At 32.4% G+C, this 72,089-nt stretch overlaps 5 protein-coding genes and 2 long non-coding RNA genes across 8 annotated transcripts; 2 read left to right on the top strand and 5 right to left on the bottom strand.

Annotated features, from left to right (window-relative positions):
* Window positions 1-3,622: 3,622 nt before the first annotated feature.
* On the bottom strand, window positions 3,623-6,642 carry LOC120576004 (APO protein 3, mitochondrial). Its single transcript, XM_039826950.1, has 3 exons — window positions 6,140-6,642; window positions 4,956-5,386; window positions 3,623-4,849 (listed from the first exon to the last, which is right to left on the bottom strand). The coding sequence occupies exons 1-3, from the start codon at window positions 6,490-6,492 to the stop codon at window positions 4,443-4,445; spliced, it is 1,191 nt and encodes a 396-aa protein (XP_039682884.1). The 5' UTR covers window positions 6,493-6,642; the 3' UTR covers window positions 3,623-4,442.
* Window positions 6,643-12,153: 5,511 nt separating this feature from the next.
* LOC25483613 (calcium-dependent protein kinase 20) lies at window positions 12,154-16,725 on the bottom strand. The gene is made up of 8 exons (XM_024775514.2): window positions 16,393-16,725; window positions 15,780-16,353; window positions 14,502-14,645; window positions 14,250-14,402; window positions 13,316-13,431; window positions 12,905-13,072; window positions 12,506-12,730; window positions 12,154-12,304 (listed from the first exon to the last, which is right to left on the bottom strand). Exons 1-8 carry the CDS (start codon window positions 16,723-16,725, stop codon window positions 12,233-12,235), a joined length of 1,785 nt encoding a protein of 594 aa, XP_024631282.1. The 3' UTR covers window positions 12,154-12,232.
* Window positions 16,726-26,911: 10,186 nt separating this feature from the next.
* LOC112418376 (uncharacterized) lies at window positions 26,912-28,229 on the bottom strand. The gene is made up of 4 exons (XM_039834889.1): window positions 28,035-28,229; window positions 27,670-27,953; window positions 27,499-27,561; window positions 26,912-27,154 (listed from the first exon to the last, which is right to left on the bottom strand). Exons 1-3 carry the CDS (start codon window positions 28,207-28,209, stop codon window positions 27,547-27,549), a joined length of 474 nt encoding a protein of 157 aa, XP_039690823.1. The 5' UTR covers window positions 28,210-28,229; the 3' UTR covers window positions 26,912-27,154; window positions 27,499-27,546.
* Window positions 28,230-29,877: 1,648 nt separating this feature from the next.
* LOC120575999 (uncharacterized) lies at window positions 29,878-31,081 on the top strand. The gene is made up of 3 exons (XR_005642216.1): window positions 29,878-30,228; window positions 30,506-30,885; window positions 31,024-31,081. It is a non-coding gene; the product is annotated as an uncharacterized lncRNA (long non-coding RNA).
* LOC112422698 (uncharacterized) lies at window positions 31,001-34,179 on the bottom strand. Its single transcript, XR_003013219.2, has 4 exons — window positions 33,989-34,179; window positions 33,689-33,849; window positions 33,225-33,335; window positions 31,001-31,081 (listed from the first exon to the last, which is right to left on the bottom strand). It is a non-coding gene; the product is annotated as an uncharacterized lncRNA (long non-coding RNA).
* A 2,207-nt stretch (window positions 34,180-36,386) lies between these two features.
* LOC25483609 (myosin-binding protein 7) lies at window positions 36,387-42,646 on the bottom strand. 2 transcript variants are annotated; one of them, XM_039826936.1, is made up of 5 exons: window positions 42,301-42,646; window positions 42,053-42,103; window positions 40,596-41,952; window positions 40,084-40,130; window positions 36,387-36,948 (listed from the first exon to the last, which is right to left on the bottom strand). In XM_039826936.1, the coding sequence occupies exons 3-5, from the start codon at window positions 41,898-41,900 to the stop codon at window positions 36,840-36,842; spliced, it is 1,461 nt and encodes a 486-aa protein (XP_039682870.1). In that variant the 5' UTR covers window positions 41,901-41,952; window positions 42,053-42,103; window positions 42,301-42,646; the 3' UTR covers window positions 36,387-36,839. The 2 variants fall into 2 exon arrangements, with proteins under 2 accessions (XP_039682870.1, XP_013467758.1); XM_013612304.3 differs by having other exon boundaries at window positions 40,596-42,103.
* Window positions 42,647-55,680: 13,034 nt separating this feature from the next.
* LOC25483607 (protein DOWN-REGULATED IN DIF1 11) lies at window positions 55,681-56,127 on the top strand. The gene has a single exon (XM_013612302.1). It carries the CDS (start codon window positions 55,681-55,683, stop codon window positions 56,125-56,127), a length of 447 nt encoding a protein of 148 aa, XP_013467756.1.
* Window positions 56,128-72,089: the final 15,962 nt, after the last annotated feature.

The following is a 72,089-nucleotide window of genomic DNA, read 5'->3' as shown; positions in this document are numbered from 1 at the left end:
AATTCTCCTTTATCATCTAGCTAAGTTCTCAGCTGATCAGGCACATGCCTATAGCAAACAGACCCAAAAACTCTAAAATGTGCTACATTTGGCTTGACACCAGTCCAAGCTTCCTCAGGGGTAACATTCTCCATTTTCTTTGTTGGACTCCTATTTATAATATATGCAGCAGTATTAACAGCCTCTCCCCACCATGTCTTAGGCATGTTCTTACTTTTCAACATACTTCTCACCATGTTTAGCAATGTCCTATTCTTTCTCTCAGCCACCCCATTGTGCTAAGGAGTATATGGAGGTGTAACCTCATGTGTTATTCCTTCATTTTCACAATATTCATTAAATTCAGTGCTAACATACTCTCCACCACCATCAGTTCTCAGAATCTCTATATTCTGTCCACACTGTTTTTCAACTAGGACTTTGAATTTTTTGAATACTCCCAACACATTATTCTTCCTCCTAATCAAATAAATCCAAAGTTTCCTAGTGAACTCATCAATAAATGTAACAAAATACTTGTTACCAGCAGGAGTTTCATGTTGTATTGGACCACACACATCTGAGAAGATCACCTGCAGCTTTCTCTTTGATCTTCTTGACATATTTGGATTGAAGGCACCTCTTGGCATCTTGCATTCTACACATTCTGCACAAACATCCTTTGGAACATGGATATGAGGCAAACCTGTCACTATTGCTTTGCTCTGAATCCTGTTTAGATCACCAAAATTCAGATGTCCATATCTGAAAGGCCACAACCATTCCTCTTTATCAACTGTTGTAGCTAAACACTTCTGCATCAACACTCCCAACTCAACTTTGAATATCCTGTTTTTGGAGAGAGTTGCCTTCACCAGTAACCTCTGTTCAGTATCATACACCTTCATGGCCTTATCTTCAAGCACCATCCTATATCCCTTCTCTAACAGTTGTCCAATACTCAACAGGTTACTCTTCATTCCTGGCACATAGAGCACACCAGTAATGAAGCACAACGAGCCATCCTTCTTTCTTATCATCACCTTCCCCACACCTTCCACCTTCACGGTGGTTCTATCATCAGCAAATCTTATTCTACTCCTGATTGAAAAATCAAGTTCAACAAACCAGTCCTTCCTTCCGGTTATATGAGTTGAATAGCCTGTGTCTAGAAACCAGTGCTCACCACGCTCACCTTCCTCCTTAGTTGTCACCATATGCACTATTTCATCACTACTCTCCCTTTCTTCAATAGCCATCAACAGAGATTCCTCTATCTCCTCCTCTTCTTCGGCCAGTTTAGCATCAGCACTATTAACATTGTTGTAGCACTCATCAGCAAAATGCCCATATCTCTCACAATTATAACACTGTATGTGGCTTTTATCAAATTTTCTCCCTCTCCCTCTAAAACCTCGACCACCTCTACCTCCTCTTCCTCTATAATTTTCATTACTATGAGTTCCTTGTTCAGTGTTGCTGCTGTTTTCACTAGAATTGCCTTTAGCATAGTTTGAGTTATTGTAATTACCTCTTCCTCTGCCTCCTCTATAACTGTTTCTGCCTCTGCCACGTCCTCTTTGATATCCACCAGATTTGTTGCCTGTTTGTGCCGCTAGTGCTTGCTCGATGCTAGACTTCACCGCTCGCTTCTCATTCAATCTATGTTCATGAGCTTCAAGAGATCCTTGAAGTTCTTCGATCGTCATCGTTGACAGATCTTTCGCCTGTTCAATCGCCACCGTAATATGATCGAATCGCGAAGACACCGATCGCAAGATCTTCTCCACGATCGATTCATCAGACAACGTTTCACCGCAATACAACATTTGATTCGTCGTAGTTTGAACTCTAGTGAAATATGCAGCAATCGATTCACTCTCCTCCATTCCTAGTAATTCGTATTGTCTTCGTAGGGTTTGAAGCCGCACCTTCTTCAATCTCTGATCTCCGACGTAGGAATTCGCGAGAATGTCCCACGCTGCTTTGCACGTTTCAGATCTGGAAATTTTCTCGAAAATTGCAGGAGTCACACACTGATGGAGGATACACAATCCTTTCCAATCCTTCTTCTTCGATTCTCTGTACAAATTTTGTTGCGCAACGGTTGCGGCCGCCGATAACAGAGTTAAGCCATTCTGCACCAGATCCCACACATCCTGATAACTGAGAATCACCTTCATCTTCATGCTCCACTGATCGTAATTGCGTCCGTCGAGGATCAGAAAGTTTGCCGGAAAATGATTGTTCGTCGCCATTGTTGCTCACTCACTGATTTTGTCACAATTGAGATTTTCACTCACTTTTTCTCTCGAAGCTTCAACAATTATGCTCTGGATACCATATGTTGGAGCTTGAGTGCTTCACTGCACTATACTCACACACTCACAATGATAAAGAGAGAAGAGTTTGTTAGATCTGAATAACAGAAAATAATATTCAGTGAGCTCTAATTTGCATCACTGTATTCATTCATTATATACTCAATGCACGTGTCACTCATGTATATGAGTCAGCAATAGAAATAGGTTCAACTAGCTTATACACTATATTTAACAAAAAATCCATCAGAGTGCGCTTCTGATTGTGTTCCAAGTGGTGGAGAAAATGCAGGAAGTGAGGGTAACTGCTTCTGAAAGTGGGGAGGAATTATTCAATAACTAGTGTTGACTTCCCATCTGACTTGTTGACTTTTTTTTAATCTTTCTTTTTTTTTCACCGTTTTTCTTCATTTTGATGCACATGGACTTTTAATCGACAAATGCCTGAAATAGACACACAATACCAACATAACAATGCAAAAATCTGTAAAATCAAAATCAAAACATGTGTAAGTCGAGCTAAAAAAGTAATGCATTTTACGTGTTATCAAACTCCAACTGGGTCAATTAACAATTACAGAGAAGATAGTCATGACTCATGAACATTTATTTAATTGATTGATGAAGAAAAAATATGGATAACGTTCAAGCTCCCAAGATTGAGAGCCCCAATATCAGTGAATGCAAAAGAATAAAGATATTGACTATGCAGAGAGTGATTGAATAGCTGATTCTGACACTATATAAGGACAATGCCTTGTATGTATACAAACTCAACAGGCCAATTCTTTTGTTCGATTCTGTAACTGAAACTGAACCTAACAAATAACATCCTTTGCCATACCAGCACAGCATATATCAACTGACCAACAAAAATGGTAGGAATTACAACAAATCAAGCAAAATAATTAAAACAGACTGATACTGAATCAAATTGTTTTCTTCTTGATGGATATGGTGTTTGATATTAGAGTGACAGTCATCTCAAGGAAGAAATTCAGGGTTTTAGATACAGAATGAATATCAATCTGTAAGGTACCAAAATAAACACAGGTTTATCACATAAATAAGGGGAAGAATATAATTAGTTAATTTAGTTCATAGTTAATATTGTTAGAGTTAGTTTCTGTTTGGAAGTCAGTTAGGTTTCTGTTTGGAAGTCAGTTAGGTTTCTGTTTTTTTATTGTTATTGTAACAGTTAGTCCTATCTCTTGTAAATAGGATTAATCTTGTGCTAGATACATTAGGATTTGTAATTTTGGTTTCAGAACTATAGAGAAAGCTCTAGTGGAAGGGGGAATTCGTTCTTCCGTGTAGCTTTGTTTTTCATCAAATAAACTCATGGACGAGCATAATCCCATTTCAATATCATTGAATAATCAACCATTGATAGGTTCGTAACACAATCATTCACTCAACATAATTAAGACATATTCGAGCAAATAAGCAGAAAATATTTACAAAAAAATAGATGATATACTATTCTGAAAATCATGGAGCTGTATCCAGAAACTAATTACTGTTGAAGCAAATCTAGGAGTTGCTTTTTCTACTAATAATATAGGTACTTGACAAAAAAGCCGTCTTTTCCTCCTCACTCTGACTCATGCATCATCAACTAACTCTTTGCCTCTTGTAAACCAAAAAATACTAAAACTAATCCTGTAGACAAGTGTTTTCTTTGGTTTTAGTAGCAGAAAATTAATAAAAAAAATACCGCATAAAAGCATAGTAGACTAGAAACTAATCAATTCTACACCTCTGGAATCAATTTTGCCTCAACTAAAAGTGGACCAAACATACACCAACAAAGTGACCAATGAGGTCGGTAGAGGGATAAAGACCTGTTCTCAAAAGAATCCAAGCACGAAGTTCGAGTTTTTAACCTCCAATTGGTGTCAAAAGAATGTGTTCCACATTACCAAGACTGCAACCTTTAGTTACCAGCAGATTACATGATAACTTTGTCAAATGTACTTATTCTCATACTATTGTATCCCTGAGCTCACAATAGACATCCTCTATCTTTGCCAGCATAGACAATTGTTAAAATTCAAAACAATTGTACCTTATTTGTTAATTTAGACTCTTCCAATGCCCAAATGGTTCCTCCGTGCACAGGAAGTCATCCAACCGATTGCTCTAAACAACCCACTTTTCCTCATCCATGTCAGGGACTACAACATCTCTCATTGTATGTCCATAAATCTTTTCAACTGGTGCCCCAGCCTGTGAAAATAGCTCAACAACTGCAGGCAACATACCATAATATCTTTTCAACTCATTTACCAAAGGCTTACCAGGTTGCTGATCTCGAATGTGATAGACGTAGACTGGAGGTACAAAATCATTTATTGTAGCTTCCTGCCATTCATGCTGCCCATCCCTCATCTGGTGTTTGTAAGCTTGACAATTTCGCACTTTATGACCTTTAGGTCCCACTTGTACCTCTGGACAATATCCACAAGTTTGTACCGCATATTTCTCCATAAGTTTTGAAGCTCCGGTGCACATTTTCTTCCAGGCTTTCATGCCTCGGACAGCAACAGCTGCAAAGAAGCACACATATAATTAGCCGAGTTGACAGAGGACAAATTGTATGTTATGCGTATAAGTGAGACTGACAGATAAGGAAAAAGACGCGTGTTCATTAACCTTGGATGTCATCACAATGCATTTCCATAGAATTAGTGTCTTGATCCGATCTCTTTTTCTTATATGGAAATCCATATTCCTCTATATCTTTTTCAAGATAAATATCTTTAGGAAATCTTTTCTCAAAATCAATTATCCTACCAGCAACACAGTAAACAGGAAAGGTCCTTCTTCTGGTAGGGTACTCAGGTATGTCAACACCTGCTTGGATACACAGTTCAACAATTGCTGGAATTCGGTCCACGAGAAGCATTTCATTATGTGAAACAGCCCTCCCAATTCGATCATAAAGATGAAATGATTCTACAAGAGGCAGAACATGTTCAATACCACCTTTGACCCAACTGTGTTCTTTACTTGACAAGCTTCCTCTAACATTACATGTTTTAATTTTATGTGGTGGATCACCAACATGAACATCTCCACATATGCTGCAAGGAATCCAAAATATCAACCAAGAATGCATATTAAAAAATTCCCAATAAGTTTAGGCATCTGAAGGCTTAAATAAAGTAACTAAACATTAAAATTCAACATTTATATCCCTATATTAGAAGAAAATACTTAAAACACCTCTAATATAATAATAACAACATACTTTCTTAAGAGTAAATAGGCAAATTAGCCATCAAAATCGTAGGCATCGATCAAAATAGTCCCCCTATTTTTGCAAATTAGCAATGCACTCTTGAAATCGTAATGTGCCATTCAAAATGGTTCATCCGTTAACTTCTATTGCAGGAGGTTACGACGTGACACGTTAACTAGACACACCACATTGCACGATTATCCCACATATCTATGCTAGCTTACTATAGACTAATTTTACAAACAGTTAATAATTTCATGATGTGCATGCGAATTTCCAAAAAACAGAAACTACTTTGACCTAACAATTCGATGATCAATTTATCTATTCACTCTTCTCCGAAGCATTTCAGCAAACAGCTCGGCAGCAAACTTCGAATAGCAGCCACTGGGCGCTCCGCTATAAATGAAGCACGGATACGGACACGGACATTGACACAGCAATTTTTAGAAAATCACATAATTCAGTGTAATTATATGTATCGATGTCAGTCACGACAGGTGTCTACGAGGACACGCCTTATCCGAGGAGTGCCCGTGCTTCATAGGCCCTGTAACTCTTTATTAAACTTTTGACTACAAAGTAATAGAAATACCTGCATGAATAAATGGCAATGAAGTTGACAAGTCTAGAAACACTAGACAATACTTCAGATCTAGCAGCATAAACTTGTTTGGCAACAGGAATCAATTTCTGAACCAACAAACCATTTTCTGGAGATTGTAAAATAATCTCTTTCACATTTTGTCTCTCTTTTCTCCTCTGTCTACCTCGGCGTTTTAGTTCGTTGATACTTGTTACCAATGGTTTTCTCTCGAATTTCTTCAGCTTCTTTGGGATGTTATCGTAAATGGAGAGAGTGGAGTATAAATGATGGAAACGTGTGGTTGTGTATGTTTGTTGTGGAATAAGAAATTGTGTGATTCTTTGAACGAGGCTTGGAAGCATCGTGGTTCATGAGGCTATCGATGACGAGAGTAAAAGGCGGCGGCGGCGGCGGCGGAATGAAGCTATAGGAAGGTGTCGCGGCAATTAAGGATGCCTTTGAGCGGAAGTCGAGGGCGATATGGGGGCTCTCTCTTGCTGTTTTTCTACCATTTTTGTTGCAGTAAATAGTCAATTACCCTCTGAAATTGTAGCTTTTGTTAAAGATCTCCCTGAATTTTGCAAAACTTCAAAAACTCTCATGAAATCGTCAAAAGTCAGTCAAATACACCCCCTCTGTTAATTTCCTCCATCCAACATGATCAAAAAAGTCATGACACGTCATAGGGGATAATTGACTATATTTTTAATTAATTTTTTTAAAATATGATTTTTTTTTTCTTTTTAAATTTAACATTTGTGCCACCCATTCACCTTATAAATACCCCCTAAAATTTAACATTTGCATGCATATATCCTCTCAAATTTAAAATTTATGTAGCAAATACCTCCTCAAATTTAAACTCTCAATATTGTGCCAATATTTTGAACTTAGCCGGCATAGATTACATAAATACTTTGTCTGGCAAATTGATTGGTTAATTGAATGCTAATTAAAGAAAGTGTATTAATACACCAACACTTTAATGTGGCATACCACTATCATACACACTCCCACATGTGACATTTTAAAATAAAATACTCCAAAAGTGCCAGCTCGAGTTTTTTTTTTTTTTTTGTTGAAAAAAACTGCTTTTTTATATTTAGTTTTTGTTTTTAATTTCTATGCACCTCTCTTCTCAGATGGGTTGTGTGTTTGGGTCTCCACGGTGATGTTGTTTTGGTTCCTGTTCCTGATATTGGATGGTGGTTGACGGAGGGTGGTGGAATGGTGGTCGGTGAGATAACAAAGAGGGAGTTCTGGAAATCGAGGGTGGTTGACGACATGAATCGATGGTGGCAGATTTGATGATGACGGTGATGGTGACGATGGTGGGTGGGCCGATGGTGGTGACGGTGAGGGAGAAGAGAGAAAAGAGGGGGAAACGGACGGATGTATAGATCTGAAAAAACAAAAACCAAAACGCAGGTGGTGATGGACGACCGAAGGCGATGGAGAAGAAGGGGTTGCGGTTCGGTGATGGGTTACAACTTCATGGTGGGTGCTGGCGGCGAAGATGGTGGTCTGAGATCTGTTGAGAAGAGAAGAGGAAACTGACTGTTGTGAGAGAGGGAAGATGAAAGAGAAGATGTTGTTTTGAGGTTAAATGACCAAAATGCACATGCCACATGGAGTGGTACAAAGGTGGTATAGGAATAAGGGTGTCTATGCATAATTATCCTTAAAGAAATGTTGGCACATCTATGGACCCTACAAACAATTCTGCTTTGTTAGTCTAATTTGAACTCTAACTCAATTGTATATATTAGCAGCTCATATCAATGAAAAGATATTGCACTGCACTATTCTATATTTGTAAGGTGAGTGGGTGGCACAAATGTTAATTTTGAAAAGAAAAAAAATCATTTTTTTTTTTAAAAATTAAAATTTTAGTCAATTACCCCCTGTGACGTGGCATGACTTTTTTGATCATGTGGCAGTTAACAGCCATGTAAGCATGTTGGATGGAGGAAATTAACAGAGGGGGTATTTGACTGACGTTTGACAATTTCAAGAGGTTTTTTTGAAGTTTTGCAAAATTCAGGGGAGTTTTTGACGAAATCTACAATTTCAGAGGGGTAATTGACTATTTACTATTTTTTTGTCCCTTTTATATACCCATCAATCCCAATTCCCAACCGTTAATTTTAAAACTAACAATATTCAAATAAAATTTTCAATTTAATTCGTTTAGATTCATTTATTTGACTTGATAAGAAAAAAGAAATTTGAATTTATCTACTTTCATAATCAAGTGTCAGACTATTTGAGAGTTTACAAAAATAGTTTAGGACAAGTGCATAACTTTATTTTTAACTTATTTTTATAAGCTCTCCAAAATAGCCTATAAAAACAACTTATACAGTATATTATATGAATGAAATAAAATAAAAAATAAAAACCTATATGATATATTGATGTGTTTATAAGTATTTATATGATATGTACACACAAAAAAAAGCATTTATATCATATGTGTTTATACGGATCGCACTTATGTATCATTGAAGGATCAGTGTTATATATCATTGACTAATTAAGATGTGCCACGTGACATGACACACCTTTTTTTTAAAGACAAAATAAAAGAAACAACAAATATATATATATATATATATATAGAGGGTGTATCAAGTTAGAGGACATTTTATAATGAGAGATGAGAGGAGTTAATTTAGACTGTTGGATCAAAATCAACGTCCCAGATTAAACTGCTCTTTGAAAAGGGTGACATACCACAACCTACACCTTTCCTCTTCTCTTCTCCACTTCCTGGTTCTCTCTCACGGGTGATTTCTATTCCTCCCATTTCCATGTACTGTTTACGTGTTCAATTTCTTCCATTTTTTTCTTAAAAAATCCGCACTTAATTTAATCAACTTTCCAGTACGTTTGAACATCTTTTTTTTTTTTTTAGCAACCTTAAGATCCAATTGTTGGAACTTAAAAGCATGAGATTTATATAAATTGGAAGGGAAAAACAAAAAAATTTACTTGTGATCTTTTTAAGGTTGTTATTCCCAATCTCTTGTGTCAACTTCTTCAATTTACCAAGTTCCAATTGAATCGAGTCCCTGATAGTTAAGTGCATCCAAACAGTGAGAAAAACAAATTAATCAACAATTGGTCATATTCACATCGTAGATCTAAAGCCTCTTCATGGAATAGGCGGTGATAGAACTTTAGTTTGAGTGCAGGGAGAAAGAGGAGTGAGTCACGTTGAATGAAGGGAGAAGGAAGGCAACGTTTCACTTTCAGGCTGAAAGGGAAAAAGGGAAAAGAGAGTCTCACCTGAGTCATTAAAAGTAACATTTAATCACAACCATCTAATTTAATCTAAGGGTTATTATCTCTTCCTCTCACCCTCTTATTATAAAATGTCCTCTCATTTGAAACATCCCCTATATATATATATATATATATATATATATATATATATATATATATATATATATATATATATATATATATATATATATGAGGAGAGATATTCTCTAAAAAGAGTTAATTCAAATCCTCACCCTTTATTTGGTTTTAATCTGACCATTAATAATTAGTTTGAAGTTACTCACGTGATCCCTATTGTCTTGGCTTCCACCGAAACACATTCTCAAAGTTATCTTCCATAATTTCCAGAAAACCTGGAATGAAATTTGCTGCGGCCATGCCTTTTTCACGTTTCATTTCTTTTATTGGGATATAAATCATAGGAAGCTTTAGAGTGATGGGGTTGTAAATTCACGACTCTCAATTTTTTCCATCAATTTTGGATTTTTCTTTCAATTTCATTTTGATTTCAATAATCTAATTATAAGTCTGAATTCTCTGATCTATAATTAAGCCCAAAAACTTTGGTTGAACAGAGTGGAAGATCGGCGCTTTGGGATCAATGCAGCTTATAATTTCAAACACCGTTTTAAGAATTGAAACATTGCAAGGACTGTTTAAGAAGAACAACACCATTTTGATTTTTACGATAATGAATGAGAGAAGAAAACACCCTGATGCGTGGGAGTCAAAATATCCCTCCTATATATATATATAGTGAGAGAGAGAGAGAGAGTTCAAAAGCTCCACACTCTTCTCTTCTTCTCCCTTCCTTCCTCTTCAAAACAAAACCCACCCATTATCAAAATACAAAATGAAACCAGAAACACAATACTATTGCAGAAATGGGTGGACGAAAAGTTAATGATGATGATGGGTGGGTTTTGTTTTGAAATGGAATGAATGAAGAATAAGAAGAAAAGGGTGTGGAGCTTGAATTTTATTCCTCTCTCACTGTTGTTTTTTTTTATTTTGTCTTTTTTTAATAAAAAAAAAAAAAAGGTGTGTCTGGTGGCACATCTTAATTGATCAATAATACATAACATTGATCCCTCATTGGTACACAAGTGCCAACCGTGTTTATACAATAAGCACTTAATTAAAATATTACCATGCAGTAATATTTTACTTTTGTTTGTTATTTCTTTTGGTGAGGTGTCATTTGGGAGTGGATAGAATTCTAGAATATTTTAATGGATCATTTTGTTACTGATATATATAGTTAGGCTAATCAACTTGAATGAATCAACTCATATTTCACAAAACATATCTCTAGTATTTTTAAATTTACTTCTCATTCAAACATTAAGTTCTGTGATTTAATTAAGGATTGTATCGGAGTTCTACCTAAAATCCATTTTATCGGTTTCAAATTACTTGTCTCTACTATTTTGGTTTTTTATAACCCTTCCACATGGCTTTTTGGTGAATGCCCGAAATGGTTTTTTATAACTTCTTTGAATATGCTATGGAACTAGTTTACGAGTCAGAACCCTTGTCCTTCACTAAAACCCTTGTCAGAACCCTTTGATAAAAAAGTAATTTTGATCCCCATAAATCCTAGTCTTAATGTTAAGTCTATTTGAGTTCGATCAAAACCCTTGTCCTTCACTAATTTATAATATAAATCTTTCAATTCTCTCACTTTTCTTCATCCACTAAAGATAATCTTATTTGAGGCATATCAAACACTAAATGTGTATACCTCTCCCAACCGAATTCGATCCTTAGTTCATTATATCGTAGAATCTTCAACCTTTCTTTAACATACTTTTGTGTCCTATACTGCATACCCTCATAAATCATGATATATTATTTCAATTGGTTAAAGTCTACTTTTTTTTCCCTATCTTCAACAAATCTATAGATACTTGGTTCACTATTTTGGAGGTTAAAGGGCATCTTGGTGCTATACTCATTCATAATGGGGATTCACTTGGGTTGGTCTCATGGTATTGGCTTGAGACTTGGGAGTGTGCTCCTCCTCGAGGTTTCAAGTTCGATTCTCCCCAGTGCCAATTTAGGTTGGCTAATTTAACTTCTTCAAAAAAAAAAATACATCTTGCTTAAATCATACGGGATATAGTGAAGGGGATGAGGAAACAAATCTTGAGTTCAAAGAGATTGCATTATCAAACACATCACCTCATATCATTAACAAAAATAAGTCATTACAGAAAAATATTGGAGTTTATACATTTAAAATGAAAATCACTAACCAAAAAGTACAGATGTCTTTCTCTATACATGAATGCAAATAGGGTACATGAGTTGATACAACATGATATTCGGCATGATCACGTGGCTTGAGACTGACCGACAAATGGCATGGTATCAAAGAAAGACGTAAGGCCGGTGCAGCTTGAAGAGCATTCTTGCTTACTGCATAAATGCATGTCCTTCAACACTTCTTTTAGAAATTTGTCCTCAGTTGATGTTTAGCATGAACTAACACTCGATAAAACCACTAGATCACATGCTGAGAAATCATTCTAGCATCCATTTACCCCAAAAATTGGGTAAGAGGTACAAAAGGAAAAACTATACTTGATTATATTCTTAAAAAGTTGTAAATACTAAATACATAAACACTATAATTAGCATGTCATTAGTGCTTCCTCTCCCTGAAGCTCAAGCAGTTTCCAAATGCATTCACTTACATAATTTATCTTCATTAACAGAAGAAACTCGCTCGAAGTTATAGATCAAGTCCTCATTTGGCAAGATCAAGAGTTCTCTAATGCCTGAAGGCATCCATAGTTTTTCTCATGCTGTTTATAGCCCCTTTTTGCCAAAATCAGTGTCTTGCATCATTGCAACAAATTCACTGTAGTCAATGCGACCATCCTGAAAACAATGCAAAATTCAAGTTGAATAAAGAAAAACAAGAAATTAAATGTTCAAGTAAAAGGAAAAATAGAAAGAGCAAAACTGAAACACGTAATGGATTACGTGATGGGAAAGGAAGAAGGAAGTAAGAAAGGAGAGGACAGGATGAGTAAAAGTAATGTTAAAGAAACAAGATGTAAAAAAATTAAGATCCATTACATTATCGCGATCAGCTTCACGTATTATATCATCTAGATGATCCTCTTGTAGGCCAAACTGGTTACAGGCTTGTTGGAGCTCATCCTTTGTAATGTATCCACTCCCATCTTTGTCAAAGTAGTTAAAGGCTGCAAATAGATGATCTTCCTTTTGAACCTTGTTTAGATGAAGCATGGCTGCTATGAATTCACCATAGTCTATGGTACCACTATTATCAACGTCTGCCTGAATTTTAAAGAAGAAAGGAAAAATATCGAGCAGATGAAATACAAAATATTGATCATTCAGCTGAACACAACATAAAAAGTCTAGGGCATTCTTGTTTTTCAACAATGAGCAACATGCAGTCATTCATTTTGAACATAGAACTGACAATTTGGATAGCAGGCAAGCACTCACCGCTTGCATTAACCAGTTGATTTCAGAATCCTTAAGAACGGAACCCACTCTTTCTAAGCCATTTTTCAGTTCTTCAAGACTGATCTGTCCGCTATTATCCGTGTCTATCATCTTGAACATTTCTTTAAGTCCTGCTATTTCCTCCTCGGACAGATTTTCGGCAATTACCTGCCAAGGGATATAATACAGAATGTCATGCTACATAATATATTTTTTTCTTGAACATAGCAATTGCTTCCCATTGGCAAAATGTTCAATATTGATTAAAAATTGCAGCTTTCTTTCTGCTTTATTCTTCAATTGATTACATTTTCAATCAATTAGACAAGAAGTCTTGTAACTTCTTAGATTGTTTCCATGTAACATGCAATTCTTCTAATCTTAAAATACCGGTGGGTACTGGATACTCACTCGAATGGCTATTTTTTTGAGCTTGTTCATTGCAGAGAATTGCTTCAAACGAGATAAGACAGCGGAATCAAGCGGTTTATCAGGAGCAACACCTCCAACCTGAACCCAAGGATGGCCTGCAAATGATCAATCATAACTAAGTATTTTAATTTTGAAACAGAACACCAATTATGCTTATCATTTAAAACAATGAGATCAGTGTCATGCATGATCATGCAGACTGATAATCATTATGCCACTTCTGAGAATCCTATATCTATCTCTTCAACATTATAGTAAAATATTAAGAGAGAATTCCTAGAATCAAATGATGATTGGTCCTAAGAGAGAAATCCTATATCTACCTCTAACTTGTGATTTTCATCAAAAGAAAAAACTTGTGATCAAAATAGTAGTACGCAATGATAACAATCAGCAAAGAGGAAAAATTAGCGGTTCAACCATAGCTTACTAAATTTCTGGCTCGCTAGTTAACATTTCCCATTTATAATTCATATGAATATATGTAGAGTTTACATATCTGCTACATGAAAATAATATGGGGCAACATTTCAACTGAGATATCAAGATTGAAAGTTTTGGTTCGTCCAGCATACGGAACATGAAATTAATCGCCCATACGTTTCATATTCCTTTTAGTTGTAAATTAAACCTGTCAAATATTATTGAGAACCATGCTTTACTCCCCCCTCATCCTTCCCAGGGTTAAATGAAAAAGTTCTCAGTCTGTAATACGAAATAAGAGCAGCGACTAGTTTAAAGTATTAAGTTGCCGCTAACCAGATAATCTGTCATCAAGAATATATAACATTGTTAAAAAAGAAAATCTTGCATAACAGGACATATTAGATCTCTGGTGACAAAAAAAGTGCAAACTATTCTAAGATGCGTTCGAGATCTAGCTATTTAGTATCATAGAGGTTTGCATACTCACAAAGAACTTCATGTGCCGTCATCCTCTTCTTAGGATCCCTTATAAGCATTCTTCGAACAAGATCCTTCGCACTTTCAGATATGCTTGGCCACGGATCAGAAATAAAGTCAAGCTCTCCTTTCAATACTTGCTCAAATATTCCTTGTTCAGTTTCTGATGGAAAGACCAAACACATCAGACACATACTACATCACAGACACAACTAATATTGCTGAAGATAAACAACAAAATCAAGTGGCATAGCATTCTCACCATCCCAAAATGGTGGAACTCCACTGAGTAGAATATAAATGATCACCCCAGCGCTCCATACATCACATTCTTGACCGTAATTCTTCCGCAAAACTTCAGGGGCCACATAGTATGGGCTTCCAACCACATCAGTAAATGTCTCACCTGTGGTAATGGATATTTTTCTCAAACTGAACTAGAAAAAAGCTAAACCAAAAATAGAGAAAAAGAAAATGTTTTTAACAGTTAGACAAAACAGCTAAGTTCACCCTAGTGAATCAAGATAATGTGTCTTTGATATGGAATAGCATGATTCAATATTTAGCACACATGATCGGCTAGTCCACTTTCTCATTTCAACATAGAATTTTATAAACATAAGCCCTATAAACCGCTGTTATAATATTCAACTTCGTTCACATGATTCTTATTAGACAACCCGCTGAGGTCATAAAATGCATAACTATGGACCTGCAGAGCAGTCATGCTTAACAAAATATGAAAATAGCTTTCATTCAAAATATTAATTTTGGAAACATGAGTAAAAATAATTACAGGGGATCAAGATAGTGAAGAAAAAATGCGCCAGCCTACTTAAGACCTTAACCGTATTTTTTTCTTTTCAAAACATCAAAAACTTGCTTGATATGACAAATATTAAAGCATCAAGATTATTTTGTCTTGTAAGAACAAACTTTCCTTTACCATGTCATAGTACACAAGAATGTTGACTGAGACAACTTATTCCAAATTCCAAATCAACACATTTATAATTTTTCATGTCTCTTTTCTTTAACATTCTATATATCATCTTCTTTTGTATTTTTCATCGCCTTCATATCTCTCACTTCATTTCCGATCCATCTCTACATCCCTTTCCCATCACACTTGTTTAATATAATTATCTCTATAAACAGCTAATAGTCCATTTTCTACAGACAGAAATAATCACAGATCATACAAGGTAAAACTAAAAAGACGGAGGGAAGATGTAAACGGTAATTTGGATAATTTCAAAACTAAACGCATGTGCTGTACTCCCAATCGCATAGGCAAAACTCCCAAATCAAAGCCTTATATTTGCTATTATGTCAATTGTGTGTAATAATTATATGAGTAAAATAGTAGCACGCTATTCAAAACTAAATAGATCAAAATCATCAAGTCTCTCCTATCATTCCATGATCATATTCAACTTAAACACCAATCCCTCATGTCAACTGTATCATCATTTTCATTCAACTGATCAACCAGAACAATAATGTTGCCAAAATGACAAAACAAATAAATTGAATATACCTGGTCTAAAAAACACCGAGAGTCCAAAATCAATCGTCTTAAGTGCTGATTCTTCATCATGACTAACAAACAGAAAATTTTCCGGCTTCAAATCTCTATGCATAACCCCTAAAGAATGACAAGCTTGAACAACACCTAAAATCAACCTAGTAAGTTCAGAAGCTTTTCTTTCACTATAATGCCCTCTCTGTATAATCCTATCGAAAAGCTCACCACCAGCACATAACTCCATAACAACATGAACCGCAACGGCATCTTCATAAGCACCAACTATTTGTATCACATTCGGATGACCTGCCAAATGGTGCATTATCCGAATCTCTCTTCTTACATCCTCCACATCCTCTTGTGTTGTTAATTTCCTCTTTGCAATTGACTTGCAAGCAAATTCCTTATTAGTCCCTTTTGCCATACATAGAAATGTTGTCCCAAATTGCCCTTGACCTAATTTTCTCCCCAAACTGTAAAAATCTTTTATGTTTTCAGTTTTCCTTCCCAATACAGATTCTACCTGAAGTCCAATACTTGATAATCTTTTCACATGTGTTGGTTTCTTAGGTTTATCCGCATCACCCTCGCCCGCACCACCAGCACCAGCAGTAGCAGCAGCAACACCACCACCACCACCAGCAACAGCACTAGATGCTGCTGCTTTTACCGGCTTTTCATGTTCGAGCGGTTTTATTTCTGCGGCTGCTATTTTCACCTGTTCAGGAGGTGTGCTCTGAACCGAAACATGTTCAGAAACTTTCCCACCAGCACAAGACTCCGGTTTCGAGGAACCTGTTACAGCATTTTCCGGTGTTGTCGGAGTTTTGTTTTTATCTTCGGCATTAGGAGGAGGAAGCCTTGCCTCTGGCGGACGTGTTTTCCATACGGCCGCGGAAACGGATTGTAGGAAACCACCATTGTTACCGAGGTTTGGTCCCACACAGTTGTTGCCCATTGAAAAAACGACGTCGTTTCAGCACCGTGTTCCTCTCCACTCTCTCCACGACGCCATTGACGGTGAGTATTGAGAGCTACGAGAAACCCTAATTTCTTTGAAATTAAGAGATCTCGAAATTGAAATGCGTGTTGGATTTAAAAATTTGAGGTTCTACCGAAAAAGGAACAACGATGTTGGAAATTTTGAAATTGATCCAATTTCGAGATTTGTGTTGATTTACAATCAATTGGAATACGAAATTTTGGGAGGAAAGAATTGATGAAAAAAATGAAGAGAATGGTAATTAATAATGGTGGTTGATTAATGTGTGTTATTGTTATGATAATAATGATTAAGAATATTCAGGAGGATTGAGGAAATGGAGAAGACGAAGGCCATGATCGTCTACATACAGCTCATTAGCTTGTCAACGTGATGAGAAAACTCATGTTGCATGCATGCATGCAATGCAAATATGAAATAATAATAAAAATCCTTAAAATAATAATAATATTTGTCGAAAAAATTTATTTTTAAGGAGAAATAAAATCAAAAACTTAAAATAAAATAAAATAACAACCACAATAAGTCCTTAAAAAAAACTATAATAATAATAATAATAATAATAATAATAATAATAATCACCTCAAATAAAATAATACTCCTCAGTTTCAAAATGAGCGTCGCTTTAGCAAAAAAAAATTGTTTCAAAATGAATGTCACTTTACATTTTCAATACAACTTTAATTTTTTTTCTTCCAACTTTTCTCTCACACAATTTTCAATGCAACTTTAAGTTTGTCTTTTTCTTATAAAGTAAGGGCAGTTTAGTAAAAGTGTTATGTCTAATGATTATTTCATTCCATTCCTTAATCCATGTGAAATTGGCTAAAGCGACACTCATTTTAAAACGTAGGGAGTATTAATAACAGAAAAGTTCTATGATATCGTCTATCAAGAATCGGATTTGAACCCCCTCATCGCTGACCAAATAAATATTTTCCACGAAAATTAAAATATAACATTAAAATTGAAATCCTAAAAACTGAGAATCCATAAAATTATGCTTCTCCGACGTAGTGCTAGTTGAATAGAGCAAGAGAATAATTAGTTGCCATTTTTTGCTCTACTATGCGTCAAAATTTCGTTTTGATCCATTTATTTAAAAGCGAGTTGAATATATTCATGTAAAAGTGGTGTTGCCAACACCATGACCAAGAGATTCAAACTTTTGAACATTAATTAATAATTATAATATATTTTTTGAAAGAATTAATAATTATAATAATATATAGTGCAAAAAATTACAAGGGGCTCAATTTACTTTTCTTTATTTTTTTTGTGTGGTGATTTACATTTATTGATTAGTAGTATTATTTCCTCATTCTCATAATAATTGTCACATTCGCATTTTTTTTAACAAAATAATTGTCGTTTATTTTTTTTTATAAGGCAAGAACAAATGACATCAAGAAGAGTGATTCCCAACTAAGTTATTAGTACACAACTCTAACATTTTGACAAATGCTCATATATATTATTAAAAAAAGGGAAAAAATACATATAAAAATTGGGGGACATAAACTTAACCAATTTATCCACGGAATATAGGTCTACCCAAACGGGTAACATAAAAATTTAAAACAACACAAATGGATCAAAACAACCTCTTTAGAGGTCTAGACTGGGGTGAATGGACCAACCATCAACACGGAGCAGATCCACGTACCATCATCTCCCTGTAAAGCAAGTTAAACACTCTTTTGATCCCCATAGCAAATACCAAATAAGACCCTCCTTCCGGCACGGAGAGGAATACTGAAAACTTTAGACCATAATCACAACCACCATCCAGAAACATCTGGATCAACACAATAGTTCGTCCCTTATCAGACTTTGAAGAACGACGATAACCTCGGGGATGACGACGACGATAAGTTGGGAATCCGAGCTGAAGCTTGACCGCCGGAGAGGAAAACATCTAATCTGACACGTCTACTCGACAGTTTCTAGCCACCCAATCCAAAATTAATCACGAGATTGAATCAGATTTTTTTTAAACAACCTCCTTTAATCTTGAATAGAACCAAATCCAAACCTGCAGAGCAGATCTGCATCAACCATCCAAAATTGAAACCGTAGTCAACACCCACCACGGCCCTTGCAGACGGCGAAGAAAGAACAACGTCGGAGGAGGGTTGATCGTGTTGGAGCAGAGGCGGCCGCCGGAAGAAGGAAGACTGGTAGATCTCACCTTGTAACAGTACCGCGCATGCATTTAATGGTGTTCACACACACAACAACACGTTTTTGAACCAACACTCGAGCCCTTCGACGTTGTAGGAACCACCGAAATGGTGATAAACCACCACAACGAACGCCACAACCATCGGAAAGCTGAAATTTAAGAACCCTGACGGGGTAAGAGGTAGCGTGGAGGGAAAAACCATTCGTCGCACCACCATATACAACCGCTACATCTGGGAGGAGTTTGGATCTGAAAGGGAAGCGACAGATCACAAAGAATCAGTCCTTGCTTTATTAAAATATCAATCAAAAATTTATTTAATTTTTCCATTATTATACCTTTATTTATTGAATTTTATATTTTCACCCAACTTTAATACTCTACTAACTATAATAAATAAAGGTATTCTAGTAAATAGTACTAATTTTAACATCGAAATTAATTATTTTCTTAAGAACCGGTACAATTCATTCACTCAACACAACACAAAAATACCTTCTTCTTTTCTAGAGAAAATACGCATAAATAACACAACACAAGGAGCCATAGATCTGAAACCCGTTTAGCATATTGGTTTGACAAATTAAATAAAACCAGAAGCATGGTTTCTAATTTCTACTCAAACACCTGTTGTGGTTGCGGTAAGCAAACGTTAAATAGAATTTTCCAGCATGTTGGTGATGTTTTCCGGTGTGCTTATCACTGGAGCAAGCTCATCCAAACATGGTGGTAATTTGTCGAAAAACAATTTGTGGTGGACAATATCTAACAATAAAGAGGACGTTTGAAAAATCAGAAAATATCTCCAATCAAAAATTAAATTTAAGGATGAGATATAGAAGGAAGAGATGATAAATATTATGTATTTTGTTTTATAAATGGTGGTCATAAGCACCATGGTGGTGGGTAGGGTTGGGAATAGGCCATGGCCTGTTTATTAAAAAGGCTAGGCTTAGGCTTTTTAAAAAGCCTATTTAAGTAAATAGGCCAGACTTAGGCTATCATAAAAAGCCTATGAAGCCTAATAGGCCGGCCTATTTATGCATGTTAGGCTTCATAGTGGACTTTTTAAATAGGCTTTAAAGCTTTATAGTGAAATCGGCTTTTAAGGCCTTATAGTAGTGATAGACAAGTCTTACACTGAAATAGGCTTTGAGGCCTATTAAGCCTATTTAAAAGTAGATAAAATGGAATGTTTAGTGACTTTAATAGTAAGTAGGCCTGTAAATAGGCTTTCGGGCTAGGCCAGGCCAGACCAAAAAAATAGGCCTATGAAAGGCCATAGGCTAGGCTCAGGCTTGCAAATTTTTTCGTAGGCCAGGCTCAGGCCTATCAAAGCCTGGCCTGACCTGACCTATTCCCAACCCTAGTGGTGGGTGGCTGGAAAAAGGGGCAGTGGGTTAGGAAGAGGAAGAAACAACAGTGAGGAAAATAAGGAAGAAAGAAGAGAGAAAAGAGAACCTCACGTGCCTCTCCCTTCTTTCTTTCCTTTTTTTAATTTTTTTTTATTCAAATTATACACGCGTGGCAATTTTAATAATTTTTAATTAAAAGTTTACACATGTGGCATGCCAAGTATGGTTGACCGGGTCAAAATTGATGTTTTGCAAAAGAGGGTAAACATGGGGTCACTTTTGCCATTTTTTTTAAAAGGGGGTCAAAATTGCAACTTTTGCAAACTTAAGGGATAAAAAGTGAGTTTAAGCCTATTTAGTATAGATTGCATAAAAGTATTTTACATAATTAAAGTATGTTGGTTAAGAAATAATCAATATAGTTGAAAATATTTATTGAAGTAGTATAATGATTAATTTTGATATAAATTTTAATTTTATTTCATTAAATATTACACCAATTTTTATCTATTATATCATTTAGGCAGTCTGATAAACACCTTTACAATCCTAATTGATAACCCTGACATCTAAAATGACATATTTCTCCTTTAAATCCAAACCCAGTCCGCCAAAATGAATTTTTTTCTATGCATAGTCATTAAATCCCATCAATAGGTTTGCATGTGGCTCCAAAATTAGCATGAAAATGCTATTAGACTTGAGCCACTCAACAAAAACCTGAATTAATTTTTTGCTTCAGCCAAAGTTTTTCTTTCCAAGGCATGGTGCTGCAAACATGACAGTAGCAACTCTGTGTATTAATCTTCTTTCAGTCTCCATCCATCTCATCTTCGATGACAACAAACGAGAATCAAGAAGTAAGGTAAAAAATAACATTGAAATCCATTTCATCTCTCTCGCTCTCTTTTCAGAATTGATTTTGTCGAGCAACCTTCCCAAACCTTATGATCGGCTTTCGGTGGGAAGAGGAAGCGCATTAATTATTCCGGCGAAGATAATTCTTCCAAGAGAAAAACCATAACGGAGCCACAAACGTAAACTAAGGAACAACTTCGTACTTCGATGATTAAGAAAAAAGGAAAACGATCTGAAATTCATGCTAAACTCAAGCGTCAGAAGAAGCTTGAGAAACACGCTAAGTCGAAAGCTCGCGATGTTGCTGTTAAAAGCGCTATCGAGATCGGTGAAGAGGTTCGCTCTCTCTCTCTCATTGAATCGCTGTTGTTGTTTTGATTTTTGATTTATTATTTTTATTTTTGATTTCTGTGTTTTGTTTCTGTGTTGTTGTAGCTTCCGGAGAAAAAGCTGCCGAAGATGATCGAAGATACAAGCTAAGTTGATGAAACTATCTGCAAGCCATCCTGATGATGAAGAGGTTGAGTTTTTTAGTTTTGATTGTTTTGATCTAAATTTGTATATAAATAAATCAGATTTCAATGTTTTGAGTGTAGAATATATATTTTGGTTATTGGTATAATCATTTGTTATAGGTCAAATGCATCTAAAAGTCCTTTAAGTTTTTCATTTTTTTAAAGTGGTCCTTTAAGTTTCAAAAACTAAAAGGACTTGTTTGGGACTTTTGAAACTTAAAGGCTCACTTTGGGACTTTTGAAACTTAATGGACGACTTTGGGAAAAATAAAAAATTTAAAGGACCTTTAGATGCATTTGACCTTTGTTATACTGTGAGATTTGAATTAGGATTTTGAAGAGAAAAAATAAACTATGATATGATGTTAATTCCAGAGCCTGATGATTAACGATTCACAAACCATCCTTCACCATTAACGATTTCAGATTCTCATCCAAGCCTGTTGATTCTCCTCCATCATTGAGTCTTAAAGGTTCAATTTCAGAAACTTTCTGATTCAAAAACACTAATCAGTTTTGATTAGTGATTCGAAAAAAGTTTGATTTCATCTTGAACCGCATCTCATAGTTTTCATCTCTTTGAGTTTTTGGAATTTGACATCACAAATGTAAGTGATATTGCTTTATTTTAAAAAGTGCATTGATAACATGAATGAATGTTTGATTTTTATTTATGCAATTTCAAATTTTAGTTTTGTTGTAATCACCATTCAAAGTCATGTAACAAACTCTTCAAATGTAAATTTAAGTTATGTCATAATCGTTGTGTTTGGCGTGCAATTTCAAATTTAAGTTATGTTGAACTTTGGAGGTCCAGAGACTCTAGAAGATGTGAAATATTTTCTATTTACCCTTTTTGCTGACCTGGTAATACTCTAGCATTAACATATTCTACATTTGAACTGTCTTTTTTGCAATGTTTTCAAATAGCGGCGTTTTGGTGTTGTAGTCTTTTGAAATATTAAGGAATTGTTATTGTTTCAGTGATACATAATTTATTACAAAGTTTTCCAAATAACAACTATATCATTGTAGTGAAACGGAATTTGAATAAGCTTCTATTTCATGAAATCTGTGAGTGATTAAACTATGAGTGATTAAAAATTAGGTTTTATGGCCTCTTTGAGATTTGTTGCTGCCTTGAAAAGTGTGTCGGAAGAAAAAAAAAAATCTGAGCCAATTATTGATGGTTTATATAGTGTGTTTTTAGGGTTTATTTGTGCAGGTGTACCATGTGCTTGAGGCCAGTGAGACACAAACAGAAAATGGTTTCTTTGATGAGGTGTCCCTTAAGTGGACTTGGACAAAAAAAAAAGACCTAGGACCAAAAATAAATAAAAAACAGAACATTGATTTAAAAAACGAAAATGATTAATATATAAAAAGAAAATGAATTAGAATAAAATAAAAAATACACAAAATTAAAAATATAAAATAATAAAATAATAATAATAACAATAAAAACTTAAAATTGTCCCTTCGGAACAAAAATAAGGTATTTTAAAATACATATCTGTCGAAATTTCGTCTGAACCGACGATACTTCTCAACTTTAAATGAAGAGTAAAAAAAAAAGTTTTAAACAGTCAAAAAATGGGGTATGACATGTGTCTATTTATTTCTCAAAAAGTTAAGAATTAATTTTTCACAATAAATATTTATTATTAATGAAATTCTTAATATGTGCCCTAAGAACATAAGTTAGCATGACTCTTAAATAAACAATAAATATAAAAAACTATTATTCCCAAAAATGTACAACATAATCAAGTTTAAGACAAAAGAAAATGATAATAGGCAAAAAAATTGAAATGATTATCATGCACACTACAAATACAAATATGTCAATTATCAATTTTTATATTATACAATTTGATAATAAATTTAACAAACTTCGACCATTTACACAAACAACAACCAGAAAATATCCGGTCCATTTAGAAAAAGAAATAAGCACTTTCTTCCAAATTGCTTCCCCAAAAAAAACAATTTCTATCTATTTGATCCCTACTATTGTTGTAGTCTCGTTGTTGATTGAACCACAAAACTTTAATGAAACTGTGGAATCGTATATAGGTATGAATACACCAAATATAGTTGATTCTAAATATGAACTACATATAGAAATAGAATGAACGTTCCAACCAAAATATATTGATATGATTTTCTAACATTATATGGGAAACAAGACTAATACAAATTTATATAAAATTGTATTATTTTAAATTATGCTGTGGTCGATTTGATTTTAATCGCCTCATCGTTAATTACAAAATTTTAATGAAATTGTGCAATCTCACATAGGTATGAATACATCAAATATAGTAGTAACTAGATATGAACTACACATATAAATAGAATGGATGTGCCAACCAAAATATAGACAGAAAAAACATTAGTAATTTGAACAACTGCACATCAAAAGAGGATCATCCTCCTGATCAGGGAGTGCATCAAGGCCAGCAACACCATCCTGAACATGGCCCATCAATAAACTGAGGTAGGTATTGATTTATGATGGCTAGTGCAGTGGTACCATGTAATTCTAGTAAGCTTTAAATAAAATAAAATAAAAAAAACAAAGTTATGTTAACATGAAGATATATATATATATATATATATATATATATATATATATATATATTTAGTATGCTTAAAGAACGCCCCGGACCCTAAATTATAAACTTTTATAAAAGTCTGTGTAACTAGACTGGTTATGGACTTTAAATAGTAAACTTTTATAAGAGTTTGTGTAATCAGTGCATTAGAAATTGAAAACTTTTAAATTTTGAAAGAATAATTACTCTATTTAGTATGCTTAAAGAACGCCTCGGAACACTCGTTAATAAGACCAAAAAAATAAAAAATAAAATATATATATATATATATATATATATATATATAGTTATGATTCGTTGACATCAGGTGGTTACCTCCTACTACTTATATTAGTATTAGATTAATCTATTGCAGTAGCATCAGACAATAGTTACAGATTTATGTATGAGTAAAATAGCAAACAATCTCAAAAAATTTAAGAGATTAGTCGAGTAGAATTATATGTTCAAAATTCAAGACCTAATTATAACAGATTAATTATTTAATTAACACAATTAAATAATAATAATTAGTATGATATTTTTACTTATGTTAGTAGGGGGTTTCCCCCTACTTATGTTAGTAAGGGGTGGTAACCCCCTACTTATATTAGTAGGGGGTTACCCCATAATTGTATGGTCCGTGAGTGATGCGGTGAGGAGTTGCTTCGACTTGTAAATGTAACAATAAGTTAGATGTGATATGAGTTGTTGAGTAGGTGGAATGTATTGTGGATACTGGATGGGATGAATTGAAAGTGGTTAGAGCAGTGAGTGAGTATGTCAAGAAAAGTTAATGTGAACTCAAAAAGATACGAGTATCAAATATTGTCAAATGTCATGCTTTATAGTAATTGATTAGATAAGACAAAAAAATATGTATCTTATGTCATCATTAACATATCTTACCAAGATTGAATATTGACCGTATATAGATTAATCTATTGCAGTAGCATAAGACAATAGTTACAGATTAATCTATGAGTAAAATAGCAAACAATCTCAAAAAATTTAAGAGATTAGTCGAGCAGAATTATATGTTCAAAATTCAAGACCTAATTATAACAGATTGGCTTAAACCTACTTTTCACCCTCTAAGTTTGCAAAAGTAGCAATTTTGGCCCCCTATTAAAAAAAATGGCAAAAGTGACCCCCCATATTTACCCCCTTTTGCAAAACCTCAATTTTGACCCAGTCAACCATATGTGGCATGCCACCTGTGTATTTTTTTATTATTTTTTTTAATTGGAAATTCCACAAGTTAATAAAAAGAAATTAAAAAAAAAAAAAAATGGAAGAAAAATAGAGAAGGCACGTGCAAGCTCTCATCAATTATCATTTCATCAATTTTTCATGTGTTCTTCCCCAAAACTTTGATTTTCATGATTATGTGTTCTTCCTCAAAATCTAGATCTGAAAAACAATTTATCATCATCAATTGTTTGGTCCTAAAAAAAAAATCATTCTCATTAACACTCAAATCTTCAAACTCATGAGAACCATCCAACCCATACCCAGCATACAAACACATATCTGGTGTTCCCAAAACCTTGAAATACAACCTTCAATTGAAAAAATTAAATAGATAAAAAAACTGGAAAAATAAGTGGAATCGATTTGGATGAATCGAAACATTAAAAACAACAATGATTATGTACGAAACGAAATTGAAGTGTGATTGGAAAACAAAGTGAAAATCTGAAATCGATTTGAATGAAGAGAACATATATGAGATTTGATGGGTTGAATTTTTGTGTTTGAAGTTATAAGATGATTAGAGAATGGATCTGCGAAAAAAATGAAATTAGAACAAGGAGTGTGGAATTTTTATGTTTAAATTCTTTTGGTTTAATTATCATAGGGTGATGCTTCTGCTTCTGTTTGTTGGAAAGTTGTTCCTGCAACAACAATTAATGGTTGTGGAGATGTAGAAGAAAGGATTCATTGATGAAGAAGACAATACTTTGGCAAATGGGAAACAACTAAATCTCACGTGACCCTTCCTTTTTTTTATTTTTTATTTATATAATTATGTAAATGATTGTGTGGCACTTTGATTTATTTTTTAATTAAAAAATACATAGTTGGCATCCTAATCACTTAAGTGATGTGACACATAAGCGTTGACCTAGTCAAATTGAGCTTTTGCAAAAGGAGGTAAACATGGGGGGTCATTTTTGTTATTTTTTTTTAATAGGTGGCCAAAATTGCTACTTTTGCAAACTTAGAGGGTGAAAAGTGGGTTTAAGCCTAACAGATTAATTAACACAATGGAGCAACGACTAGAGTACAAATATCTGGAGGGGCAACAAAGAATTTTTCATAACAATACTAAGATACAATGGTATTTGTATGGTCCCTTGTTTTGTTGAAATTCAGTCATAGGGTCATGAATATGAAAGCCATGCCCTGTTGCAAGTTAAGGAAGACTTTCACATCAAAAAGTATGCCCTGTTGGTTTTGAGCATTATATAACTATCATTAGGGGAATGACAATGAAATTTGTAAGTTTATATAAATGAAATAAAAGATGAATTGGATGTTGTAGTCATTCAAGATGAAGAATTTAATGAAATCACTTACGTAATCCTAGATCACATAATAATCGGATGTACACATTAAGTACATCACTTACACATTAAGTACATCATAGATCACATATAGATCTCCAAAAGTACATCACTTACATAATAATCCATAATCATATTAAGTTCCAAAAGACATAAATATTAGCAATGTCCTAAACAGTTTGAAATACTCAAATCGAAACATAAGTGTTACAACCCAAAAATATGATAGGTAAAGCAAGATACACAGCGTAGCATCTAGCTAATCGCCTCACCACAAATAGCTAAACAAGCACTTAAGTTTGTACTGCACATACACATAATAAAGGATTAGATAATGCAATCATAAAATAAATAACTAAGTACAAGGAATACCAAACACTTGGTGAAATAGAAGCATTAAACTTCAAGCATAAGTATACACCCTATATTATTCATCATAAAACTCATTACTTATTATCATCAAAGAATGCATAATAAATCATTATAGTCCAAAACACTTAATTCTAACAATTAACCATTACTATCTAAGCTCACAAATACTCATATATGAAAGGTTTAAGATGAATAATTGCAAGCCAGTTGCTACTCCACTTGTAACAAATGAATAGATGCAAAAGGATGATGGATCGCCAGAGATTCTGATACTACCTTTTTTAATAATTGCAAGCCAGTTGCTACTCCAATCCGTGTGGCATCTCAACCATGGCGACTCTACAATGAAGTCCATCAATTAAGATTAGTTCTGATAAGAGGTTCTCATGATTAGTCCATTATCAATGTATCTTTAAACCAAGAAAATGGGAAAGTTAAAGGATTTACCTTTCTTTTGGCCGTGTGCCTGTCATTGCCGCCATACTTCCTGTTAAATACGTCTATTTGTCTGTTCAAAAACTCAAATTTCTCTTTATCCGATCCCAACTTCAAGAATAGATTACCATAGGAAGCCTTTTCAAGGAAGAGATGCTCAAGTTCCCCAAGCTCTTCCATTATGAAATCATAGTTAGTTGCGATCCTTTTAAGATCAAATGTTGATTCCACTTTGGGGTCGAATGACCTGGCTTGCACGGAAACAATACCCCCACTTATCGAAGATTCGCCATCACCTGTTCAAGTTTTAATCAATATGTACCAAAATGAACATTTGATTACAATAAAAATCATAAATTTAGAAGAGAGATATATACCCCTGCTGTTACAATGTTGAAATACACCTTTATTTTCAAGTAATAGTTGATTGTCCGGATTACAATAGTACTTGAGCGAAAGAAGGGGACCCAGTCCATCTTGGTTCAAAGAAGGGCTTTGTAGTTGACCAAGATTGCTATCCAAAGGTGCAAACACCTTGATCATTTTGGACATATAATTTTGCTCAACTAATCTCTTAAATTTTTTGAGATTGTTTGCTATTTTACTCATAGATTAATCTGTAACTATTGTCTTATGCTACTGCAGTAGATTAATCTAATACTAATATAAGTAGGAGGTAACCCCCTACTAACATAAGTAGGGGGTAACCCCCTACTAACATAAGTAAAGATATCATACTAATTATTATTATTTAATTGTGTTAATTAAATAATTAATCTGTTATAATTAGGTCTTGAATTTTGAACATATAATTCTGCTCGACTAATCTCTTAAATTTTTTGAGATTGTTTGCTATTTTACTCATAGATTAATCTGTAACTATTGTCTTATGCTACTGCAATAGATTAATCTAATACTAATATAAGTAGGAGGTAACCCCTTACTAACATAAGTAGAGGGTTACCCTCTACTTATGTTAGTAGTGGGTAACCCCCTACTTATGTTAGTAGTGGGTAATCCCCTACTTATGTTTAGTGGTGGCAAAATGGATGGATTGGATGGATATGGATTTGGATCCTAATGGATGGATCAAAAAAGGTCCATTAGTCCATTACAATCCATTATTTTTTTTATTAAAAAAAGACCATCCAGTCCATCCAATTAGAATAAAGTCCATCCAATCCATCCATTATTAGATTTTAATGTATGTATAATCCATCCGATCCATAAATCAAAGTGTATAATTTTTTTTAAAGTGTATTATTTTTTTTGATAGGTGTATTATCAAAAAAACTTATTACGATCTCTTTTTTTAAAAAAAAAAAAACAGTTTATTTATGCAAAACAACTTATTAGGATCTCTTTTGAAAAACAGCTTATTTATGCAAAACAACTTATTATGATCTCATTTTCAAAAACAGCTTATTTAAGCAAAACAACTTATTCTGATCTCATGTTCAAAAACAGCTTATTCAAAACAGCTTATTCAAAACAGCTTATTTATGAAAAACAGATTATTTCGATCTCATTTTTAGAAACAGCTTATTTATTAAAAATTGCTTATTATGATCTCATTTTCAAAAATAGCTTATTCATGCAAAACAACTTATTTATGCAAATTAGCTTATTTCGATCTCATTTTTAGTAACAGCTTATTCAAAACAGCTTAATTATGCAAAAGTTTCGATGAAGATTGTTTGAGTTTGAATTAACCTCAGTTTCAGCTTATTCAAACAGAATTACACAGAAAATGGTTTGAGTTTGAACACTTGATATACAATCAGTGGTGTTCACAATACAATGCAGTTTAAAGACTCTAGACTTAAGAATTTCTAAGATATATCAAATGAACACAGAAATTCAAAGTGCTTTTATGTGAAACAATTTTAGCAGAGTTTGGGCGCTTTTTCAATTGTTGTCTGTCTCTTGAGTTCTTCAAGTCTTCACTCCTTTATATAGAGGTGTGAAAGAGTCGTTGAGATCTTTAAGCACGTCAATAGAGTCGTTGTGAAACCTTGATCAATCACCAATGATCTTTTGCCAGATTTGGATGTTGTTCTATAAAGGATCACGTTCAAATCTATTCATAACTTGAAGGAACATTTCTGCAGGCAGAGCTATTTTTCTTGTCTTGTAGCGTAGACAAAAACAGAGTATATGACTGTTATTCAAATATTCCTTATATTTATCTCATAACTATAACATTACATGTGTATGCATATTTAGATGCTATTGGAGTTGTCCAGGACATGGGATATTGTCAGCTTACAGAAGGAACCGGCAAAAAACTACAAGTCAACTTTACAATGAAAGATTTAAGGTATATATTCTAACTAATTTCGGATTTCAATATTCATTTTTACCTCTCAATTTCGGATTTAAGGTATATATTCTAACTTATTGTCAGCTTCAATATTCATTGTTATTCAACCATCTATGCTTACAGTGACATCTCAATTAACTGCACTTTGTGGGAGGAGTATGCTGGTAGGTTTATCAAGTTTAACACTGACAGAAAAGATAGTGGCCCACTGATTGTTATGCTTGCTTACTGCAAAATCAAAGAAGAAGGTTATACCGTCATTTATTTAAGCTACAGTAATTTAATGTCTACTACTCATATTAAACCAATGGCGTTTATATCTTTCAATTTGCTGCTATAGGTCGCTTCCCTCTCAGTGTTTCAAACACTTATTCTTACACTAAGTTGTTCATCAATGCTGACATTCCAGAGATCAATCAATTCAGAGCTAGGTTGCTATATTTACCACTTTTTGTGCATTTCCCACTAGGTATTACATGTCATGCACCACTTCATCACTAATGATGCTTTTAATTACTAATCCAGCTTACCTAAATACGAACAAGTTCAGTCTCAAAGCCAGCTGACCTGTACGCAGTCACTTTCTGGTACACAATATACTTCTGAGGAAGATCTACTATCTAATAACACAAGTTCAGTCTCCATGGCCTTTCAAATTGTGTCGAAGACAATTCCCAATTGTTGTTTCATACTCAATGACAATCAACAAATCACAAGGTCAAAGTCTTGATTGGGTTGGTTTATATTTACCAAAAGATGTTTTTAATCATGGCCAAATTTATGTTGCACTTTCTAGAGTAACAAGCAAGAAAGGTATAAAAATCCTGGTACATGATGAAAACAAGGTGGCAAAACTAACAACAACAAATGTTGTTTTTAAAGAAGTTTTCCAGAATGTTTGACAGGTAACTAATATGAACATTATAAATCCTCATCAATTTTAGTTTCATTTTAAATGTTTTTTTGTACTCCTACTAAATTAAAACTCATATAAACAACAACTCTAAAATCTTCACTTACAATATATATCATTTTACACGCAGGTGTGATGATCTAGCTCTTTCAGCATGTAATGAAATTCATCCCTTTTTGAAGTGCATCCTGGAAACAATTAAACAATCATTATGTCAAGTTTTTTATATATTTCCTTTAATGTTATATTCCAGTTATCTTTTTAACTGGATTCTATAATTATGTAATATTCAACTTTAATATAACATTTGTAAGACATTGTCTTTATCAGCCACGAATTTCTCATCATGTTTCTCAATTAATTTTCCTTTGGACCAAATTCTGCCTCAAAACCAACTGGATCAAAAATAGGCAAATTGACAGCGTAATTAGGATTAATCTCATCACTGCATCTCAATCAAATTTTATAATCCAAATTAGAAACGAATCTGACAACACTATATTATCAAGCATGCAATACTACAATTTTAAAGTACCTGGACAATGAAGACATAGATTTGCACTAGATAGTTACTTATCTCAATAACTTCACGAAAATAGGATTACCACAAAAACTGCCTGGTCTTATAGGTCTGATCTTACATATCTTTATACATGCAGATGGAAAATTAAAACGTAATATACAGTGACAATAATTATGAATAGCTGTTTCTTTTACCTTTACTTTTCACAAGCGTTTTTGGAATACATACCATATATGTATGTTAAAGACAATTTAACAGTCAAAAGGCAATGCATGTCAAAATTGCTGTAACTTTCTTACTTACCTTGATAACTACAACACATTTTTTTATTTTTTTGTGAACAATAATACATACAATACAATAATTATCATAAAATTATATGTTGAATATTTAATAAGTTGGCTTTTATTTATGTGAACATAGACAACAGTTAAGCAACCTATTAAACAATCGTTTAAAGTATAAAAGAATAAATTAAGGTTAAATATATCTTTGTCCCTATAAATATGTCAACTTTTCGTTTTAGTCCCTCTAAAATTCCCCTTCAACTTTTAGTCCCTATTAAATTTTCAATCTTCAATTTTTGTCTCTCTTTTAATGTAAACTCATATGTAAAATTCATATTTTTTAATAAAATTTTCAAGGAAAATTCAAAATATTACAAGAATCACTCAAAAAAATATTAGACTTTTTTAACAAAACATTAATTTAATATGAATTTATATATGTCTTAACGTTAAAAATTCATATTTAATTTGTATTTTTTTAAAACTTTCTAATTTTTTTAGGATTTTTTTTTAGAATATTATACACACTTCTGCGCAATTTCATTAAAAAATAAAAAATAATATTAAAAATGAGGACCAAAAGTAGTGATTGAAAATTTTATAAGGACTAAAAGTTGAAGGAAAATTTTAGAGGGACTAAAACGAAAAGTTGACATATTTATAGGGACCAAAAACATATTTAACCCAATAAATTATTATGTTTCTTACTATTCATCTAAACAGGTTCAACACAATATTATGTTCGGTAAAGTAAAGTAAACTAAAGAAATATTTTAAAAGTGATAATAGATCTAAATTCTTTTTTTACTATTTTTAAGCACAATATCATATTTAATATTATATTATTGGCAAAACATCTCTCCGGGACTTAAGTTTCATGTTTGTTTCAAATAGATCATTTAAATTTATAAGGTTTCATATAGATCATTTAGAAATGACCTACCCGAAACACACTCAAAACTTATAGTACCTATTTGAAACCTCACAATCTCATATTTAATATTATATTATTATCAGATAGATCCTTTAAATTTATAGGGTTTCAGATATGTCCTTTAGAAAGCACCTAACCAAAACAAACTCAAAACTTAAATGACATATTTAAAACCTTATAAACTTCAAGGACTTATCTGAAATAAACGTAAACTTAACCCAAAAAGGTATTTGGCCTATATTTTTTCTATATGTTAAAATATTATTATCAAATTCTGCCTAAGAACCAATAAAGTAATCAATAATAATTTCTATTAAAATTACTTAACCACTAATCATGAGCCAATGGTAAGTATTTATCAATACTATACATACTTAATAAAATTTATCAACCATTATTTAAAATATATCGTCGTAATAGCAATTTGATATTATTTACCAAATTTATTAATCCAATTTCATCTCTTCTCAACAAATATTCATTAAAATAGTTACCAAAGCTTTTACAAAGACCCTTAATCACAATAGGAAATTTTAAAAAAAAATTCCTCATATCTGATACATGGGAGATAAAACCCACATACTTACAAAAACATGCAGAATCTCAATAATTGTGACTTTATGCTGTTAATAGTTTAAATTCCTGCAAAAATAAAGAATCATGCTACTAGACAACTGTGTTATTGCATGCTACACGACCTGCCAGTCAAAAAAGCAACAACAACAACAGTGAGGCACATGCTGAATCAATTTTCATTCGATTTCATAATTAAACTTTAAATATTCGTTTGCAATTTCCATTGTATGTTTATTACATATAGATATATTTTTTTTCTTTTTTTATGATTATGAACAGGCAAATTCTATGATACACCTACTATATTTGAGAGTATCAGTATACTCACTATTTAAATTCATAGTTAAATGAGTTATTTTTTTTTCATTCTACATACAAGGGAGATAATGATTCATAGTTAATGTTTCATAAGAAGCAAAGTTCATCAGAAGTTGTGTTCCTCTTGCTATATATATAAACACCTTGTAACTCTCACCTGATTAATCAAGGAAATTACGGTGGCTGAAATAAGTAAAATATCAATGCTGATGAACCAATCGAAGCACACCCCACTGATAATCGACAACATCATCATCATCAGATCTTCAAAAGTTTCGATGAAGATGTTCAACAAGCTATTACCTGAGGTAGAGGTAGCTGTACAAAATTTAGCAAATTAAAAACATAACGAAAGAGAAGTTAGTAAATACCACCACAGCTAAAAGAGTGGGTTGTGTGATCAAATCTAATAAAGAAGCTATAAGAAATAATGTAGAATGCAGTGATATTCAAATACCTCTTAGGGTTAATTTTAAGCTATGGTAGAAAGAAGAACATTGACAGTGGTACGTACTAGTTGTTTTGTTGTGACTTGTGAACATTTAGTAGAAAAATATTCATGTAAACATAGACTTATAAAGACGGTATGAGAGAGACTTGTTAGCGTGTTTGGTAAGCTCCCCAAACTCAAAATCTGAAACATGACTTGACAAGTCTAAAAATAGAGTAAAGTTTAGCTACTCATAACTATTCTGTCATCTTTGTTTTGTTAAATCACACTTCTGTTTTATCTATATCTATATATTTAAATGTCACGTTAGTAAAAACAAATTTCAAAATAAATGTAATTTTTTATTTCCAAAGGAATATTAATTTATTTTCGATTGTACTCTATGTGCATTTTGTATTATTTAATGATAATGTAAAAAACATCAATAATTATTAATAAAGATAATGTGATAAACTAATTATTATCTTTTTACCAATCATTGTATTTTTTAACATGTTTAAAAATCTTAAATGATATTTCAATATGTTGAACTCACAAATACTCCATCCGTCCTAAAATATAACAAAAAATTGATCAACAAAAGTTAATGTATGTGGTTCAAAATTTGCATCAGATACATTAACAAATATATTTTTGCTTATATTTTGAGACGAAGACGTATTTAATAAGAATACTTTTAGTATAAAAAATAAATAAAAACTCTCTCTCTCTCTCATTTATTACATTCATCCTTAAAATTAAACTTTTTTGAGTTTTTTTCTTTTGTCCATGTTTAAAGATATCTTTCAAATTTAAAAGTGCATTAATTATTTCTTTACTAATATACTCTTATTTATGTTATATAATTTTCTGCAATATATGATAATACACTATGAAAAAATTAACTAATTTTCTTTCATTATGAGGGTAAAGTTATAAAATATTAAATTATCAACAAAATTAACTCAACAATCAAATTTCTTAATTCTCTTATTTTTCCCAAAAAGATCCTATATTTATGCTATATGTAGCAACATGGGAAGTATACACTTATCTTTTAAAAAAAAGGTAGTATATGATTTTCTTTAGTTAATACTCCCTCCGTTTTTAAATATAAGCAAAATTAACTTTTTAGGTTCATTTAATTAATGATGTATACGGTTCATAATATGAACCACGTATATCATTAATTGAATAAACCTAAAAAATAAATTTTGCTTATATTTAGAAACGGAGGGAGTATATGTTAACCCCTATGATATTAGCAGTTTTTGATTAACTCCTTGTAAAAAGATTTGTTTATATTTCAATCATGTAATTTAAGATTATTTGGTTTTGGACCTTCACGACATCAAATTTGAAAATTTAAGGTATTTTTGCCCCTTTTATTTTGAGCGAATTTCGATTTATCCCCTACTATATCAGCAATTTTGTACACTCAAAATTCATAAAAGTCTAAAACCAAAATATCATCAAATTATATGGTTTGAATCTAAAGAATTATTCTTAGAGAGTAAAGCAGAAAGAACTAATATCATACGAGGACAAACATGTATTAACCCATTTTTTTATTTATGTGAATTGTTCAAATAAATAAATTCATTGCGGAATGGGTGAAATATTCGTTTTGAAACAGAGGAAGTAATATTTTGCGGCACGTGCCTTTCTTAAATGTACTTTTTTTTTTTTACAAAATTAAATATACATTATTAGCTTAGGAAATTCTGCGGCATCCAATTATTTTCTTTATACTAACCGTATTTATAATAACGTAAAAAAAAAAAAAAAATCAGTATTTATAATATAAAATATGACATGGGCATTTTTGTCTAATAAAAATATTATAATTATTTTCACTTTTTACCATTTTTTTCTCCTCTCTTTCTCACATCTTTTCTTTGACCATTCTTTCTCCACTTTCTCACATGTTTGTTTTATATCAAATAATAGAACAAATGTATTCTATTTCTTTTGGTGGGACTTACTCAATAGAACAAATAATGATGTTTTATTTATATAATTATATATATATATATATATATATATATATATATATATATATATATATATATAAGAGCAAATGATAACAAGTGCTTTAAGCCATTTCAAAAAAAGAAAAAAAGTGCTTTAAGCGTACACCTTTTTAAATGAACTTAGTCACTCACACGTTCTTGAATACTTACATGCTTGCCATTGTTTAAACTTTAAATACTTGCCTAGTTGTTCTACTTTTTAGGTCCTATTTCTATATTTTTCTGAAAAGATCCAAGTGTATCTCCCAGTAAACGAAGGTTTCCAACACAAGAATGGGAAAATTTGAGTAATTTTTAGGTCAAAGAAAATAGAAAAGTTATGCACGAAGGCATGAGAAATCTAATTTAAATATATATATATATATATATAAAAAAAAAAAGAGAGAGCCAACTAACTATGCACGAAATCAATCAATAAATAAAAAAGAATACAAGGTTATATGCAAGATTATCACTTCTGCACTGAAGTTGTGGAAGTTAAAGTTATGGTACATTTGAATGTTCAACTCTCAACACATAAAGCTACAATACTCTTAGTAGAGTCAGGTTGAGAATAGAAATCGTATGAAGCGCGAGCGAGCTTCCAGCAATACGTTATGTACAAAAGAAGATTGTCCAACAACCAACCATATGAGAGAGTGCTCTTATGTGGTATTACTTTCAAGTTTCAAGAAACGACCAACAAATTACTTTCAATTTCAAATTAAAAGATTAAACGAACACTGCACAAACACCCCTTTTTCCAACAAGAAAGATATGGGGAGAATAAACAAAAATTAAAAAATCTTATCGTATTATAGTGTTACTAAAATTCAGTTGGTGTTCCGAAATTTGAAAACTGCGAATTAATCTCCCAGTTGTGTACTTGAAATACATCTCTGTGGCCTTGCATTTGTTCTTTTGTCAAGGAGCAGTAGCAAGCCCATACTGTCAGTTGGTAGCCCAAACATATACCTACAGCAGTCGCAAGCATTTCAGATGGACAATTTTGCTCACAAAAAAAATAGATGATAGACATTTTCTTGTCAAGCATTATCATTATTCGGCATAAACACAACAGTAAACATAACCCATGCTAAGCATGGTATCCTTAACACTCATTGTAACACACTCTATTCTATAGTTGGAAACTGGAATTCATGTACTGCATGATTTAGTGGGACTGATTTTAGAAAATAGTGAGGGTTGGTCCATTTGAATTTCAATCAATAGAAAAGTGTGTCGAAAGAGTTTTACAGAATGTGTTCTAAGCACTCCTCTAAAAAACATGATAGCATAATTAACAGACATCATCAAACTGAACTTCGGTAATAATTTTATAGGGTAGCTTCACAGGGCATCTGTTTTGTTTGAAACCAGGAAGCATAATTAACAGACAACTTCGCAGTGGAATTGCTATTTAAGTATTATGCCCATGGTATGAAACATATAATCGTATGGTTTTACGGTCTTGCCACCCCTTGGTGTGTTCGTGTATGGCTGGAATTGGGGGTGCAGCTGCGATCCCCACGATAAATCATGGGAGCAGTGGAATCGTGCGAATCTGCCAATTCTGTTATTGGGTTTCTCAGATATGTTTTCGTGGGTAGGGTCTGTGACCCGGTTCATTAAACACATCTTTTGGGATTTAAAACCCAAAATAACACTTTAAACACCTCATTAGCTGTGACTACAACAGTTTGTTTCATACCACCTAATCCTATATATTAGTGGATAACTGTCCAATTTTCTATGTGTACGAACTCCCTCTCTAACGTAGTTTACTGTTCTATTTTGGATATAGGAGAACATCGCTATTTGGGATATAGGAAAACATTAGTTTCCTCTTTCTAACACCGGTGACATTAAGTGTGTTAGTCACCGGCAACATTAAAGCTATGTTTGGATTGATGGAATGTGATGGAGTTGGATGTAATGGAATGGTAAATAATCGAGTTCCATTGTTTGGATTTGCAAAATGTGAGTGGAATGGAATGGAACACAATGGAATCATACCAGACCATTCCATTCCATCAAATTCTTCAATTTTTCTTTCCCCCCAATTTGGGGTGTATCCAACGGACTTAAACTTTATAATTAAATTATTCCTATTTTACCCCTATATTTATAACTTTACCCCTTCTTCTATGATACCTTCTTCAATACCTTCTTCTTCTTCTACACATTTATTATTATTATTTGATACCCTCAGAATTTAGAGGTCAATGAGTTGGATCCAAATTTGATTTATGATAGAACACTATGGCGTCATTTGATCCATGCAGCCAACCCCACTTTGTGGGATAAGGCTTGGTTGTTGTTGTTGTATTTGATACCCTCTTCTTCACCTTTCTTCTTATGATAAAAAGAAAAAAATTATTTGTGCATTGCTTCATTTATTCATCTCGTATCATACTCCTAGAACATTACTTCTTTGCCAGCAAAATAAACCCATCAATTCTTTGTATGTGTGCTGCTATTTTCTTGCTACTGCTATCGTCCTCCTGGAACATTCTTGGGTATTTCCGTTCCACTCCATTCCATTCCGTTTCATTCCGCTCCGCTCTGTTACGTTCCATCAATCCAAACGGAGCCTAAGTCTGTTAGTTTAGAAAGAACAACTAATCCTGTATATTAGTGGATAACTGTCCAATTTTCTATGTGTATGAACTCCCTCTCTAACGTAGTTTTCTACTCCCTTTTTCACCCTGCTTTGTTTTGGATGCAATAGAACAAAGTTCTCTTCTTCGCTACTGTTTGCACAGTGAGACTCAAGTGACTTGTGATTATGATTACATTTTGATGTTTTCGATTTGCTTATGGGCAGTTCTTTAGTTGTTTGTGGCATTTGTGACTTCTGTATGATTTATGTTTTGAATCTTATCCTAAATTTGAGTTTATATAGATTATAGAATTATGGGTGTGATTTGAAGTTTTTTTTTTACCCAATTATGTTGATTTATATGCATACATATGATTCTATATGCATGTGTATATATAAATTTGTGAAATTGGTAGGATCTTACAATCCGTGCTACAATCTCCCGATTCACGACCTTGTGACCCATCCTCAATACTGTGCAGGATCTCAACTAACTACTTTGGTTCCTAGTCTAAAAAACATGATAGCATAATTAACAGACATCATCAAACTGAACTTTGGTAATAATAGGGTATTTTATAGGGTAGTTTCACAGGGCATCTGTTTTGTTTTAAACCAGGAAGCATAATTAATAACAACATCACAGTGGAATTGCTATTTTCACAGACCTATGCTTTGATGGAACTGTATCAATATGGAATCAACAACTTTCAAAAACTACCAAAGAAGTTCCAAAAAAAAAAAAAGTACAGTAAGAGCTTTTCTTTCTAAACTAACAGACTTAATGTTGCCGATGACTAACAAACTTAATGTTGCCAGTGTTAGAAAGAGGAAACTAATGTTTTTTTTTGAAGAAGCTAAACTAGCCCACCGAAATTGGTACCGAGGAGAATCGAACCTAAGACCTTGAGGAGGAGCACACTACAAAGGACCCAAGCCAACACCTCCGGGCCAACCCAAGTGGGTTAAAGCGGAAACTAATGTATATAGAAGGGAGTATGAATTTGTGATAATGTTAGTACAGTGCATGTTGGGTGCTTTATTTTTTATTTTTATACCAACAATTAAGAAGTGTTTTCCCATACGCACTTTGAAAACCAAAGCTAGATGCTATGAAGTTTCAATGACAACTGGTGAACTTTCAAAGATAAAGACATGGTTGAATGTTTAATATTTTTTATTTTTTGTTATGCCTTATCTATGAAATAACTTATGAGCATAGGCCACTTGAATTCAAAAGAACTACCTTCTCAATAAAAGGACTTATGGGTAAAGTAGTTATGAGAATGATGTATTATTTCAACCTCACATCACTAGGCTACACAATTAGTAACAATCAGTGTTGTCAAATATCGGCCATGGCCAGTCTATAAAGGATGGCAGTGCCATGGCGGCTTAAAATGGCGGAATTTTAGCTTTCCGCCATCGATAACACATGTAACAATGACAAAATTACAAATAATTTATGTATGTTCTGAGTAGTCAGGAAAAATGTTAAGGTCACTTACTTGCTTTGGTGAGCTTTGTTTCTCCAAAAAACAATTGATGTGATCCACTAAACACAAAAAAAAGAGATGAAATGATGTGAGTGCCATTGCAAAATCTACCATGAAATGTATTTTTTTTTTTCCCATCAGGGACTGAATCAGTACAAAACTGCATGCATTGCCAGATCACACACACACACATACAGTAGATCAGAGTATTTTTTGTGATGGGGGAAGATCGGTATACAAAGGCAATGTCTGTAATAACCTAGATAATGTTTACAAAGGCAATGTCTATAATAATCTATAATAATTTCTTTTTCTTTTTTTAAATAACACTTGTTTTTTTCATTCATCCATTTCAAAATTTAGCTTCCAATTAAGGCATGTTTGAAAAATTGGAATAGATCACTAGAAAACTTTGTTTGCTGAAAGACTTCTGCAATAAATCATTAGTTGAAAAGAAAACAATGATGAAATGGCAGAAAAGTGTGCATTTCATTGATATTAATAATTTTGATTTATAAAATTACCTTAAAAATTGACAAGTACCGAGATCTTGCAGGCTTGCTCGTACTTATTTTTCTTTGCGGTGACATCTCTTTGCACAAATGCTGAGCTATTTCCTTCAGTAACACAACCTGTGCTTTATCTGTGCTCATTGAAATGATTGCCTGCCTCATTGATTCCCTATCAGCCTCAAGTGCCTGAAGCCTCATGTAAAGCTTCTTAATGTAGGGATCTTCGAAATCAGCATGATGATTCCCTGATTCCTTTGGACTGGTTGCATAATCATCGAAAACTCCACCTTTGGAACCTGTAAAGCCATTATCCGGTGCCCCAGAATGAACAGAGTCAATTGTATAAATTCTGTCACTCGTATCATCACCTTCTGATGCATTATCTACCTTCTTCAAATTTGAATTGTCCTCTGGTTGAGAGAAATAATCCTTCTTATACTTGTTATTGTTCTTGGGAGACTCCGTAGGGAACTCGGAACCTATTTCTTTACACATCCCACCGAACGTTGCTGAGTCAGAGGAAAATTTCCTCGCGTGGCTTGTCAAATTTGGAGATTGTCCAACAATTACTTTCTCCGAAACATTTTTTCCAATAAAATCACCATCCACCTGGCTGTAAGTGGGAGTTTTCTCCATTTGAGAAATCCTATTCTCCAAGCTCCTCAAACGGTCATCAGGAGTTTCCCCAAATGCATATTTCTCAATATCAGTGTCGTCATTATCAACATCCATGCCATTATACAAGACATTACATTTTAAGGGAGGGTATTCGTATGGAGGAATATCATCATATTGATCACCTTCGACCTCATCCTCGGTGTACCCAAAACTCATCATCCTGTGTTTATAAGCCTGAACTTCGCATGTAAGCGACTGAATTATCTGCTCTCTCTTGTACAACAAATCTTCCAAAGACATAAGTTCCTCCTGATCATGCGTCATTTTCTCCTCTGCAAAACGCTTAAACTGACGAGCTTCCATTTGAACTTCCGCCTTTTCCCTCTGCAACCTCAAAATCATCGACATTGCCTCATTCGCAGCTGTGGACGCAGAATTTCTCTCTTCCTCCAACTCCTCATTCAAATCCTGAATCGTTCTCTGCTGCATACTAACCATCTCACGTAAAACAACACATTCGTTCACAATATCAACCCGCGCAACGGACACAGGTAATTCACTATCCAATTTAAACTCATCATGCTTTCGCTTAACAGAACGCATCCATTTTTCAGAACATTGAGCCACCAAGGAACAACTACATCCACAATCACAACATTTCAACAAATCCCTCGGAGATGGAACTGTTTCCGAATCCATCGATCAAAACCCACTCAAAACCTTCCAACAATCCAAAAATTACAACCAATAGCTTCAATTTTCAACAAAATGACAAATCAGGTATCAAAAATCATCAAAATTCTTCAAAAATAAAAAATTTCTTCCAACCATCAACCATTCTCTTCCCCTACCTTCCTGCCACCCACCTTCTCCAGCAAATCAACAAATCACACAAAAAAAATCTAAAAACAAAAACAAAAAACACAAAATTGAAACCAAAAACAAAAAAAAAATTAACAAAATTACAATTCCAGCTACAATAAAACCTAAACCCCAATAATAAAAATCGATTCTTTTTAATTTCACCTAAAATTAACCTAATTTCACCAAATTTGACGAAAATTTCAACGAACAGAAACCGAAATGTAAAATTACTAACCTTGAAGGAGACGCCGTCGGAGAATCAACGGCAGCCGGCGGCGAAGGTCGCCGGAGCGGAAAACGGGAATCAATATTACAACAAAAAGTTCAGAAAATGAAAAAAAAATTACCAAATAAAAAAAAGGAAAAAGATAAAGAAAAAAAAAATAAGAAATTTCTAAGAATTGGACAAAACCCGAAAAGTGTGAAAATCACGTTTGCTTGAAAACAAAGAATGAATGAATGAATGAAGGAGCGGGAATGGTGTTTGGTGGGAACAATGGAAAAAAAATTGAAGGAAGAAAATAAAAGTGAGAAATTTTTATTATTTCAATTTTCAAAGCTTTAATTTGATTTTTAATTTTTTTTATTGGGAAGTGTTTTTTGGGATTTTGTTTTATCTTTTGTGTGATTTAGTTTCTTTTTTTGGTAGGTGATAAGTCACAAAAAGAATGAATGGTGAAAATTTGATGATTGAAGGAGTGATCTGGTTTCTAAAGAGAGAACTGATTTGTTGGAGTATTTAGATTAGATTTACAACTAATTTTTTACCTTCCTCAAAAAAAAAAAAAAAAAAATTTTACCTTTATTTTTTAGAATATGCTATTTTTTATTCTTTTACTAAAATTATCTTATTTTACAATTGAAGTGTGTGTGTTTTATTTCTTTTTTCATTAGGCTGAAAAAACAAAGCTCTTGAGTGAATTGAAAGTTTGAGTGTTGTTGGGTAGTATAAAATCTTACATTCACTTTGTTTTGATACTCATTTTGAAATAAAAGTAAATGGGTTATTATTGCTTTTGTACGTTCAATTTGTGAATTAAAGTTTATTCAAACTTTTTTTTCACTCACAAAAGTTTATTCAAAGTTAAGTTTGCAAACTTGAGTTTGAATCTAGTGTTTTGTTTGTTTTGGTTTTTTTCCCTCTCTTATTTACTCAAATAAAAATTATTTTGAGTTTTTGTCTTTTACCCTTTTTGTTTCATTTGTTAAGAATATTGGAGAATTTAAAATATCAATAGTAATTAATTATATTAAACTAAAAACAATTGTTTTTGAACACTAGTATATCTTTATTTCAAACCCTTTATATACATGAGTCTTCTTGTAGATCAACGTCTACTTTTTGTTTGATATTCCTTTCAAAATATAAGCAAAATTTACTTTTTAGGTTTATTCATTTAATGATGTATGTGGTTCATAATATGAACCACATACATCATTAAATGAATGAACCTAAAAAATGAATTTTATTTATATTTTGATACGGAGGGAGTATGAAACTTATGACACACATTTAAATATTTATTACACAACATTAAAAAGATAGAAAAGTTTTTTTGAGAGAAAAAAGATAGTAAAGTAGATTGGTATTGCTTTTATAGCCTATATTTTCTCTATTTTAAATTATATGTCATTTAAGAAATTTCACATATTAAAAAATACAATTAATATTGTATAGAAAATAACAATTATGAGTTATTTTATAAAAATATTCTTCTGTAACGGCATAGAAAACATAGATTAAAAGTATTGAGAACTCTTGACAAAAAAAAAAAAGAATTGAGATAAGATCTCGTGAGTATAGCTCAGTTGGTAAGACAATGCATTATTATATGCAGGGGCCGGAGTTCGAACTCTGGACACCCCAATTATTCAACTTATAAAGGGAATTCTAGCCACTAGGCTACCTGACAAAAAAAAAGTTGAGATAAGATAAAGTAATAAATAGTAAAGAATATAATAAACATTAATAATTTATTGATATTGTAAAATGACATATACTTTAAAACAAATAAAATTTATTAGAATATCATATAATTCACCAAAAAATATATTGGATTTGAGCTGAGCCAACCAAAAAGTCCTTTTCGAACAAAGTATGAAGTGTTGACCATTATGCTAAATTTGTGATTAGACAATATTATTATAAATAAATAACTAAAAGTATGAATTAAATATTGAATAAAACAATATTATTATAATGAAAATGTAAAATGATTAAATTTTTTTTAAGAATTTTTTTTTCTTTTGCATATATAACAATTATTAAAAATTGGATAAGATAGTTTTTGAAGAAAGTTGGGTAAAATATTTACTTTAGATTTTTTTAAATTTGTGTATACTTGGTGATACAAAGATTTAGAGTTATCCATTATAATAGAAGAAGGAATTAGTCAATATTTAGTAAAAAAAAAAAGGAATGAGTCAATATGTTTTTTTTGTTGTTAAAGGAATGAGTCAATATGTTTTTTTGTTGTTAAAGGAATTAGTCAATATGTTTTGGGATGTCGAATAAAGCTTCTAAAGAGAGAGTATTGTATTCTAGTTTATACTCTTTATGAAAGAGAGGGTTACTTTAGCTTGTTTTCTGTAAATTTTGACCAATCCGTTTTTAGTTATATGACATCAAATATTTATCTTGTGATGAAATATGGTATAAATAAAAAAATTATCATCTTAAGTCTCAATTTTTTAATTTAAGCTTTTATTATTTTTTTTTTTAGCAAATATAAAAACTTAAATCTAACATTTTTACTAAATAGGTCAGATCATGTGATTTTGGATTAGGTGTAATTAGGAGTGGGTATAATTAGACGCAGTTGAATCAAGATCCAATAATAAAAAAGTATCTAAAGTTTTTTTTTTAACAAGTCAAATTAATCCACTAAAATTATCATCAAAAGAATTGAATCTGACACCGTAAAAATTGCATAATCATGAATACACCCACAGAGAAAAAGAACTTCATGATCAGCTGGCTTTAAATAAATTAAAAAAACATAAAAGATAGTGTGCTCTTCATATTTTTATTGTTTTTTGGTACATTGTTTTTTCTTCCTTTTTATCACAATAATAATCAAGGGGCTTAAAGTTGGTGCATTCACGTCAAAGAAACGACGAGTTCTTTTCAAATGATTTATCATCAATTATTACTCCAATCTTCTGCATATCTTTTTATTAACATTTTCTGATACAATATATATTATCTTTTGACTAGTTGATACGATCTTTCTTGTAATTAAAAGGATTGCATCGTAGTTTATGTCTTAAACTCAAATTCTTTTCATTTAAATTTTATCAAATTGTTCAGTTGAATCCACGTTCTTGGAAAATACTTTGAGGTTATAAGATTTAATCTTTTTTGGAAGAAGGTAATAAGATTTAATATTCTACTCAATTTCCATGCTATCAAAGACAAATTGCTAAATTGAATAAACATACCTTATACACGTTCACAGTTATAATTAACATCATTTTTCAAAGAAAAACAAAATAATATCATTTTTTTTATCTCTATCCTTTTAACTGACCATAATTTTTTAGTGAGAGAAACTTCAAATTCTTTCTAAGTTCTCTTTCTCTTTCACTCATCGACGATAGATGATTTTATGTCAATTTTTGACCTAGAATCATCCCCTGCATTTTTTTCCCTTTTTTCATCTTTTTTCTTGGAATTGAGATCAAACAAAATAAGACTGATGTCTTCATCCGTCAAAAAACAAAAATGCAAAGGAAATATTGACAAAATTTTAGATGGAAGAGTGTAAAGTAGTTAGCACACCAATAAACCAAAAGGAGAATTTGAGTAAGGAAGATGGTATTGATAACGTTGATGTAGGATGTTACAAGAGCCTTATGGATGTTTACTGTATCTTACTGCAATAAGGTCAAACATTTTATTCGCCGTAAGTATCTTCTCTCGATTTATTAAAGGCACTGTTGATTATGGTATCAATTTTGAGAGCTATCAAAAGTTGAAGTTGTGTGGATTCTCTCATAGTGATTTGGTTGGATTCATTGATGACTTGAAGATTACTTCTGGATATTGTTTTAGCATAGGATCAAGATTTTTTTTTCATGGCCCACAAAGAAGCAGGAGACAATAGAACAGTCCACTGCGTGCAGAAGCTGAATCTATAACAGCAACAATAGTTGTAAATCAAGTTTTGTGGCTAAAGAAATTTTTATATGATCTACATGTCCAACAAAATCATAAGATAGAGGTTTTTATTGATAACCAGACATCAATTGCAATTTCAAAGGATCCAGTATGTCATGGGAAGACTAAACATTTTAACATCAAGCTTTACTTCTTACGAGAAATGCAGCAAAATGGAGAAGTGACTTTGGTTTATTGAAGGGTCTTTCTTAAAATTGTTTTGACACCGAAGTCAACATATGAAGCTTCAATATGAACGAAAGCTTCATCAATATTTAGTTTGAATTCAACCTTAGGTGGTGTGAACTCTCCAAAGTTATCGACAAAATATATTTTGTCTCAATCGAATCATAATCCACGTTTTCAACCATAACCATAAATAAACAACACATAACTATAAATAAACAACACAATATTGCAATAACATTTAATTCAAAATTAATTCATTCTAAAAAATAAAAGTGGGTGGGCAATTTGCAAGGGCTGCAACAGTTACTTGCCCTTAGGCTAGTGATAGTTAGGTACCGCTACATTACATGTTAGAAAAAAACGAAAATATGACAGCCAAATTAGCAAATGTAAATGGGTTAAAAGATGCATTATCTGTTTTTTGACGTCAAATGTATGGTGAAACCTTCTAGGATTGGTACTTCAATGATTTTGGAGAAGGATTGTGAAAAAAATAAATTGATTTGGGGTTTTTGATGGAAGAGGGAAAAAAGGTGATGATAGAATAGTGATGCAAGAGTAGGTTGTTGTAATCAGTAAGGTTCATGTGCAACGGCAGCCTACTGCAGCCTACTACCATTGCAAGGTTAACCGACAGCAGTTAAGTGTCGTTGCTCAGTAACCGACAACAACTAAATGCCGTTGGGGTTATATTAGTAATTTCCTGACCTTTTTATGCATTCTTTGATGTGGGTAAAACATATTTCCTTAAACAAACACAAACTGTTGCCGCATGAGTGTTGCGGGAGAGAGAGAGTTGTGAACCTTTACTGTTTGGTACTTTTGGTACGTTTAGTGTAGTTTATAGATATGTTGATGAATAAAATAAATTATTTAAATGAGTGAGAAAGTTAAATTAAGAGATAGATATAGTCAAAGTCACCAAATATACACAACCCAAAAGTAGATAATCCCAGCTCACTCAAATATGTGGCACACTCAGGTTGAGGTTGTCTACCTTTGAGTCGTCTATTTTTAGTTATTGAAATAAATGTGTTGTGAAATTATAGATGTTTTGGTTATAAAATTACACATATTTCATTTATTAAATTATGCTAATCTAGATTTAGTAACAAAATCATACAAAATTCTTATTTTTCAATATTTGAAAGAAATACTACCATCACTTTTCACAGTTAAAAATAAACTGAATTGACTACCAAAAAATATATAAATAAATAAATAAACTAAATGAAATACTTTTGTTTCAATTGCAATTCTACTTGCCATTTTTTTGATCATTGTAAAAAATACTTTATCAATGCAAATGCTCTTGAGAAGGTTATCACCAAAATTGACCGTGCAAAAAAACTCAAACAAGATTTTGTTCCTAAAAGAACTGTGGATCAAGTGCAAGGCGGCAACAATACTATGACAGTTGAAGATCCCTTTATTATATATATAATAAGATCTAGAGATGAAACATCTAGTGCATTTATTAGAGATCCTATAATCTTTGAGAATGAGCTTCTTCCTAGCACTTATGTGGGAACAACTCATGTGCAACCACTACAGATAGAAGATGATTTTACCATTGATTTGGCTGAGAAACAAGTAGAGGATCAACAGAGTGACAAATCTCCTGATTTACACATTGTTCGTCCTTGTAGTGACGTCGTCATTAATCCTTCCAGAAACGAGGTTTTACACCCAAATGTCGCTCATGACTTGGAGATCTTGCAACAACATTTTTGGAATGGAAAACATGCTACAAACATTGGGCCTCAACTTTACTCAGATGAGGAAGAGAGAGAGGTGGCTATCAATTATTTGAGGAACCTTTCTACTGTTTTTGAAGAACCCTTCATTGAGGTGGAGTCTAGAGCAACAAATAAGAAGGGTAAGCAGAAGGGTTTTCGGGTTCACACAATACTCGCACTAAGGTTAGGTTACCTGATTGACTCATCAACTTTCTTTGAGTTACTTTTCATGTTCATCTTCTTTTCCACTTTGTTTGTTTTACTTTTATTTTCTTGTTATCTGGATCTGGCGTTTGTCCCCCAGTTTTTTGTTGTTTAATCATTTGAGAAGGTTTTGGTATAGATTCCCATTCTCTTTATGTTCTTGTTTTTATTTTTTATTTTTATATAGGGTGTTGCAGTTGTTTCTCCCTCTGCACCCCATTTGCCTAAAAAAAAAAAGGTTTAAATTTGTATTTCATCCTTGCAATTAGGGATCGTTTAAAAATTGGTCATTGTAATCGCCAATCCTGGCAATTTACCCTTGCATTGTTTAATCATTTAAAATTTCGTCCCTCTCCCCACTTAATCACTGCCACATCACTAATTTGATGACGTGGCAATCACTGTCGCACATGAAATTCCAATTTTACCCTTGGGTTTCCAATTCTTTCTTCAATATTTTGTCCTCTTCTTAAGGGCAAAATTGGAATTTCACACGTGACAGTGATTAAGTTGGTCAAAGGATGAAATTTTAAATGATTAATGATTGCAAGGCTAGTTGGCAAGGATTAGTGAATACAAGGACCAATTTTTAAACGACCCCTAATTGCAAGGATGAAATACATATTTAAGCCAAAAAAAAAAAATACCACTGAAGCATTTTATTTAGAAACTTAGCTATTGAATAGTATCCGTGATATATTAAGATTTTTGTAAGAGATGGATTATTATTTCCATATATAGAATTTCATTGACTATTATAATTTTTTTTGTGAGAGAGACTAATTATAATTTAACTAGAGAATACATATTTTTTTTTAAATTACAATTTTTTATTTGGGGTCAATTTTTAAAATTAGCGCAGAGTTTTAATTTGATTAGAATATGTAAATTTTGATGTATTAGAATATGTCAATGAGATATATAAAAAATAACGTATTATGAACTTTTTAAAAACGAGTTAATTTTGAGGCATCATGTTGACATATCAAATAACATCTAATTAATATCAAATTTTATAGACATCATTTTTGTTATAATATCTTGCAATAATCAATTTTGTAATACGATTATGCGGTAAAAAATTATCAAAGGTATCATATTATTACTTTCGACACCATAATGTCAATTGATCTTGCCCCTAGAATTATATATAACATAATTTCTGCTAAACAATTGTTTTTCCTGTTAAAATTTAATGATTTAATTATATAAAATATGATGATTTTAATGACTTAAAGTTGTCCTTAAAAAAAAAAGACTTAAAGTTGTAACATAACTGTGTTTTAGAAACTTACAAAATTCATTGATACAAGAAAACTTACAAAATTCTCATAAAAGAAAAAAAAAAATGAAACTTACAAACATTAATACAATTATAACACTAAAACATTAAATACAAGAAACGTTGGTTGTTTGAAACTATAAATATAGCTTTTCCATTGAGTAGTCATCACTGAAGTATTGAGATAATATTTAACAAAATAACTCTATATTATAAGACATGGCTGCATCGCACACTGTTTGCATCATGTTGGTATTTATAGCTAGTTTTGTTTTGTTAGTCCAAACTGGACTTTCTGATGATGTTACCGATCCACCAATTGGATCCCCTACTGAATATATTTATGCAGAAGAGCCATTGTCTTCGTATCAGATTTATTTGAATAATTGTGCGAACCAGCTATATCCAATTTGTGGTGAGGAGATATTTTCTAATGTATTTTTTGGTAACCAAACTTTTAGCAATATATGTTGTTTAAATCTTGTGAAAGATTTGGGAAAAAGCTGCCATGATGATCTGGTTAAATATATTCTGTCAACTCCAAAATTCCAGAAGAACAAAGTTTCAATTTGGGAAAGGAGTGAGCAAGTTTGGAATGATTGTGCATCTAGGGCACAAGATAATACTCCAGTAGAAGTAGAAGCTGAACCTCCAGTTGAAGCTGAACCTCCAGTAGAAATAGAAGCTGAAGCTCCATATAATGTTTAAATTAATGTAACATTAGGAGATCATATTTATCTTTGATGCTTAATAATTTATTTATTGGGACAGAATTAATTGACAGATTTTGCATCAAATCTTGTCCCTTCATTTACTTGATCCGATGGCTTTCAATAATTAGTAAGTAATATGTTAACTAAAGCATAGGTTTTTGTTAAAGAGGTATGATATTCATACGATTTTCCCTTCTAAAATTTTGACCTAGAAATTTTATATTAGAATTTTCAACCTTATTTTAAAATATAATCGAGTACCTTATCTGGCTGAAAATGGATTTTCGATTTGTACCTTATCTGGGAAAACCGATTATAAACCGAAAATCCCTTTTCAGCCAGATAAGATACTCGATTATATTTTAAAATAAGGTTGAAAATTCTAATATAAAATTTCTAAGTCAAAATTTTAGAAAGAAAAATCGTATGAATATCATACCTCTTTAACAAAAACATATGCTTTAGTTAACATATTACTTACTAATTATCTGCATTCCAAAGATGGCACTTCCCAACATTTATTACATAAAGAACACATGTTCAAGACTTTATTCTAAAATAATTACAGGTCTCTCGTATTAGACTCCTCCTAGTTCTAAAGTTAATCATACGTAGGACATACCAAAACACTTAACTAATTATCCCGAACCCATGTAACACTATAAACCAAAACAAAAGAGAAGTAACAATTCCTCACTCTCCAACAAAATATGACGGGTTCCAGCTAGTAAAAAGGAAATTGAGAAGCAAAATTGAAAATATTCGCGCAGAGGCACAATATAAAGAACTCAAGACACATACATGCATCATATTATCAAGGCGAAGATCATGAAAGAAAAAAAATAAAAAACAAAAACCCTTCACTACCCATATGTTCATAAAACCCTAATCTCTATAACATCAAAACTAACAACAACTACAAAGGTTAAACCTTTTTTCAGAATTATACAATCATTATCAGAGAAAGCTAGTCCCACCCTTACCTTAGTATAGATGATCGACGGTCTCTCTCCCTCTTGGTTCTCCTCTTCTCTCGTTTTCTCCCTTTTTCTCCAAAAAGCAGTTTCACGTAAAAACTTTTCTAAACCTAGTTTCCTCCTTGTATCTCTCCCCAATCCACTTTATCTTATTTCCTCTATTTCCACTAAACTCTTCTAAATTCCCAAACAGCCCCACATCTCAATATTTATTTTATTTTCAAATCTTATCCTAGTAATTAATAAAATAAGTCTTTAAATAAAATATCAACACATCACATAATCGTATAAAATCACATAAATCATCAAAGTGGACTCGAAACTCTATAAAATAATTAAAGAGGGCGTTACACTTCCTTGCTCAAGCACAACTGCTCAAGACTCCCTGCTCTAGGACACAACCTAAAGACTTCATGCTCTAGGAAAACTCGTAAAGACTTCCTTGCTCAAGGACAACTCCAAGAGACTTTCCTTTGCTCAATCACAACTGATTTAGACTTCCTAGGTTCTCAAGGTTTCACCAAGAGACTTGTATGCTTTGGCACACAGGCGAGAGACTTTCTAAATGTTTACAAAAGTAAACAAGTAAATTTGTTTTTACACTGAATTTAACAATGGTAGTGTAAATTGAACAAATGAACACACTCTTTAGGATTTCTAAGGTATAAACTTGAATACAAAAATCCTATGTGTTTTCGCGCTAATTGATTTGACAAAATAATGACACAGTAAAATAGCAGAGAGTTGTTAGTTCTTCTTCAGGTCTTCAACTCCGTATATAGGTAGGGATTTGAGAGACGTTGGAGAAGAGTGTCAGTGCAATTAGAGTCGTTGAGAAGCTTCAATTAAGAAATTGGCCCTTTGCATGCTACGTATAATTATGTTGAAAAGTCCTTTGAATTTCCTTTGTTGAAAGTAGAATTATCTGTTGCATCCCTTTTGTTCTTGAGGTCCTTTGTCTTTTTCGACACGTAGACATAAGAAGACAAAATAACTGCTCTATCAGATACTATGATAGATATGGTTCACATAAGAAGGAAAAACCTATATGGATTCTGGGTCCCTCATGATTTTCTCAATTCAGAAGTGCCATCCAAGTGAGGCAGTCAACTTCACAGAATCTGTTGAGGTTACTCTCTAGCTTTTATGAGGCATTCTTTTTCTAAGGACGTTGACTTATCATTGACCTTTATTCAGATATACTACCATAGTCTTCTAAGCTTCTCTTGGTCCTTCTGATGCTCTTCATATGTTCATTCTTTAATGATAGATTCATTCTTTGATTTTGCACACTTGAACATATGTTAGTATTCTAAAAGATCTTCAGTACGTTGTTATCATCAAAACCCTAGAGGAATTGTATACCACTCTTGTTCCAACAAGTACGAGTTTTGGTTGATGAGTTGAAAATTGTCTTACCCATCATCACATTTTGCCGCACCTTGTCTCTTCTGGCCTTAGATTTATTCATCCTCTTTCTATTTTCACCTTTTGATCCGACTGTGAAATTGCAAGCTACGATTCTGAGAATTTTTTTGACAAATAGTGCGCAGGTAAACAATAATGATCATGATATGAACAGTGTCAACAAGGTGAACAGTGCACGCGGTATGAACATTGCTTGTGATGAACAATGTTTGGTGGATATCAAATACTAGAAAAACTAAAACAACCATAATGATGGAGGCTAGGGTTTATGCGAAAGCCATGCCCCCAAAATCAAGGCTCTAATGTCAAGTAGAAATTAATCTATGAGTGAGTATATTTTATTTCAATGAGAATGATGTTCCTTTTACATGAGAGAATACAACTAGCCAACTCCTTAATTTAATGAGTGACATAATGAAAAATAAACGACCATTAAAATAGAATAATCTATACTGTAATAAAGAAAACAACAATTTTAAGCTCTTTTGGGCTGATTTTTTTATATTTCCAAAAATGTCCTCAATTTTCAATACAAATAACACATGTAACAAATATATAAGATTAAATTTAAATATTAAAAAAATGTAACAAACGATATGAATATATATATCTGTTTTTTTTTTCTTTATCATTTAGAAAGTGTAACAAACTAAATGAGTATATTTATACTTACGTTTTCATTATCCCAATTATACCCTTAAAAAATTTCTATAATAAAGATTGTTGTTGGTGTCATTAAAAAAATAATTTTGATTATATTTTTTTGTTATATTGTTGGTGTCACTGAAATAGATAATCATGATTAGTTCGCTTTGTTATAACTTTTTTTTTAAGGAACTTTGCTTTGTTATAACTTGAATGCAACATTGTTTTACTTTTAATAAAAATCAAAATTTCATAAAAAGACACCATTCATAATTTTCAAAAGTTAGCGCAATAAAATAAGCGGAAAGACAGGCACATGAGTACCATCTTTTCGCTAGTAATAATAAAAGGAAGGGTTAATGGTGCTTTACCCCTTGTAATATAGGTCATTTTTTGTTTTCCCCTGTAAAATATTTTTTTTGATTTACCCCCTGTAAAATATATTTTTTTTGAATACCCCCCTAATAGGTCATAAAAAACGACTTTATTTTTTTTTTTGCAGAATTTTTTCGTTTTTTTATGACCTATTAGGGGGTATTCCAAAAAAAAATATTTTATAGGGGGGTAAATAAAAAAAAATATTTTACAGGGAGGAAAACAAAAAATGACCTATATTACAGGGGGTTAAAGAACCATTAACCCTAAAAGGAAATAATATATATTGCACTAAGGTTAGAGAGTTAAAGCTTAGGAGATATAAATAGTGTCGAAACAAGGTGGAAACGTAGGAGGCTCGTAGATCAAGTTGTTGATGCAACATCTTGTCAAACTCACCTTTGTATATAGGGTTAATGATGTTTTACTCCCTGTAATATAGGTTATTTTGGTTTTTCTCCTGTAAAATATTTTTTTGATTTATCTCCGTGTAATTTTTTTTTTTGGAAATACCCCCCTAATAGGTCATAAAAAAACGACTTTATTTTTTTTTTTTGCAGAATTTTTTCGTTTTTTTTTTACCTATAATTAGGGGGTATTCCAAAAAAATAATATTTTACAGGGTTAAATCAAAAAAAATATTTTATAGGAGGGAAAATAAAAAATGACATATATTACAGGGGGTAAAGCACCATTAACCCTTTTATATATAATGTAGGTTAGTGAACTATGTGTAATTAAATCTCGGATTAAGTGTAATTAGCGAGGAATTTAATGTAAAACAAGATGCTTATTTTAAGGTACGGAATAACAAGATGCTTCTTTTATGATACAGAGTAGCAGGTTAAAATATTATTACTATAAATTTTAAAAATAGCCCCACGTCACAATTTTCTCTAGGCCTAAATAAACGTTAGACATATAATTGATATAAATTATTCTTTTAGGTTTAAAAAAGGGCAAATTCTATGGTACATCCACTATATTTGAGTGTACCGGTACACTCATTATTTAAATTCATAGTTAAATGAGTTGTTTTTTGAAGAAAAATATTATTTTTTTATCATTTATAATTATAATAACTAAATCTTATTCATCAAAAGTGTCAACGAAATAATTTTTTATTTTTTTAAATTTTTATCACTCGTAATTGAGAACATTCATTATTTTTTACGATAATATGTAAAAAGAGTTACTATGATTCTTATAAACAATTAAATGATGTTTTTTATTATGAAATGTTGTTCTATAAAATATAAATATTGACAAATAGCTATTTACTACATAAAAAATTATCATTCATTTATAAAATTAAGAAGCAGGAGTACCGGAACACCTCATTTTGTTAGTGTACCGTAGAAGTTCCCAGTAAATAGACATAGATCCTAATTAATAATGTTTATTGTTTCTCTTCAACATGCATGGTTCTGGAATTCTTATACAATTATATACATACAAGAGTGCGTAGATGATATAACATGGGTTGTTTTCAGCTTAACTAAGGTTTCAAGTTCGAATTCAGCCTTGGACATGTATCATCGTAAAATCTCTTAGAGAGAGTTTGTCGTCCATTTTGATTCTATAAGATTTAATGGATTAGTGTTTGCAATTTACGAAAAAAATATATAATAACATAACTTTTGCTTTTAAAATTTCATGATTTGTTTATATAATATATAACTGTTTAAATGAATTAAAGTTGTAACATGCATACTGTGTTTTAGAAACTTACAAGATTCTCATAAAAGAAAAAAAGAAACTTACAAAGATTAATATTTTTTATTTTCGTTAGTGTTTTCAGTAACGAGTGTTTGTTGTATGAAACTATAAATATAGGTTTTCCCTTGAGCAGTCATCACCAAAGCATTTAGATAATATTTCTCACAAAAATATCTCTATAAGACATGGCTGCGTCCCACACTGTTTGCATCATGTTGGTATTTATAGCTAGTTTTGCTTTGTTAGTCCAAACAGGACTTTCTGATGATGTTACTGATCCACCAATTGGATCTCCTATTGAATTTGATTATACAGAAAAGCCATTAACTTCATATCAGAAGTATTTGACTAATTGTGCTAACCAGCTATATCCAATTTGTGGTGAGGAGATATTTTCTACTGTATTTTTTGGTAATACAACTTATAGCAATATATGTTGTTTAAATCTTGTGAAAGATTTGGGAAAAAGTTGCCATGATGACCTTGTTAAATATATTCTGTTATCTCCAAAATTCAAGAAAAACATAATTTCAATTTGGGAAAGGAGTGAGCAAGTTTGGAATGATTGTGCATCTAGGGCACAAGATAATATTCCAGTAGAAGTAGAAGCTGAACCTCCATATAATGTTTAAATTAATGTAACATATCTTTGATGATTAATTGACAGCAAAGTGTCAAAATAGATTTTATCATCAAATCCTGTCCCTTCATTTTACTTAATCCGATGGCTTTCAATAATTCAATAAAATGTTCATGTAATCTTTCTTTTATTTTAGGTCTTGGGATCTTATTATCTATCTATGCTTAGATCTTTTCTTTCATCCTTATCTCTTCACTTTAATTTTTCAATTTCTCTTCCTCACTCACCAAAAACTAATGGGTTGAAGTTATGTGGCCGTACATGATCAAATTCCTGCTTCATACAAAGAATGCCGCTACATTTTAATTTTGGCTACGTTTGTAACTTCAAAAAAAAAAATCATTTCGTTTACAAAGTTTCTTCAGGGGGTGGTGTATGATTATAATTATGCACTTTATATCTGCTACCCTCATTCGTAAATCTTGCTGCCCACAAGATTTGGATGAACCTCGATGAAAGTGTAATTATATTAGTTTATTATTCAAGTGTTTTTAACTTTCAAGTGTTTATTCTACTTTATATTTATTTAACTTCTTTTTTTTTTGTATTTTAGAGTCACGAGTGTGTACTCCAATGAATCGGTCATGGGAAGAAGATAGGTGCAATTACGCACCCACCTGAGCATTTGAATTGGTTATGGAATCCAGTTATGGCTTCTGGTTTTGCCCCATTGCTTACGACAGGGCTCACAATCTGGTTCATGTCATGCCTACCACTTTGTCAGAGGGGTGGCATAAGGAGACTAGCAAATTCCATATGCCTATTGGTGTGATGACCATCTCGTTGGATGATGTGTCATGTCTTCCACATATCCCAATGGAAGGGGAAGTGTTGACTCACATAGAAAAGATCTCCCAAGACCAAGGTGTTGAGCACATGACATAGTTACTTGGTGTTGTTGAGCATTATATGATTAAGGAGTGCGCGAAACTGTTTGGTGCACATATAAGTTTTCCATGATTGATGCTCGTATTTGAGGAGCACCTCACCAAGGCAACTAACTTGGAACTATAGTTAGGATGCAGGAGGAGAAAAATAAATATAAGGCATGGGAGTAATATTCTCCGACAAGAGCAACACCAGAGCCTTACAGATTGATCCTTGGCCGTCTAGATGTGGACGATGTCATACTCAGCCCATATGACGATCATTGGGAGACGCAACTCTTCGAGGAGATATGCTGGTACTCTGGTTAGATCATATGCAACCGAGGGAAGATGTACCACTACTTGCTAGATTGGGTGAAGAGGCATTACAAGCGTGTGCAGGACATTCTCAAACATCCACTAGTTGTGCATGCTCTTGGTGTAGTCCACGTAGTTCAGGCCTTCCTGGATTTTTTTTGTACATCATACATGAGGTTGACCTGGGTCTGCATGTGGAGTCACCATGGCAACGCATTCCATGATACGTGGTCTTGTCCTATCGGGTATCTCACTAAAAAATAATGTTACCTATCGAGGGAGATCCCCCTTTTCCAGGGAATGTGGAGATAATCCTGATGATTCATTGATGATCATCATGAATTGCATAAACTTGGTGGATATGGGTTGCATGATGGCGAGACATTTGATGTCCTGCATGATGTTCTCTTAAGTATTAGGACTGAGATGCTCCTAACCACTACATATACGATGGCTAAAAGGAGGAGGCAGGCTAGAGCACTGTGACTAAGACAATAGTTTTTCATTTAATTGTTTTTAGTTTGGTTATAAATGATGAATATGTTTTTTATTTGGTCGAATTTCAATGATTCTTGTTCGGTGTGATCTAGAATTTGTTGTTCTCGTGGTCAGTAATATTTCATTTTTTACGGTCGTACATTTGAATTTTTATTTTTATATGGGGTCACATGTCGTTTATATTCGATAAAAGGGGATCGAAAGTAACTGTGATTTATTTATAAAGTTGAAATTAACATGTAATGGTTATAAATGTAATTTTTCTCTGGAGTTTTTTTTAAAAAAAATTAACTACAAAAGTACCAGAAACACCACTAGGCTGTATACGTTAATGAGAGCATTAACCCATACTAGGATATAGCATTTTCAAAATACCATCACTAGAATTTTAGGAGAGATGGAGAATGTTTTGTCGTTTAACTCCTTAAGTTGTGTTCTGCAGCCACCTGGGCATTGTCACAAGCATTGGCAGAACTTTTGTACAGACTGTTGGGTCGCCGGAACGTGTAAGGGGTGTGATGTCGGAATTTTTATGGGTTCCAGTGTCGTTCGGAAAATTGTTGTTCCTGGAAAAATCTATTGTTGGTTGTCTTCCCCCCAATATTTTTCTGCAAAGTTTCAAACAAAAACTTGTTATTGCTGGTTTTGATGGAGTCACAGTGATTCCTATTGGTGGTGATATGTTGCTGCATGGATTTGAGTCTATGGAGGTCCTTATGGAGTCACTTTTGAAGAAAAAGAGCTGGTGGTCTCAATGGTTCAAGGGTTTTACTCCTTGGATGTCAATATTAGTCTATCAAGGGTGTGAGCTATGGCTAAGAGTCAAGGGTTTCCGATACATGTGTGGTATGAATATAAGTTTGCCATATCACGTTTTGGTAAGGTGGTGGACAGTGGCGGATCTTTTGAAATGTTTTCTTGGGGTGCCAGAATTGTAGGAAATATATATTAAATTATGTGAAGGAAATATAATAAGGGAGCTTCTATGGTGCAGTCAGGAAATTGACCTTTTTAAAAAAGTTAATTTTGATTTTAATGTTTGATTCATTTTTAAATTGTTGATTACTGATTAATGATCAATAGTATATTCATCTAGTAATGCTTGCAACATCTTGGACTTACAGGTACTATTTTATCGTTGAAATCTTTAACATGCAAATAGAGTTGATGATATTATGTGATAGTCTTAAGTGTTACACTTTGTAGGGTGTTATGCTTAGAACAAGGTATGATAAAATTATATTAAGTGTAGTCTTGTTAACCTGATGAATTGATAATACTATGAGGGCTGAACTTTTGATGTCATTCTACAAATAGTGGGGTGTTACTCGTTATATTTTTTATGTTGTAGTGTTAACTTCACCAAAAAAATCATTCTTATGACTTCACCATAAAATTTTCCAATATTATTAATAATTGTTTACTGGTCCAGTGATTTATTTTGCTTGATTGTAGAGTAGGGGGATGTGGGTTCGAATCCGCATAAGAGCTTTTTTTTTTTTTTTTAACAAAATAGTAAAAATATAACAGAAATATAAAGAAAGAGGATGGAATGGGTCGAACAGATTTGGGGGTACCATGGCTCCTGCAGGTCCTTATGAAGATCCGCCACTGGTGGTGGAAGTCTCAACATTAACAAAAGGCTTGGAATCTTTAGAAGTTGGTAAGGGGGTGGAAGTCTCAACTGTCTATCAAGGGTGAAGGCTTTTTCCTTTTGATAATAAATAAGTCACTTTCATTCATTTTTGCTATAATGACGTATAATTTGAAATGGAGTGAGTATCACATATTTTAAAAATATGTGCATTTATATTATGTATTTACTACAAAATTATAATACCTCATCAAAAAATGACAAACCTCATCACATAATGAATTATAAAAAACTTAAATACCTTTTTAGTCCCATAATTTTCGTTTAGGATTCATTTTTATCCCTTAACTCTAAAACTAGTCATTTTAGCCCCTAAACTTGAGTTTTTTTAATGCAATTTGTTTCTTCTCTTAAAATAGACCAAGACAACATTATTGTTGAGATGTTGAATTTTTATTTGTATAAATACCTTGATAGTGCTAAACATACCTATAATACCACAAACCTAACACGAGTCGTTTCATCCTGTTTTTTTTTTTTTTTTTTTTGAGAGAACGAGTAGTTTCATCCTGTTTTTATCATCACTCGTAAACTTTATGAAAATTTCCCATAAGATCACCCATTTCTAAATTTCCCATAAGTTTGACTGATGATATGAGCTACTAAAAACAAGTTTTTTATTATTTTTTTATTTTTTACGGTAAGTAGTAACAGTTTAAAATATTATTATTATAAATTTTAAAATAGTGTCAATTCACAATTTTCTCCATGCCTAAATAAACGTTGGACATATAATTGATATGAAGAGTAGTTTCTTTTGAGTTTTGAGTAACATAATTTCTTATAACATTATATATAACATAATTTTTTTATAAAATTATATATAACATAATTTTTTGCTAAACACTTGTTTTTGCTTTCAAAATTTAATGATTTATTTATATAAAATATGATGGTTTTAATGAATTCAAGTTGTAACATACAAACCATGTTTTAGAAACTTACAAGAATCTCATAAAAGAAAAAAAGAAACTTTCAAACATTAATAATTTTGCTTTTCATTAGTAGTGTTTTCAGAAACGACTTAATACAAATGTTTGTAGACTCTATCGATATGTTTTGGGATGATATTCCAAGTTGGGAACAGATTTTTCCAAAACCTGAAAAGGACCCTTGTTTTGCTTATGAATGGGGGTTGGATCTGATAGAATGTTTTCGTAGATGGCGACAATAATGATTGCATGATTAGATACCTTTAACAATATTTTTTCTCACGTTTGTTACTATTTTTTTTAGAGGATTTAAAGTCCAATCTTTAACATTATTTTTTGCTCGCGTTTGTTACTAATATTTTTTTAGAGGATTTAAAGTCCAATCTTTACCATTATTTTTGCTCACGTTTGTTATAATTGATCAAAGGTTTCGGAAGAGTAACTTATATTAATAAAATAATATGGAAATAATATTTTTTGTGGAAGTAATAAAATAATATGGAAATACTGTCTTTTGTGGAAGGCGTATGAAAATAGTTGGCAATCTTTGTCGGTTGTATTGAGGGAATAGTTCATAAGGAATTGTGTGTAAGTTTTCTCCTTAAATTAATTTATTATTATCTATTTGTTACATGTGTTATTTGTATTTAAAATAAAATTAAAATTAAAAATTAAAAGTATTTTGGGAAAGAAAAGTCCAACCCAAAAGTGTGCTGAAGGGGTAGCTTTCTTTATATATAGTATAGATTTACACAATCATCAAATCATCATTTTTTTTTAAGAAGTTAAAATGAATTATATACCACACAATTCGCCCTCCTAGCACAAGATGTACTTATAGGAGGAAACACCAAAAGAAACAACACTGTTAGTAATAATTCCAAAGCATCACCAAGATCCCAAAAGAAAAACAGAAAGAAACAAAAATTAGCCTATATCAAGGATGGTAAAAGGACTAAGCCATCAGCCATGATAATTAAAGGAAAGAGAAACGAGTTTCACCTTCAACCACCTAAAGGTAACTGACTTAATCTTGTCCACCACCTGTAAAATAGAACTTTCAATAGAATTAAAGATTCTATTGTTTCTTTCTTTCCATAATTCCCACGTTGTTGCAAACTAAATAACATGTATATCGATCGCCTTGTTGTTGTAGCACCACCAAAATAACTAAATTGAACAAAATGATCTGCCACATTAGCGGGCATGACCGCAGATACACCTACCCACCGATAAATATAGCTCCAAACAAAGCCAAACAAATTACAACGTAAAAATAAGTGGGAAGATGATTCCACGACACCACATCCTCCTATACAATATTGGGCATCTATGTCAATAACTCGACGACAGAATAGATTGTCCTTGGTAGAGAGTCTATCACAGAACAGACGCCAAGCAAACAGCCCCACCTTTAAAGGAATATCATTATGCATAAAAGAAGGTAATTGGACTTCAGCTACATGGTTAAGTTGATCATTCAAAAACTTATAAGCACTACAGACAATATACATAGGAGATGAATCCAACCACCATAACCAACTGTCTTCCTTAGTGACCTGCAAATTAACATTATCAAGCAAAAGGCTAATTTACCCCACCAACTTCTCCTCCCAAGCAAACAGCCTACGCCTCCGCTGCAACGCTCCACCATCTCTCCCCCAACCTAAATTGCACATCGCAGATACACTCCCCCCTTTCAAAGTCGACAACTCAAATAATCTACTAAACGACACACCACCCACGCAAACATCAGTCCAACAGAGGGTATTAATACCGTCACGAACAGAGCGACTAACATGGTTGTTAAACCATCCCTCCTCACGCAACAGAAAAATATTCCTCCACCACAGAGAGCCGTCTCGGCCACCCTGACAACAGTGGCCTCCCTCCACCCCATACCGAGTCGACATACCACTTCCCTAACAAAGAAAGTTTAAACTCCCTAATTCTCCTTACCCACTGACCTCCAACCTCCTGACTCCGACAAATAGACTGCCAATCAACCCAAATAATTTTCCTGTTGTCTACATGGAGCCGTGAAAAAATAATGAGCTTAAACAGGCAGAGAGGACAGGACAGACTTCAGCAAAATCAGGCGACCATCCAAAGACAGATACCTCGACCTCCAACCCGAGAGTCTAGAATTAATATGGCTAATAATAGGGTCCCAAAACAACAACTGACGAGCATTTCCACCAATAGGCAAACCAACTGAGAGGAGAGGATACATTATTTTATCTTTGATTTGTTTGATTCAATTATTTGAGGATAATAGATGAAGCGTTCTTACCAAAATCGCTTATAAGGCCAATTTGACCAAACACAAGATTATATATTCCTCCCTCCTTTCCTTTGTTAAAAATAAAACATGCATTACTTGATGCTAAAAGAAGAAAAAAAATGGAGAAAAATAATACAAGTAAGGAGAAATTTGTTGTTTTATTCAGTAAATATAAACTTATTGATTTATACATGGCGTGAAGCTATGCATGCAATATCAGAAAGAAACATTATCTCATTATTCAGTGCATAAATAGAAGAAGTATTAACACTCTTTTCCTGAGCTAAGACATGTTCACACGCGCCAATTGCATAGTAAGCATATTGCACAGACATGATTATGAGATCTGGATCCTCCTCACTAAACGCATCCTTTAACTCATTAACTGCACCACTGTAAGATTCAGCACAATATTTGATGACTCCAGAAGAAGGGTATTTGTTCTTCATTTCTTTGACTTGATGTTGAGCTTTTCCTGCATTCTTTATTGCCACAATCTTTAGATATAATCTGGAAAATGTAAGATAATCTTCGGTCGAAGTAATTTGAGGGTAGGCTTCTAATGTTTTCAAGCAGCGTTGTTCAAAATCTTTGTGGCGAGATTCCTTACATACACTTTGGTACAACTTAGGGCTTGATTTTGCAGGAATGGCATGAGAAAAAAAAATCACTGAAATGGTGAGAAACAAAGATAAATATGATGAAGGTGTCATTCTTTCTTTTGTTAGTGATAATATGGACAATGAAGTTACTTTATGGTTGCTAATTTATAGATAGTGTGATGACATATTTTGTTACCACTTCCCAATTTTTGCACTGGTCAATTTAGTCTTAAAAAAAAAAAAAATGAAAATCATAGTTTTAATATTTTTATTTAATTCTCGGTGTATAGATGTTAGAGCTTATTTTGAGTTTTATTTTTGTCATAACTAAGTTATCCGCACCAATAATTTTATAATTAGGGACGGAGGAAGTAATATATTTTTAAAAATATCCACCATTCTTCAAAGGTAATCTAGAAAAAACCTTTTATTTAAGAGTTTATTTATTTTGTAAATAATTCCTTTTTTTGCAGTACAAATTTTGTAAATAGTTCTATACATATATTTAATGATATTTTGTCACGTCAATTAATGAATATAACAAGTATTTTTAAATATTTATTAATTGACTTGGTAACATATCATTAAATTAATGCGTAAAATAATTATACACAAGCATTGTATACTAGTACTTTTTTTTTTGTTTCACAAATATGCTAGTACTTCTTTCAAAATAAAACATTGTATATTACTTACAATATTCTTTATTTTTTATTTTTAAAATCCAAACAAGATTTTATTAAGATGATAAGGATTACAATGCTAAATGAGAATGTTTGATTCACCAATCAATCAAACTTCACTTACAACTACTCCAGCAACCTTACATTCTTTATTTAATGATACAATTTCCACAAATACCAGAGATGCTAATCATTTTCATTTCCTATGTAGGAGTATAAAGGAAAATGAATTCTAAAACTACTACTATAATTTGGTTTTAAACATTTTCAAAATCTGATCAATACAAATTAAATAGAATTTTTATAAAATAAAGATATAATTTTAAATACAATAAATCTAATCTAAACTATAAATAAATGAGAATTTTCTCCCTTAAAAAAAAGAGAATTTTCTAGAAACAAATGAGAATTTTATAAAATGATCTTATGTACAAGAAAGAGACTTTACAATAATTGCTAACCTTCAACACACTCATACAACTAACTTTCTGTTCTTGCCTTGTGATCCTATACTTAAATGCTGTTTTTAGATTGCGTACTCTTTTTGTGTTTCTCAAAAATTTCCATCTTTGTTATTTCATTTACTCCCAATATTTTTTTACGTGTTGTTTTATTTAATTTGGTTGATATTTTTCTTATCTATCTACTGCTTTGAGTTTTGCATTTTTGCATGGAAGAGAAAATATAGAGACAAAGAAAAGAAAATGATATTTGATGGAAATGGTAAAGAGAAATCAATTTACCCCACTACCATTATTGTTTACGTGGTGTTTTATTTAATTTGGATGTATTTTTTCTAATCTCTCTTGTTGCTTTGAGTTTTGCATTTTTGCTTGGAAGAGAAAATGAAAAGACTAAGAAAAAATATACTCCTATTTGATGGAAATGGTAAAGAGGGATCAATTCATCCCACTACCATTATTGTTTTGAAAAATATATACTTATACATATAGGAGTATCAATTCTTCACCAGCATTTCCGAAGAGAGTGTTTTGAAAATATAGTTATTAACTTCAATTAACAATTGTTTTAAAAATTGTTACAAACATATACCAGTATGAGAAAGTGTATTCCGACAATCAACATGTTTTTATACGATTTATTTTTGACATTTTTAATTTCATAACACCGGAAACAGTTAACCTTCTACATAGAATTCAAAGGTCATACATAGCATCTTATATTATTTCTTAGCATAATAAAAATTATCATATTCAAGCAAAATATTTTCAAGTAATTCAAATTTTAGTTAGGGTCCAAATATTAGGACCTTTGCTTGAATATGATAATAAACACGCATCTGCAAATAAAAACATATGAGCCCCATACCAAATCAAATTGCAAACTATTTTTTTTATTATTTTACAAAAAATTACAAATTATTTAAATTTATAAAATTGGGTTATTAAATTATAAATTTATAAGGTCCTTAAAAAAATCATTATAGGACCCGTAAAAAAATAAACGGTTTGCCTTGCCTTGTAAGTAAGGGTTTCAATTGCGTTATAAATATTTAAAATATTTGTTATGTAGAGCAGCTCATACCCTATAGCATCAAATCTTATCAAAATTTCATAGATAAACGTACTTGGGGAAAGTAGTATTAAGATGGATGACATACTCAAAAATCATTTGCATCTCTTTGTCTTTAAGAAAAATCAAATATGTAAAAAATGAAAAAGAAACACACATGCTATTTGATTATGAATTAATTAAAAGTTTTATTTTTATTTTTTAGGGTTAATTAAGTTTTTTGTCCCTATAAATATCTGCAGTTTTATTTTTATTCCCTATAAAAATAAATCACACTTTTTAGTCCCTACAAAATTTTCCATTAATGTTTTTAGTCCCTGTTAAATTAATTTTTTTTTAATTATGCTTAAAATTTTAAATTTTTTAATGATTTTTTACATACTTGTTTAAACTCCCGAGAAGCATAAATTATGAACATGTATGTAAAAAATCTTTCAAAAATTTAGAAGTTTAAGCATAATTAAACAAATTTTAATTTAATAGGGACAAAAAACACTAACCGAAAATTTTGCAGGGACTAAAAAATGTGATTTATTTTTATAAGGAAACAAAACTGCAGATATTTATAGGGACCAAAAACTTAATTAACCCTATTTTTTTATTTTGAAAGGAATAACATCTCATCTTTTGCCACAACATATCATTAATTTTTTAAAATAAATACAAATAATGATTAAGTGCTTCTCGCAATCAATAACCAAGCAATCAAATCTATCTTTAAGCATATCAAACATTCTGTCCAATAAATTAGCGCTCATGTGTTATCATCTCTGCATCATATCTTGAATGCTTTTGCATATACCTCGCACAATGTTCGGTAGCCTGCACGTATTTGTACGTTGGCAATGACCTAGTATGGATTTAGTAGCTCTTAATGTTGATGACAATGTCTTCCTCGATTCCAACTTGGGAGGTTTTGGTGGTCTTATTCGTGATCGTACATGTTCTTTTTTGCATGGTTCTTTAGGAAAGTTAGTAGACCTTGCATTCTCCATGTTGAGATTTTAGGTTTATACAATGGTTTGAAATTGTGTTGGGATACTGGATTTAACCATATGTTGTGTCTCTCTGATTCAACTATTGTTGTTGACTTCGTCCAAAAGGATTTTAATGCACATCAAAAGTATGGAAATTTGATCATGGCTATTAAAAAATTTCTTCATATAGATTGGGTGGTTAGTTTAGGACATACTTTACGTGAGGGTAACATTGCAGCTGATTTTCTAACTAAAAAGGGTGCTATAAGTGATAATAGCCTTGTTATTTTGAATGAAATCTCTTATGATATGGCATCTGTTCTCTTTGCAGATGTCACAGGATTTTTTTCACCCTAGTTTGAATCTTTTTTTTTTTCCTTTTGTTAAAAAAATAAAATAATAATCAAGCAATTAAACACCTCAAATAAAAATTACTAAGCATTCAGAGAAACTCTTTGATGAAAATGAAAACAACATCTCATTGTTAGTCACAACAATATAAATGCAACATAACCAAAAAAAAAAAAAATCAAAAGAAATGCAAGATAACGTTAATTTCTTTTAAATATAGAAAACAACGAGTCTTTCTCTGATATGTGATAAAATAAATGTATTGATTTATAGATATTTTTTTGTTGACAATTCATATATTTAAATGGTCTGATGATAGTCCGTCATATCACATTTTTTAATTAAGTTTTAATTCTATTTTTATTAGTTTAGTACTTAATTTAAAGTCTTGTTCCTGTGAGCTTGACTCAGTTGGCAGGGACATTGCATAATTTATGCAGGGGCCGGGGTTCGAACCCTGGACACCCCACTTCTCCACATTTAATTGTGTGAGCTCTAGCCACTAGGCTTCTAGACCAAAAAAAAAAAAAAAGTCTTTTTAAATTAATTGTCATGTTCTTATTTATTGAGTCAAATAGTATATTAGTCCAAATTATTAATATTTTCAATGGCTAGAAGAGATAATAGAAGTGTGGCATACTTTGAAGGGCTAAAGAGTGAATATAAAATGGCTAATATCATGTTGAATTGCTCATTGGCCACGTGGCAATCATTGGTTGGAGCAAATAAAAAGAAAGAAAAACGTAACAGGCAGCTTGAGGAGAAAGTAAAGGAACACACAAAAATATTCATTCACAGTGATATTCACGTTTCGGCAGAATTGAATCACGGTTTGGGGAACGGAAGCTACAGCCTACAACACAAGAGATAGAAGAATATCTATGATTGCAGAAAACTTCAGGAGCGTGACATCTCTTCTTTGTAACTTCTTTTATTCATGTTGTTTAATTGAGTAGCTAATTTTCCAAATTGTTGAATCTGATTTAATCTTATGGGAACACTAATTTGTTGAACTCCTCTGAATATTTAAGAAAGTCTAGTTTTAATTCACATTATATTATCTTCAATGTTTTTTGTATGTTTATCATTGACTACTAAGCTTTATGAATATGCAAATTGATCTAATTAAGAGATTGAATGACCACTAACCCTGGCTTTTGACTCTGATCTAGGTAATAAGTTTAACCTAAGTAATCAAGCTAGAGATTGATCATTATTAGGTTATGACATAGGGATTAACGTTCTGTTAAAACCTCCAACGGTTTCGAATTCACTTAAGAGTTTAAGGGGTTGTCACTTGCGGGGAGAATTCTAGGTCAAGTGATTGGGTAGAATTACTTTGTTAATCTGTCGTTGAACTAGATAATGCATTGTCTTACCAACTGAGCTATGCTCACGGAACTCTAAAACCTATCTTTTATTGTTTTTAATCCGTATATGTTACAAAAATTAACTCAACTGCCTAGAGCATTACTGAATTTAATACATCCTTTATTTTAACGCTTTTTCCAATTTGAAATTGAAATAGTTCCTGGATACGAACTTATAAATTTGATTACTTCGATATATTTTTTAGTACACTTGCTAAAAGTCTATATCAATACCTTAACAATTGCAATAACAAACTGCGTCTCATTTTTTTTATTTTTTATTTTACAAGAAACTGCGTCTCATTATTAGCCAAGGTTGTTGATACTCTTTCTATTCTTTCTGAGCAAGTTCGTTACATACACTTTCGAATAACTTGGGGGTTGGAGATGGAGATTGTGTTGGTTTTGGCGTTGGTGAAATGGCTTGAGATGGTGTGGGTGTTGGTGTTGGTGAAATGGCATGAGAAATAAAGTTCATTGAGATGGTGAGTAACAAGGATAAATATGATGAAAGAGTCATTTTCTTTACTAATGATGGACGGTAAAGTTGCTTTATGGTTTTATAGACATAGTATTCACTCATAATTAATGTAGTCAAAGTAGTAGCACATGATGTCAATGGTGGATCCTTATACCTTGTCATCTCAGTTTAGGGTGTAAGATCAACTTAGATGTTTTGGTTGTAAAGTCTTCATGTAGGTACTTTCTCTACTTTATTGGACATTGTTGTAAAGGAAAATGTTACATGAACACCCTTTTATTCATACACTCAATTGTATACCCTATGTATTAGGGATATTTTGGTAAATTTATCTCACAACCACACTTTATCTTCTATTTGTGTGGGGTCCAGGTTGCCACATGTCAGAATCTTGTGTGGGTGTAAAGGGTGTATTGCCATATAGGGTGGTACATGTATCACCACTCGTGTTGTAAATGATATTAAGTATGAGCAAAGAATACTTATGCACAGTTTTATGTTTTAAAAAGTGTATGATTTGAATTGAAAACTTATTGCCCTATAAATTTTGTATAAAATGTGGAATTTGATTCAGATTGTTATTTTAGAAAACGCTTTCGTAATGAATTATTCACTCTTATTTTAAATTAAAGATAGAAGAGGTTTGTAAGCGACAAACTTGTTAAAATATGTAGGGTTCCGGAATCCACGAGAAATAGAAGTTATGTCTCTTAGGCTACAACTATTAAACTTAAATAAGGAAATAACAAAAACCTAATGGCCGAAAATAACAAACTCAAATAAAAATAGAAAATTACTAAAATTTGGCTAAAATAAAAATACTATGAAATTACTAAGGAAACCCTCCTACATTAGTCTCCTACACCTCTGAAGAACTCGACCTTGAGTTCTCGTTTTGGTAAAGAGCTTCCCTTGCATGTTAACTCCTTCAATGAGCAAGAGATCACCCTTCTGGATCCCATTGAGTTAAATGTAAAGAAGAAGTTACGGATGCCAAGTTACTTTCACATTTAAAACGTACAAATTTGTTTTGCTTCTAAGCGTCTGTGGCGGGCCAAGGTGCAACTGAATCTTCATTCTTTCTAGTCTTTATGCATTATGAATACTCCTTGTCCAATTCCCTTCCACATAGTCAGGAGAGTCATGTTGAGTTCCTTGTGCCTTGAAGACAAAGTCGCTAGGTTTGTTCTCAAAAGAGTCTGTGGTATCCCCCAATTCTTGGCAACTTTTAATGGGAGTTGTGGGTCAACTGGCTGGACATCCAGCTGAAGTTTCTCAACAGATGTATTGGGAAGCTAGGAATGAAACCTTAAAGGGTCATAATCACTATCGCAAAGAGGTGACACTTTTAGTTTCGCCGATGTTTTGCATATTTTAGCAGGTGTTCCTGTTATTTCAGTCGGTTCATCATTCCACTCAAGGGCATCAGTAATAGCTTCTTTTGATTCCTCCGCAGCTTGTTCGCCCAAAAGTGGATTTCCACCGGTACCTAATCCACCAGTCATAAGCTCTCCAATTTTAATAGGGTTTTTAGCAGCCAAATGCAACAACGCTGTATTTATTGCATAGAAGTCCTCCACCTCCGAAAAACTCGAATTCTCAATAATTTTGTTGTTTTCAACTACAGATGGATTGTTTATTTCAGTTGTGTCATTATTGATGATGCTAAATGTTTCATTGACTTTAACATTAAAATACCTTAGAATATACGTTATAAAAACAAAGTGTTTAGCAATATCATTAATCGTCTTACACGAGTTACCTGCCATTCTGGAAGCATGTCTCAAAAGGTCGGTCAAGGAGTAATCTTTGTTGTAACAAAACGTACAACGATATATCGAATTAGAGATTTTAAACTTGTAGTAATCATCCTTCAACTTGTTGTAATATATACACTCATAGTATTCCAGATCAGATTCATAGGTATATTCTGATTTTCGGTACATATCAATAGTATGATTGTTATTAAGAACCCTAATAACCAGAATTGGTCATCCTTCTCTGTTCGGATTGTTTATGTTGTTGTTGTTGTTGTGGTTGGCGCTGTTGTTGTTGATGATGATGATGTCGTCAACGTTAGCTGTCAACGCAGCCATCTGATCTGACAGAGCTTTGATGGTCACGTTTAAAGTCGTGACTTTCGTCACCGGTTGATCTCCCATGCCTGATCACGCTAGGAAAAGAACAAGAGAAACCTGCTTTAATACCAACTGACGCAATTCGGAAGCGTAGGGTAGCAAGCGCTGAACCTAGATAGAAAAAGAACAACTTTGCAAACGACAAACTTGTGAAAATATAGAAGGTTCCGGAATCCACCAGAAATTGAGATAACTCTCTAAAATATTATTGATTGAATAAAATTTATGTCTCTTACGCTACAACTGTTAAGCTTAAAATAGGAAAATAACAAAATCCTAATGGACCGAAAATAACAAACTTAACAAAAAATAGAAAATTACTAAAATTTAGCTAAAATAAAAATACTATGAAATTACTAAGGAAACCCTCCTACATCAAAAGGCAGTCACAAATCCTTTCGCGTAAGATTTTGAGTTGTTTTAAAAGGAAAAAAAATGTGCTCACACTGTTAAAAATCAGTGTGCATAGGAAATGAAAACTATTAGCATCTTGGTCATTTTGAAAATTGAATAAATTAAGTGAATTGGTCTTTTTAAAAGAAAATCATAAAAAATATCCTAAAATTTATGCTATCATTTTCAGCAAGTGAAGAAGGATATTTTTGTTGCATGATCAGTACTTTGGCTATCATTTATGCTTTTGATGCACTTAACTCGTGCAAGCAAAGATTAACTAATGAAAAGATTGTTGATACTACGTTTTCTGCACTGAATAGTGCAATGGACTTTGTTATTGAAATTGCAAATATATCTAGTCTCAAATCATCATAAATCAATAAATTTATATCTAATAAAACAACAAATATTTCTTTATACATTTTTTGAGAATTCTCTCTTCGTTCATTTTTATTCTCGATAGTTTATTTGCTTTTATCTACTAAAACTATTGTTGTTAACATTTTGAAGCTCTCAATTTTTAATATACATATCGAACTCACAACTGCTAAAAAGGACATAAGCGCATGCCCAAACACTTACCCGCAAACTTAATAAAACAAATTCTTAATCCTTTTTATCTCATATTAAGAACTCTTTTGGATTCCAACTCGACTCATAGAAGAGACAATATGCTATTTACAATCTACTTAAGCTTAAATGCTATATCAACACTTTGGTCTCTTCCACTATTTCATCACTCTCCCTCACCCGATTGTTATAAATTCTCTCATTCCTCGTCCACCAAATTACCCAAAACTCTACATGCCAAATCACCACACCTTTTTAAATTTTTCTCTTTTTGACCACGTCTGACCAACGCACCAAGTGC

Source organism: Medicago truncatula, chromosome 1 (assembly GCF_003473485.1).
Source record: "Medicago truncatula cultivar Jemalong A17 chromosome 1, MtrunA17r5.0-ANR, whole genome shotgun sequence".
Taxonomy (NCBI): Eukaryota; Viridiplantae; Streptophyta; class Magnoliopsida; order Fabales; family Fabaceae; genus Medicago; species Medicago truncatula.
Note: the sequence above shows the minus strand (reverse complement) of the source record. Positions and strands in the feature narration are given on the sequence as shown.

Coding starts and splice junctions, on each gene's coding strand:
- LOC112418376 (XM_039834889.1), bottom strand. CDS start 28,209: ATGTCCAAAATGATCAAGGTGTTTGCACCTTTGGATAGCAATCTTGGT. Junction 27,954..28,034: donor TCAACATTGTAACAGCAGGG/GTATATATCTCT, acceptor AAACTTGAACAG/GTGATGGCGAATCTTCGATA.
- LOC25483607 (XM_013612302.1), top strand. CDS start 55,681: ATGGCTGCGTCCCACACTGTTTGCATCATGTTGGTATTTATAGCTAGT.
- LOC25483613 (XM_024775514.2), bottom strand. CDS start 16,725: ATGGGCAACAACTGTGTGGGACCAAACCTCGGTAACAATGGTGGTTTC. Junction 14,403..14,501: donor AGTTCCACCATTTTGGGATG/GTGAGAATGCTA, acceptor TCTTTCCATCAG/AAACTGAACAAGGAATATTT. Junction 13,432..14,249: donor GACGGCACATGAAGTTCTTT/GTGAGTATGCAA, acceptor GATCATTTGCAG/GCCATCCTTGGGTTCAGGTT.
- LOC120576004 (XM_039826950.1), bottom strand. CDS start 6,492: ATGCTTCCAAGCCTCGTTCAAAGAATCACACAATTTCTTATTCCACAA. Junction 5,387..6,139: donor ATTGCCATTTATTCATGCAG/GTATTTCTATTA, acceptor GATTCCTTGCAG/CATATGTGGAGATGTTCATG. Junction 4,850..4,955: donor GCATTGTGATGACATCCAAG/GTTAATGAACAC, acceptor GCTTCTTTGCAG/CTGTTGCTGTCCGAGGCATG.
- LOC25483609 (XM_013612304.3), bottom strand. CDS start 41,900: ATGGATTCGGAAACAGTTCCATCTCCGAGGGATTTGTTGAAATGTTGT. Junction 40,131..40,595: donor GGTACTTGTCAATTTTTAAG/GTAATTTTATAA, acceptor TTTTGTGTTTAG/TGGATCACATCAATTGTTTT. Junction 36,949..40,083: donor AACAAAGCTCACCAAAGCAA/GTAAGTGACCTT, acceptor CGACTGCTGTAG/GTATATGTTTGGGCTACCAA.